At 44.3% G+C, this 59,149-nt stretch overlaps 2 protein-coding genes across 2 annotated transcripts; both read left to right on the top strand.

Moving 5' to 3' along the window:
- Positions 1 to 12,413: 12,413 nt before the first annotated feature.
- Dsg2 (desmoglein 2) lies at positions 12,414 to 56,943 on the top strand. The gene is made up of 15 exons (XM_057788765.1): positions 12,414 to 12,517; positions 27,724 to 27,759; positions 29,976 to 30,110; positions 34,914 to 35,075; positions 35,214 to 35,358; positions 36,478 to 36,644; positions 39,103 to 39,240; positions 39,338 to 39,523; positions 42,071 to 42,336; positions 45,381 to 45,523; positions 45,787 to 46,014; positions 48,331 to 48,558; positions 50,063 to 50,184; positions 52,524 to 52,868; positions 54,430 to 56,943. Exons 1-15 carry the CDS (start codon positions 12,467 to 12,469, stop codon positions 55,444 to 55,446), a joined length of 3,369 nt encoding a protein of 1,122 aa, XP_057644748.1. The 5' UTR covers positions 12,414 to 12,466; the 3' UTR covers positions 55,447 to 56,943.
- Positions 28,328 to 28,791, top strand: LOC130886698 (ATP synthase F(0) complex subunit C1, mitochondrial-like). The gene has a single exon (XM_057788766.1). The coding sequence runs from the start codon at positions 28,372 to 28,374 to the stop codon at positions 28,789 to 28,791; it is 420 nt and encodes a 139-aa protein (XP_057644749.1). The 5' UTR covers positions 28,328 to 28,371.
- Positions 56,944 to 59,149: the final 2,206 nt, after the last annotated feature.

The raw sequence follows: 59,149 nt of genomic DNA, 5'->3' as shown, positions 1-59,149 counted from the left end.
AAGAAGCACAAAAGGCCTGAAGAAGGCAAATAATGCAAAGGCAATGAGCGCACGTGCGGAGGCCATCAAGGCCCTTGTGAAGCCTAAGGTGGTGAAGCCCAAGATGCCAAAGGGCCCCAGCTGCAAACTCAGCTGTCTCACTTTCATTGCTCACCCCAAGCTTGGGAAGCAGATTAGAAGCTACATGGCCAGGGGTTGTAGCTCCAAAACACAAACCCCAAGGTTTAAACCAAGGCAGAGGCCTCAGCTCCAGTTCAGGCTCCCAAAGGTGCCCAGGCCCCTGTGAAGGCCCCATAAAAAGGTCTCAATCTGCCAATGTGAAGACAGATGGATGAATATCAATACAACATTTGCAGATGATCAGGACCTTATGCTGTTTTTACAAATAAACTTGAGGCAAGATCTGTGAAGGAAGAAGAAGAAGAAGAAAAAGAAGAAGAAGAAGAAGAAGAAGAAGAAGAAGAAGAAGAAGAAGAAGAAGAAGAAGAAGAAGAAGAAGAAGAAGAAGAAGAACCTAGATTTTCCAACTTCATTTACATAGATATCATCAAGAGTCTGTGTTTGACCAAACCTTATTATTGATGAGGCCAACATTTCCTGTCCCTTCAAAACTGCTCTAAATTGGGTTCTAAAACACATTCTCTTCTGCATCTCTCCTATCTTCACAGCTGCTAGAAATTCACGATTTTTCCTCAGAAGCCACCTTTATGGTTATAAGCCAATATCCAAGTTATTCTTAAGATTTTATCTTTATTTTAATTATGCACCTGTGTGTGCATATATGCACATAGGCGCAGTACCTGCAGAGCCACAGAAGGGTGGCTGATCCTCTGGAACTAGGGCTACAAGTGGTCATGAGCTCGCCAACATGGGTGCTTGAAACTGAACTGGGGTCCTCTGCAAGAGCAGGAAGTGCAGGGTGACTTTTCCAGGCCCCAAGTTGACATTAAAAACAAAATATCTTTGCTGTTCTTCATAGAGACACAATCTTAGATCCTTGCAGCTGTCTTCTTTTATACTGGTCTTGGACTAGTCTTTGAGTGAAACAGACTAACAACAAGTACATCGCCAAGGTAACCACAGACCTATTCTGTTGGCCAAAACTCTCCCAGGGCTTCTCCTATGTGCCAATACCTGCAATGACCACCTTCACCAACTCTGACTAACCAGAGATCTTTCTGCTGTAGAAGTAATCCCAGAGACATTGCTAAGGACAGGAAATAATGAGTTGTTCAAAGAAAGTCCGCCAAATTTTTCATAAAGTTAAATTGCTATGGGAAGAATTTAGAGAAAAGTTTCAAATATTATCCCTTCTAATCAATCAGAAATAACTGTTTTAATGATTAACAAAAGATAAACTTAAAAATAGTTTCTGTTTTCGTCTATGTGTGTTCTGAGTTTCTCATTAACAACAGTTCAGACTTTGGAGACAAGCTACTAGGAAGCTGCTTAGGGGAGGTTGTTTGTTTTTGTTTTTTTTGAGACAAGGTTTCTCTACGTAGCCCTGGATATCCTGGAATTCACTCCATAGATCAAACAGGTCTCCAACTCAGAGATCTGAGTTCTCTGACACCTGAGGGCTGGGATTAAAGGTATGTATCACTGCTGCCCTGCCACGACCTCCTCCTCCTTCTTCTTCTTCTTCTTCTTCTTCTTCTTCTTCTTCTTCTTCTTCTTCTTCTTCTTCTTCTTCTTCTTCTTCTTCTTCTTCTTCTTCTTCTTTTCTTCTTCTTCTTCTTCTTCTTCTTCTTCTTCTTCTTCTTCTTCTTGTTTTTTTTTATTTTTCTTTAATTTTTATATTAATTCTTTTTAAACTTCTTGCTGAGCCCTGGCTTTGGTAGAGCCACCCAGATCTGTATGGCCCCAGCAGCAGCTTGATTCTCAAAGACTAACATGACCTCAGCTGTCAGCCCAGACTGCAGGCCACAGCAGGCCCATGGACCCAGACACGGCCCTTGGCAGCAGCCCAGGCCCAGACATCACCATGATCCACCCACACTGGACCATTCCTCACAACGCTTGCCTTTCCAGATCTGCCTCTCTCCCTAGCACAGGAACCCTTCTGCCTCAGTCTTCCATTTCCCCACTCTGTACTCCTTCACCATAATGGTGCCCAACCACGCAGCACCATGGGCTCAGGGTTGATTTCCACCTGCCCAGGGCAAATGGCCTGGGGTGGAGGTTATAGCTTGTTTTTTATGCATATGCTCAAACCAAGCCTGGGGGATGACTTGTTGGTGGATGGCTCATTAAAGAATGAGCTATCCTCAGCTACAGATTGAATTTAGGCCAATCTGAGAATGAAACTCTGCATCAAAACAAATGCATACATTTGGAGTAAAGGCACACACTTTTAATCCAGGATTGGGAAGACAAAGGCAGGTGGAGCTCTGTGAGTTCAAGATCAGCCTGGTCTACAGAGTCTACACAGTGAGTTCTAAGATAGCCAGAGCTATAAATAGAGAACTTGTTTCAAAAAACAAAATAAAGCAAAAACCAAATAAATCATATATTTGCTAACTATCTGTGTAGGGCCATCTCTGTGTGAATAAACACATAGAACTCAGATCTCCCATTCTGACCAATTGGCTTAATGCTGCTAGAGGCTGGGAAATAAAAGAAATCAGAGGGCTAGAGAGATTCCTCTGTGGTTAAGAGCACTGGCTGCACTTCCAAATATCCTGAGTTCAATTCCTAGCAACCACATGGTGGCTCACAACCATCGGTAATAAGATCTGGTGTTCATTTCTTGCCTGCAGGAAAACATGAAGTAAGAACACTGTATACTAAATAAATAAATAAATAAAATCTTTAAAACAAAACAATAAAAAGAAATCAGATTTGACTATCTTCTATTGGGAGAAAGTGGTCATTTACAATATCCTACCAAATTCTAAACTGAAACTCAGGGTATGTATTCTAGAACAACAATCATCCTCTGCTGCATGTTTTGACTTTGTTCTTAAGATGGTATCTTAGTTAGAGTTTCTATTGCTGTGAAGAGATACCATGACTATGGCAACTCTTATAAAGGAAAACATTTAGTTGGGCTAGCTTAAAGTTTCAGAGGTTTGGACCATTATCGTCATGGCAGAACATGAAGGCTCACAGGCAGACATGGTGCTGGAGAAGGAGCTTAGAGGTAGGTCTAAGTCAAGATCTGCAAAAAACAGGAATTGAACTGTGTTCCACACTGGGCATAACTTGAGCACAGGAGACTTCAAAACAATGACCCACTTCCTCCAACAAGGACACACCTCCTCCAAATAGTGCTACTCCCTATGGATACCATTTTCTTTGAAAACACCACAGCATCTACTGGAAATTCTGAAAACAGGCTGATTGTCTCACAGTGCTAACGAATGGAAACTCACGTGCTCTTAGCAACCACAGAATTCCTCATATACATATCCCCATGTAAATTTCTGTCTGTTTAACTCCAAGGCCTCCCTGGAATACTGCTCTGCTTAACTTGTTCACTTGACATCCAATTAACCAATTAATTTAGATGACAGCTCTAATCCCAACATTAAGAAATAAAAATAATGTCAGACTTTCTTCCTCTTACATACCCATTGGAAAATGAATCAAAACAAGTTTTTGTTGTCAGGCTTACCTTTATTGTAGCTGAATTTGCATGAAACCTGTGTGACTCATTCCAAAGGTCTGAGATCACTTAGATATTGTTGCTTCAGTAAAGGTTAAGAGAGACAGTCTGGTAGCAGGTGAAGAAGAAAATAATGGAAAAGTTAACTGACAATTACCTCGCTAACTGACAAGTCACCTTTCAAGGTGTACAGTCATGTTTGTAATAAAGATTATGATTTGTACTGAAAATTAACCATAATATCCTTATACAAGTTAGTAAGAGTAATTATGATTGTGAAGTAAAAAGCTTCCCCATGTATTTGTTTTGTATAAAACTTCCTTTCCTCTATATAAGACCTTTCTAGAAAGGCCTCATGTATCCCAAGCTACCCTGGAATTCATTATGTAGCCAAATATGACCTTGAACTTTGGTCCTCCTAACTGTACCTTCACAGTGTGGGACTGCAGGTATACTCCAGACACAGACTTCATGTGATTCTGGAGCAAACTCAGCTCAGGGCTCTGTGCATGCCAGGCAAAGAGTCTACCAACTGAGCTACATCCCCAGACCCTGTACCAAGTTTTTGTTTCACTGGTTGCTTAATATTTGAACATAATTCCTTTTTAATAAAATCTCTACTTTGAGGAAGAACTAGAAGTGATGAAAACCAAACAAGTTCACAAAAACAAAGCCGTAATAACGCTAATGAAACAAATTTTAAAAACTCTTCTGAGTGTTGGGGTGGCTCACCTTTAATCCCAGCACTCAGGAGGCAGAGGCAGGCAAATCTCTGTGAGTTTGAGGCCAGCCTGGTGTCCCAAGTGAGGTCCAGGACAGTCAGGTCTACACAAAGAAACCCAGGCTCGAAAAACCAAAACCACTCTCCTGAAATGCTGAACAAGGTTCTGCTACCCCTCCCAAACAGTATGTAAAAGGCTGATTCAGCGTTCCCGTACCCTGTGTGTTTATCACAGAAGTGGACTTGACGTGACTGCCATTTTTCCTACTCTGAGGTTCTCGATTACTTTTGCTACAAAAGTAGAGTTACTAAATAGAAATGCCATTCACAATGTCAAACTGGAAGTCATGAAAATCATTTCAGTCAGAACAGAGTTCATGCAAATGACCTCCATAGCAATGGTTTCTACCGTCTTCCCTGGAGGAACAAACTCTTGCCCTCCCAAGGACAAAAACACATGGACACTTATCTCTCATATCCTGGTGGAATCTACCGCCTACCTCCTCCTAAGAATGCAAGCCAGTGGCATCTTTGTTTTCAGCACCTAGACTCAAACCTGGGGCATACGAGGCACATCTTCAAGCATCGCTAGGCTCCCAGAAGAACCATCACCATTGCACACCCTTAACTGTGCTCTAAGCATCTTAACAGATGGACTTCTGAATGTGAGGGTTACATATCAGCTCAAAAGGCATCAACATTCTAAAGAGATCATATTCATGTTTGTATATTTTAAAACAATCTTTAAAGTGGATTAAAATAAATATTTTCTTTAAGGCCTTGGGAGGTTTATTTTTGAGATTTTTGTGTGTTTGTTCTATGATCTAAGACATCATGATAGGTCATTTCAACAAGATTTTCAACCCAACATGATTTTGTCAAGACCTTCTGGGGTTGTATTCCAGAGCTATCGCATAGTATTTTTTTGTTGCTATTGTTTTGGGTTTTGTTGTTGTTGTTTTGTGGTTGGTAGATGATTAGTTGGTGTGGTTTTTGTTATATAGAAAAATGTTACTTATCTGTGTACAAGTGAATGAAATATCCTAGAAATTTCTTTTCATCTTCTGACGGTTTCTTTCTGTGTGTTTCTACGGGCCCATTAGTCATCTTTCGTCAGTAGTGGTTTGTTTCTGTTGAATGTTTTCCATGAACACTGCTGTTGGCCTCCCGTAAAACCCTACCCACTTTGTCAGACTACAGATGGATTCCAGGCCACTGTCAGCAGCCAAGGACACCCTTGTCTCATTCCTGACCATCACTGGTGACTTTATCTTTCTAAGAATTCCCATAAACAATCCCAGGGCAAAACCAAAGCCATAGATTGACCATGAGTGGATAAAATCAACCTTCCTAGTATTGAATTCCTGTACTGAAGGTCTGTTCTGCTTGGTACCAGACAGAAGAGGACTTTCCCAATTGCTCATGTTTTCTCATTCTGTCTTCCCGGGTGTTGGCTGTTTCTCTCTTTGCTGTAACAAGATACCTGACAAAGGCAAGCAACTAAGGAAGAGATTATTTTGGTTCGCAGCATAAGAGCATGGGCTGTCATGGTAGGGAAGGCATTGAGGCAGGAGCCTGAGGCATCTGGTCACATTGCATCCCCAGATAGGGAGCTGAGAGATTGAAAGCTGGTGCAGGCTACCCTCGCTTATTGTTCAGTCTGGGACCCCAGCCAGTAAGATGGTGTCACCCACATGCTGGGTCAGGAGACCCTCCTCTGTTAGATTTTTTTGGAACCACTCATACAGCAAGCTCAGAGGTGAGTTTCCATAGTGACACTATATCCTGTCAAGTGGACAATCACAATTGACTGTCACACTTTGGCTGGACACAGAGATGCTTGTCAGTGGCTTCTAAGCTTCCCAGCTTCACAGTCACGTTTGAACAAACGGGAAAGTCAGAAAATTTTGTCCTTCGTGAACGAGGATCAACCACACCCCTCCCTCATTTGGAGAGTTACCCATAAGCTCTAGGAAACTGGTATCTTCTTGCTCTTTCCTCACTTTGCCCTTATTATACACCACACACACACACACGTATGCACACCCCTTCCAAAAACTTTCAAAAGCCTATTTACTTCTTCCTTCATACATTTAACTAATAGTTACTGGATGAATCCACCTGTTTAATTTTTTTATTAAATTTATTCTTTGACGTTTTCAAGGATACAGTGGCTTCTGAGTACTCTCAATCCCTCACTTCCTCTGTTTCCCTCCCACTCCTGGAAACTTCTCTCTGCAAGCCCCTTCCCATACGCATGTGTTTTTCACAGTGGTGCTTTTCCAAGAGAAACTGGAAACACAGCAGAAACACACAGAGAAACATCCCAGCCCGTACAGAGTTTGCATTCTGGACAACGTAGTAAGAGAAATACAACCTGTTAGGATGTGATGCGCCAAGGAGAAACAGGGCACAGAGAAGCATGAAGAGGGGCAGTGACACCATTAAAGCCATGGGGCAGAGAAGGACTTTATTGAGAAGATAAAGTTTGAGAACAAAGAAAGTGAAGAATGAAGAAATTATCAGCACAGATCGTGCAAAGGGAAAAGCCACTGGGAACAAAGGCTCTGAGGTGGAGCACGCGGGGGGGGGCGAGGGGGGGACACATAATTGAGGTGGCAGAGTCACACGCAGATCATGAACAGTGGGTCAACATGCCACCTCCCCACAACACTCACTGGATGCCAAGGGAGTCTTCAGCAGGCATGACTCAGAGGGAGGGAGTGTCAGGGGAGGAGGGCAGTACCACCTGCCTGGGCTTTCCCAGGCCCGCTCTATATACATCACAAGACAGCTTGATCACATTTTGGTCGCACTAGAAAATACTCTGACCCAAGAGTAAATGCTTTGTCCCCCACTGCACAACTTTCTCCTTGCTACTTTTGCATCTTTTTCTATTTCTCCTCTTCCTCATGATCAACTAACAGTTTCCTCAAAATACTTAGGTTAAGGGACTCTGTCCCCACAGTCATGGGTCCTAGGGTGCTGATTCACACAGAAGGTGTGGGGAACTGCTGAGTGAGACACCAACTCACTGCAGTAGACTATGTCATTCTTCTCAAAGATCGGTGTCCTCGTCAGTGCTCAGGGCTGCGTCTGCCTCCTGGTGCGGACTGTTTATTAACAATGTTGCTGCCTCCTCTGAGCTCTGCCAGCTCTCCCACTGCTGACTTTACCTCTCCACCTACCTTTCCATTAGCAGCTTGTAGCCTATAGTGCTTCCTTCTTACTTCCTAAGCTCCTACATTTGGTTGCTGGTCCACAAAGTGAGGGAATCCAGACACTTCAAGACCCGGCTATGACGTGTCTGATGCTCATACCTTGGCCTCTGGGGCATAGGACACGGCTCCCTCTCCTGGACTGAGAGGAAGGATAATTCTGTTAACTTCTCCACCTTCAGGGTGATGAACTCTGTTCTCAGTTGGCTCCTGAACTCTGACGGCTTCACCCTCCCCCTCCCACTCCCAGCCACACTCAGTTCCATGTATATCCTGGATACTTAAATCTCTCAGCCATCAGACAGGGTGCTCCACAACCTGACTCACACCTTCTCTGTTTGGCTGCAGGGTTGCTGAGGAAACACACATACACAGATCACATGTATACGCATGTGATTACATTCACAGACACACACACACACACACACAGAGAGAGAGAGAGAGAGAGAGAGAGAGAGAGAGAGAGAGAGAGAAAGAAGAAGAAGAAGAAGAAGAAGAAGAAGAAGAAGAAGAAGAAGAAGAAGAAGAAGAAGAAGAAGAAGAAGAAGAAGAAACACACATCACAGACCAGCTTTTCCTAACTAACCTATCAATTCACTCACCATGGGTATTCAAAGCATTTTCCTTCATAATACTCATTTTTCACTTATAATTAATTCCTTTTGGTCTGTAGGCTAGGTCCAACGAATTTTTATCGCTCTTCCTGTATGAAACTGACTAAGGCTGAGTCTTATGGAACTAACACTCTTCAGACAGCATGATGGGAGGGAGAGCCGCTGACCTGGGTGAAACAGCCATATACCACAGCGATTGCCGCTCCACACAGGGCATATGATTTGCTGTGGATTCGGGAGTCCTAATGGGAGACTGAGGATCATAGAGAGGGTCCGGCTTGGGAAGCTAGGTGACAAGGCCACCACTCACTCTAACAAGCAGGTGAGAAATGAGCACACTTGCTCTGGAGAGGGGGCAACAAGACAGAAATCCTTCTCTGTCGGCGTGCTGAGTGACAGCTCTGCCACATCATCATGGCTGTTTGAAGTTCCCAGGCAATATCCATCCACACGTGTAGTAATGGCTCGTGTTTGAAGCTTGGAAAAAAAAGACTGTGGCCGATCTGCACAACAAAAACAGCTGCAGATTATGCCCGGTGTCAGGGAAGAAGAAGGAAATGAAAACACACCTCAAAAGACACATCACTGTGTGAGCAGGGAAGGGCCAAGAAAGAGCAGGCAAGATGGCTCAGAGAGTGAAGATGTGGCTGCCGAGCCTGAGGATCCCGGTTCTCCCAGGAACCCACACGCCATCCCCGACTCCATATGTGTGTCCTCCCTTTCCAGCCTTGACACACGCACCTCTGCCAATACACACAATGACAAAATAAGTGTAAAATCATTTTTAATAACTAAAAGGGGGGAAAACCAGAGAGAGAGAGATTACTTGACCATTCCTTCCCCCACAAATCTAAACCAAAAGCAGACTCCTGCCTGTATTGTCCTTCTAGGTTACGTTGAGGTAGTCCATATTTTGTCCTATATCTTTGTCTTACTTAGTTAGACTTATTTCTCTAGCTATCATCTGTTTTCATGGTGTCAGTGTTATGGATAGGATGTCAAGTCCTCCACAATATCATGTGTTCATCTGCTTGGTCCCCAGATGGTGGGCAGTGGTAGAACCATCTGGAGATTGGGCCTAGCTAAAGGAAGTGGGCTGCTGGACGTGAACCTTGAGGGTTTACAGCCCAGCCGCACTTCGTTCCACTTCCTGTCAGAGGACTCAATGGAACCAAAACTTTAGTTTCCACCACGATGCTTTCCCTGTCATGATGGACGCTTCCTTTCAAACTGTGAGCCAAACAAACCCTTCCCCCTCTTCCTTAAGCTGCTTTTTGACAGTTATCTGGTTATGGCATCGAGGCAAGGTAGGGCTTAAACCAAGGGCACCAGTACCAGCCAGGCAAGCATTCTACCACCGAGTTACATCCCCAACTTGGTATCATTTACTAATTAAAATTCTGTAGGTAAGCCTACTGACCACAACAACTTTGTGCCTTACATGATTTTCTGGGGAGGTATTTTCTTATGAAAACAGCCAAGTTGGGCTTTCAAAGTCTCAAAGATTAACTCTAATAATTAGAAGGATTGTCAATGGAATTACATGGCCAGCTAGTTATCTGACCTTTAGCTAAAAGACGTCAAGTGGTGGGAAGAGGAGGCAGTGACAGTAGGGAGGAGATACACTAATTTTTATTGACCTTTAAAATGTTTATTTTAGGTGATATTAGGAGTGAACCCAAGAGTAATCACTTAGAAATTATCATCATAACCACTATGGAAAACAGGCAAATTTTAATGCCCGTGTGTGTGTGTGTTTGAATGTTTTGTCTCTGTGTATACATGTGCACCACGTGTGTGCCTGGTGCCCAGAGAGGTCAGAAGAGAGAGATGAACCCCCAGGAATTAGAGTTACAAATGGTTGTGATCTACCATGTGTGCTGAGAACCAAACCTGGCTCTTCTTCAAAAGCAACAAGCAGTCTTATTCACTGAATCATTTCTTCAGGTCAACTTCAACATATTTGAATATAGTTATTGGAACAAAATATGTTTTGGGCTAATAAGCTTAAGCATCTAACGAAAATGCGTGTACCATATTCTTAAACTACTTTAGGAGGAGCCTAGGAGTTAAAATTTTCACATCTTGTCAACATTTCCATTATCCTGAAGTCATCATTACTGCTTCATTGGAAAGGATCACACTTAACTTTATATGCAGAGATTTATTAAATAAATTTAACATCATCCAGGTGTGAAGAAATCAGAGGCTAAAGAGGTAGATATGAATTATCTGGTTTTCAGAAAGTCCCCTCAACTGAGCCCTAGGTTCAGAATTGGCAAAGTGATGGCATTACATGGTGCAGGTAGGACTGACACCTCTCAGGTCCTGGGACAGAACCTTATAGAGGGATACTGCCTGAAGCTTACTTTGACAGTCCCATAAGCTGTTGAATAATTCAACAGAAATAAAATCTGTATTCACTAGTTTTTCCACTGGAAGCTACAATTATCTTCATTAGGAAACAGTTCCTGCGGTCTTGATAATGAAGCATATATAACGTGTCTACCGGGCTCAAAGGCCAGAATGCTCTTAGGTAGAGCTGAGAGGAAGCTTCCTGGGACGGTCTGCAGACGCATTTTGGTAAGCCCTACTGTCTCTGATTAGTTCTTCCAGCACTGTGAAGAGTGGGTGTTACCGCAGGTTAATGGACTGCCCACATCTAGCTCAAGAGGAAGGCATAGAACCTGAAAGACACTCTTCTCTCAACATTTAACTGTGTAACCGGGCAGAGGGGTCCGCTCCACTCCGGAGGACAGTGAACAGAAACTCATCTGTCACCAGCTCATCTACCAACTACCATGTAGAAAACAGGGTAAGTCGGCCAGTGACCAAACTCTATAAACAAGAGGATATGCTTCTCAGTTCATAGGATGCTTTGCAGACTCAAGAGAAAGGGGCTGACAAAAACATAGATAAGGATGGTATTGAACTGTGAAAAATGTCAGCTTGAAACTAAGGGGCAGAGAGTAGGGGATCCTCAGAGAAAAGAGGGAGCCACTTGTGACTACAGCAGTAACTCGGCTGCTTGAGCTAAATTTAGCGGCTCTGGTTTCCCATCAGCCCTCTGCACATAGAGGATCTTCCACTACTGCGATATCAACCAGAAATAAACAGAAGTGTTAATAAGATGTGAAAATTAAAACTTACAAAGCCCCCATCAGCTAAAGATTATGGCAAACACCTTTCTTTAGATGCTGTACTGTGTTAGTTCAAAATATATTTGTGCAGATAATTAATGCACATATATTCAAATTTACCTGAGTGTTTTCCATAATACTTCTTATGTGCAAAGGGGGATTTTTCTAACCTGTGCTGACTTCAATGTCTGGACACCCATATTCAGTTTCTGCTTTTCACGAGTTCATTAAACCAGGCCTGGTAGCACATCTGTAATCACAGGACCAGACAGGGAGGATGGGGAAGTCTGAGGTGGGTCTGGGTTACAAGTGAGACTATGTCTAAAGATAATAGTAACTAGAATAACAATATAGCAATAGAGGTCAGTTTAACGTTTACTCACTTACTCTTGCAATAATATTGTACTAATTTTAACAGCTATCACTGAGTCCTAAAGTGCTGGCTACTGAAGAAAGATTCATAAAGACTTTGTGATTTTATTCCTACAGCAGCTCACTGTATTGGATATTACTAACGGAGTTCATCAGGACAAAGACCTGTCTCTGTTGCCCAGCTATGAGAGCCTTCTATGGCCTTCTAGGTCTCCTCGCTGCGCCAGAAAACTTGCAAACCTGCTGGAAAGGGCCACAGAGATGAGTGAGAGGCCTTTAGAGGGGCACTACTGAAGCCTCGCTCGCAACAGCAGGCCCCACGCCGCGTGGCCCGCGTGTCTCCCGGTCGCCACCTGCGCTCATTCCTGCACCGCCAGCCCGTTTCCACAGCAGCCTTGCGATCGTGGGTTCCGAGTCCCGCTCCTTAGACCCTGTGTCCTGGGGTCTGGACAGGCTGCTAGAAAGTTCTCTACTCCAGCTGGTCCCGGAGGAAGGGGGGGGGTGATCAGGCAGGAGACACGGCGGGGCGGGGCCAGCCACTCAAGGTCCCCAGCAGGGGACGTCACCGCCCCAGGTGCGGAGGGCGGGAACTGGCTCGCACCTCCCCGCGGAGCGCATTCCCCACCTCCAGGCTCGCTGGCCGGCCCCCGGCTACCCTTTCTGACCCGGCCACACCTGGAACCGCACCCCGGGCAGGGTTGAGGCGGAGAGGGGCGGCCTCGGGTGGGACCTGGTCTGGAGGATCCGCGGGGCGCCGGCGAGGTCCGGAGGCGAGGGTGCGGCGGAACGAGGCGATGGCGCGGAGCCCGGGCGCCCGGTGCGCCCTGCTGCTTGTGGTGGTGGTGGTAAGTGCGGTGACCCCCGCCCCCCGGCGCCCCAGCCAAGAACGCACCCGGTGTCCCCGCGGTGGGACAGCACTGGGCCCGACCTGCGGCGACCCCGCGGTGGGACAGCACTGGGCCCGACCTGCGGCGACCCCGCGGTGGGATAGCACTGGGCCCGACCTATGGCGACCCCGCGGTGGGACAGCACTGGACCCGACCTGCGGCGAGCAGAGTGGGCAGAATTCTCGCTCAATCACTCTCTCTTTTACCGTCACATTCAGGCCCTAGTGACCTTTCTAACTGTGATCTGTGGGTGCGGTGAGCCCAAGGGCAGGGAAATCCCTTCCTGGGGGCTCAGGACTTGGTTTGGAGCCTTCTGGACTGGGAAACATGGAGGCAGTGGGAAGCCTCATGCGCACCCTCTTTCAAGTTTGCTAAACTTCCCGCAGTTTCCCAGCTCCTGAAGCTACTGACATTATCAGTGAACCGGGAAACCAGGAAAGACCTGAGTTCCTAGAGTGAAAAACGGCAACTAAAAATACCTTCTTTAAAAGTGGTGTTTTCAAGGCTTAAAGTTTCCAGGAGCTTTGGTCACTCGCCTGAACGGTTAGTACTTTCCCGGTATTAACATGAACATGTTTAAATAGCCTTTGTAATTTAGAGGGAAGTCGAAGCCAACTCCATCAAAGTGGGTTTTCAGAAACGACCCTTTTAAAGAAAAGGGCTTTCCGCAGTAGAGGCAAGGCTCTAACCCAGAGTCTAGATTTCTCTTACGTTTGGTTTCTATGATCAACTTGGATTTTAAATGGCTGAGTTTGTTTGTTTGTTAGCTAACAAAATTGCATATAATTTAATTTCATTGGTTTGCCCACTGGGTTTTGATCAAGTGTGGGATCATATCCCCAAGACTTCACAAATAGGTTTGGAGAGAATAGATACAAAACCACACCTCGTTTTCCTAGTTCATTATTGTGATTTAAAAAGCAAGTGTTTTCACCCTATTGGAAATTCTTGCCTCTGAACAATGAATTTAAAGTGATGGTGGTGGATGAGAGGGATGAGAGGGTTGTGATGAGAGGGGGTGGAGGGGGAAAATAGATTTTTTTAAAAAAAGGCAAACCAGAAAAAAAAGATGAGTAAATTCAATCTAAAGATTTTGACGAGCTCACTTTCCACAGACACCTTGGTAACCAGGAACTGCAGGCTGTTGGTACAGTCTGTTTTGGTTTTGCTTTTCCCATGTTGTTGAGGTCATTTTTCATGAGATTTTTCTATGACATAATGCTGGGCTTTGTTTTGGCCTGAGGAGTAACTTTATCCCTCAAAGACCAAACCAACAGCCTTGGCTCACCTGGAATGTTCGATACAAATTATCTCCTTATAGAAAAAGAAACTTCATTTAACTTCCACATGGTATAGTAAGCAAGCCAGCTCATAGCCTCCCAGAGGAACAGGTGAGGTCAGGGTTTCTATCCTAGCATTTTATATAGGTTTTTACTTCCTTAGACGTGATGAGCTACTCCTTTGGAAAGGGACAGAATCTTCCGGCTAGTCTATATATTTCTAGAGTGCTTTCAGTGATAAGAATCCAAAGGGGTGTGGTGACCCAAGAAGAGTAGGCAAAATAAAAATAAAAATAAACACACAAACAGAAAAGATCAGGAGGCATGCCAGCATTCTGCTCTCGGTTTGTATGACGTTGGCCCGGCCATGCTTTGGTAAGGGGTGGAAAGCAGAAGCGGTGGGTGCTTCATAGCAGGGAATGTAAGTTGTAGCCAGTTTGGTCAGTTCAGGCGTGCATGGCAGCATTTACTCTAGCCTGTTCGGGGGGTGGGGGGGAAGTTAGGACTAGAGAGAGCTCAGCTGAATAAATGTTTACCCTGCAAGCAGGAGGTCCTGAGTTCGATTCCCACAATCATTCAAAAGCACACCTAGTGTAGAGGTGCTCCTTTATAGTCCCAGTGCCCAGGAGGCAGAGACAGGCATACTCCCTGGGACTTGGTGGCTGACTGGCCTAACCAGCTCGGCAAGTTCCAGGTTTAATGAAAGACCCTGTCCCCAAAGACAAAGTGCTCTTAAGAAACACGACCCATGAGGGTAACAAATGAGGTTAACCCCATACCCACACAAGTGTACACACACACACACACACACACACACAGAGAGAGAGAGAGAGAGAGAGAGAGAGAGAGAGAGAGAGAGAGAGAGAGAGAGATTAACACAAGAGCACACTCACAGGCACACACACAAAAGGGATTTATTTTAGAACATTAAAGTTTCACTCTATATGGAAAAAAGGATTGCAGAAATCTACACCCATTCGAGCTGTTGGAATTTCAAAGTCACAGGCCCAGCCACACAGGGAGCTGTTGTCTCAGCCGAGGTCGGGGGACCACAGTGTCACACCCACAATCTAGCGAACACTGTTAGTGGACTGCGTAAGAGGCTTCATGTCTGTGTCTTTCCTCCGGGCACCCACGGATTCAGCAGAGGCTGAATTAGACTGCTACAAAACCTCAGGTCATCCGCATCTGTGCACCGGGAGAAGAGCAGCCAGGCAGCCTCCCTCGAGTGCCATGGGATACGGGGTGGAGTGTCCTCACTGAAGTGACCCAAGATCCTTGGCTTTCAGAGCATTTCAGACTAGAGTTTTAGATTGGAGATGCTTTGTCAGTAAAGTCTGCTGATATATTGGTTTTGTAAAAACACTGAAATCTGATACACATGTGGTCCCAAGCATTTCAGTTAAGGGCACTCAACTAAGAGTGCCCAGGCCAGATGTTGATGCTGAGCTGCAGCAGAGCCTGCAGCGGTCTCTGGCTTGCTCCTTTGGTAGCACCCACGAAGTAAGGGTTGACTGTCAGCCACATTTAGGCCAAATCTGTCAAAACGACAAAGAGAGTTTCTGAATAAAACCCAAGAGACTTCCAGTGTTCTTCATCTGGATCCCTTCACCATGAAGCTATCCACAGACAGAACTCAGGTGGTGTCTGGAAATGCAGGATTCATATGTGCACATGTGTTCCCATGTGGGGACTTGTGTACATGTGTGTTCCCATGCGGGGACTTATGTACATGTGTGTTCCCATGCGGGGACTTATGTACATGGGTGTTCCCATGCGGGGACTTATGTACATGGGTGTTCCCATGCGGGGACTTATGTACATGGGTGTTCCCATGCGGGGACTTATGTACATGTGTGTTCCCAAAGTGGGGACTTATGTACATGTGTGTTCCCATGCAAGGACTTACGCACACATGTATTCCCATTATCCTCTAGCTGAGATTTTGTATTTGTTTAAGTTGTGGTGATGTGTCCACATTAGCAGAACTTGTGGCATCTTCACAACGTGGCTCAACATTTTAATATATTGGTTATTTCAAGATACCATTTATTTTAAGTTTCACTAATAAACTCTAGCATACTCTTTAAACTCACGTTTCAGTAGCAAAGTATGTGAAGTTACTATAACCTTTTTAGTTTATAAATTCTGAAGTAATTTTAATATACTTGGGCTTATAATGCTGTATATTGTATACATTTAAAGCCATTCTAAGAGGGCAGGTAGCTGTGGAGAAGGGGATTTCAATAGGTGCCCATGTTCTGTGAGCTGAGGGATTTAAAGGTGTATTGGTTTGCCAGGCCTTTAAGAAAGTACTAAAACTGGGTGGCCTGCACCAGCAAATGTTTCCTATCTCCCAGTCCTAGAGGTGGGAGGCCCAGGATCAAGGTAAGCAGGCCCTGGTCCCTGTCTCCCCTCCATGCCTCTTTCCAGCATTTGACAGCTGGCAGGCTGTCTTTGACCCTCCCTCTCTGCAGCTTACCACTCTAGTCCTCCCCTCTTCACACACAGGGTTACTCTGTACCCCTCCCTACGTCTGTGCCCAGGTTTTGTGAGAACACCAGTTATGCTGAGTTCCAGCCTCAGGGGCTCAGCTAAATCTGCATAGACCCTTGTTTGCAAGTTATTAACATCTCAACACCTTCTTTTAGGGGCACAGTTTAACAAGTGGGCTCCACAAATTGCCAGCAATTAGATAATTATGCAAGCTATGGAACTAAATTGCCCAGATTTAAGAATAAAGTACAAATTGCATGGTAGACATTGATGCTCATAGAAATGATCAGATATCCGTGAATTTTGAAAAGGACAGCTCATGTGTTTTGCTTTCTAAAAATGAGTTAATAGGGAAATGCCAAGAGTTTTCTTAATTATAAATTTCAGTCAGCGGACTTTACCAATGAGGCTGTGCCAGTCTAAATGCTCCTTTATAGTGAGGAACTCATAAACTAAACTCAAGTGTATAAGGCTGAGGTCCAGAAAGATGTATTTACAGACACTCGAGTTGACCTTAGCATAAGGGTGAGATTTACTGGTCTATATTTTCCAAAATACTTGAAAGCATACCAGTGCCCACATGGGCGAAATGTTACACATTAGTGCCAGGTTTGGCGGTACACATCCGTGATCGCTGCACGTAGGAGGCTAAGGCAATAGAGTCATGAGTTCCAGGCTACCCTGGGCTACGCTGTAAGTTCCAGACCAGCCTGAATTACATAATTAGGCCCTGTCTTTAGAAAAAATAAAGTCAAATGTAGATTGATAATTTTAAGTTTTTCTTCAAATAGTTTTTTGGGGGGGTGAACATGTATACCACTGTGTACATGTGGAAGTCAGAGTACAAGCGTTCTTTTCTTCTACGATGCCTGTTTCTAAGGATCAAACTCAGAATGCTTGTCTTGCACCAAGCACCTGCACTGCTGAACCATCTTGCTGGCCCCTGGGTTGATACCTTTTAAAATGGTCAAATTCTATTAAGTTAGAGTCTTTTGAGATTTATTTCTTTTGTGTATGAGCGTTGTGTCTTCATATACATAAGTGAACTACATACATACAGAGCTCAGAGGCCAGAAGAGGGTGTTGGGTCCTCTGGGTCTGGAATTACAGACAATTGTGAGGCACCATATTGTGCTCTGAGACCCAAATCCAGGTACTCTGCAAGAGCAGCAAGTGTTCTTAACCACTGAGCCATTTCTCCGGTTTCCCCAAAATTAGAAGCACAATTTGAAAGTACAAATGAGCCAGCTGTGTGTAAGCCTCCCACTCGAGGCTTCTTCCCCAGGGCTGCCACGAAGCTCAGCTGCTTTGGAGCACTCTTCAACCATATGCCTATGATGAAAGATGTCGTCCCAGCTCAGTTCATTCTAACATTTCAGAAATATGCCTTGTATGACATTTAGCTTCTTTGCTTCAAAACCCATTGATAATTGGTTTGATAATTAATATGCAGGAATTTGGGGTGCCAGGGTGTCATGGTAAAATGAGAAATGCATGTAAGAAAAGAAACCAGTTATGTATAACCTCTTAGTGCCAGGCAGTGTGCTAGACACAAGAAGTCTATAGCAAAGACAGACATGCCCTGCCCGCATGATGCCTACAGTCTCGTAAATGGTACAGTGAAATGACGAGCTTCCCCCTGGGTGCAGAAAAGAACAGCAGTTACCACAGGAGCCACCAGCCCAGCTCTGATTGTCCCAGCCAAGATATGAGAAATTTATCTGAAATTCATAATATTCATAAATTATATGAAATATATGCGCTGGCAAAAAGGAGAACATTCTAGGTTGAGAGGACTAAGCACAAACCCAAAGGGCTATTCTTTGGAGGAGCTAGAGGAGTCCGCTTGTTCATTTCCCGCTTGCTCAGACCCGAATAATCACACAAAAACTATATTAATTATAACACTGTTTGGGCAATAGCTTAGGCGCGTATTCCTAGCTACCTCTTGTATCTCAAATTAACCCATTTCTACTAATTTGTGTATCACCACAAGGCTGTGGCTTACCAGATAAAGTTTTGGGCATCTTTCTCCTTCAGAAGTTACAAGGTATCTCTCTGACTCCACGTACTCTCTCTGTTTATCTCTGTTCAGATTTCCCTCCTGTCTTTATTCTGCTAAGCCATTGGCCGAAGCAGCTTCTTTATTAACCGTTAGTAATAAAACATATTGACAACATACAGAGGGAAATACCACATCACATGTTGCCTTAACATAGACCATGAGGCTGAAGGGTGTCTAGGATGTAGGTCTTCGGCCTCCAAGCTTAGGGAAGAGGCTGGAAAGGTTCCTTGCCGAGTGGGTGTTCTGGGGAGGACATTACTTAGCTTCACGGTGCTGTGAGCAGCATGCCCACAGAAGCAGTCCAAAGAAGGAATGATTTATTGTGGCTTTTTGTCTTTAGTGAGTTCTGCCTGTAACCCAATTTTTCCGAACAAACAGGATGTAAAAACAGTCAGTGGGTACCTCACTGGAAGACACCACATGGGGCTAGAAGCCGGGATGGAGTAGGTGGCAGCAGCTGAGAGGGTACAGGCCCTGGGATCACAGGAGTAAGAAGGCTGGGAGACCAGTGGTGGCCAGGCTGGGTATCACTGACCTGAGCTCCCTAATCAGTTTCCTCAGAATCTTAGCTTAACATGGCTCCAATGCATCCTGAAAATCTCAGCCTTCCAGACACTCACCTGTAAGCCTTAGTCCTATGCCTCCTTCCGGTGCTGTCCCCACACCAAGGGCATTACCAAGGATGAACCCCCACCCATCTGTCTCATTTTTATTACCCTAGGACTGCTTCCATTCCTCCTGCCTTATTCCTTTCATCTTCAAACTGTCACCTGCCTTTTTCGTCACACTGTAATAGCAGAGAATCCTTCAGAAGCCCAGTGGCAAAGTCCCCATTCGAAGCTGGCGGTGACTCATTCCTCATGGTCAGAGAAAGTCCTTCACACTTTTGTCTGATTTTCGCCTTGCCACCATCTTACGGTGGGTGCTGGAGGCAGCACTTCTTCTGCATGACTTCAAACCTCTGTCTTTTGATTTGTCTTCTATCTACACAGACCAATTCTGTGCCCTCTCCAAAGCCACGCCCATTGCCACCTCCTCCCTGCCAGCAGGAAGTACCTACTGCCTCCCACAGAACCTTGTTTGCAGATGGTTGTCACACAGTTAAGACTGTCTCCCTCGGCAGCTTTTAGTTCCAGAAGCTGTAATTAGCCTTGGCCAATCATGGTAGAAACTATTAAATAAAGAGCTCAAGGTATAAACAATGCATACAATTTAAATAACCTTTACTTTAGTACAGGATTGAAATCATTTCTACAGAGGTTGTGCATCTTTTACTATGCCAACTTACAACTTTCTCTTGATATGTTTATGTCCGAAATAATCTCATAGACACAGAGGTCAGGATTATCTGGTCTGGAGTCTTGAGCCTCCGTGGGGTCTGTGGACCCTTCCGTCTTGGGAGGAATAATGACTTGCTTATTCTCTCCTAACTAAAAACTCTGAGAGTCATTAGAGTGGCGTCCTTGTTGCATATGCCTGGAAACTCACTAATTTTCTTAGGCAAAGAAATGATCCTTCAAAATGAGCTTGTTTCTCCCTGTGCTTGAGAAGCTAGCAAAGCAATTTGAATTTCACTGAAGAATTTGCAAATAAAATTAGAGATCATTGCGTTAAGCAAAATAGGCCAACTTCAGACAAAATGGCATGTTTCCTATCACACATGGAATCTCTGTTTAAATGATATTCATGTGGAGCACAAAAGTTTTGTTTTTCTTTTTTCTTGTTTTTATTGAACTATACATTTTTTTCCACTTCCCCTCCCTTCTTCCTCCCCTTCTGCCCTCTATCGTGGTCCCCATGCTCCCAATTTACTCAGGAGATCTTGTCTTTTTCTCTTTCATATATAGATCCATGTATGTCTCTCTTAGGATCCTCTTTGTTGTCTAGGTTCTCTGGGATTGTGATTTGTAGGCTGGTTTTCTTTGCTTTATGTCTAAAAATCACTTATGAGTGAGTACATGTGATAATTGTCTTTCTGGGTCTGAGTTACCTCACTCAGTATGATGTTTTCTAGATGCATCCATTTGCCCATAAATTTCAAGACGTCATTGTTTTTTTCTGCTGTATAGGAATGAAGAGACCAAAACAAAATGGGAAGGGAAACAATTATGGGATGTATGTCATAAAAGCAAAAGTGAGGGCTGTTTGGAGAGAAGGGGAACGACAAACAAGGGTTTGGGACTGTGGAGGAAGAAGGTAGACCAGAGTGCAGTCACGTACATATAAAATGTCACCTGAGATCCATTACTTTGCATGCTAACTGGGGGGAGGGGGCATAAATATCGAGTGCCTACATAGACTGAATAGGAAATACTTGACTCCCACACACTTCACACTCACGAATTGTGCATGTACAAAACAGTCTTCTGGGTACACTCACACTTTCCGGTGATCATGAAGCTTATAGTGGGGAAGAGGAGTGTGGGCAAGAGAGCTTGGTTGTGTGTATAGCACCCTCATATGCCAGTGCACGGAGCCTCAATGAAATATAAAGCAAAATGTACCTAATTCCATGGCTAGAATCCTGCAAACGTGTTCGTGCAGCTCTCCAAACCCTTCCATATGCCAGTCCACTTTTCTGGAGACAATTTTTGGGTCAGTTTCTCGTGGTTCCTGGAGCTGGCCTTCCTGGCAGACCAGTGCCACCTAGTGGTAGGACGAAGGCTGCATTCTTAAACCTCAGTGATGAGGAAGACCAGTTTCCCTCGTTTTATTTTTTTAGAGTAATTTTCAGAGATAACTATCTACAGAAAACAAGAGAGAAAGAGCGACAGAAACGGAAACAGCCCACAGTTTTTATTTGTCCAATAAAGTGAGCACACTGCACACTTTAACTTCTATTTTGACTGATTACAAAGGCATTTGTGGCTATTAGAGAAATGTGGCGATAAAATGGTAATATTTTTAATGACAAATGTCCAGGATTGGTTAAACTTGTAAACTTGAAGGAGAGATAGAAACCAGAGAGAAAATACCTTTAAAAGCGATATTGGGACTGGAGAGATGGCTCAGCAGTTGAGAGTGTTTACTCTTCCTGAAGGGGATCAGTTAGGTTTCCATGGGACAACACTCAACTATTGGGGACCTTCTGGCCTCCACGGGCACTGGCACACATCATACATCACACACACACACACACACACACACGTTCTAAAGCAATCCTACGGCCCATAACTGGCCCTTATAAGGTGAAGTCTTCTTGTCTTGAATTTCACCATTTAGAAATCATGTCCATACACAGCTCTCAGCATCAAAGCGTTCATTATCTGGTTTATAAATTGCCCCGGCTCAGGCTGTTATCTTTTCTCCTTGCTAGCCTGTGATTTTTAGGCAGTGGTTTTTGAAACTGACCTTCAAGGCCATGAAGCAACAATGTTACCTGGAAAGTGAAGAGAAATGCATGCCCTGGACCAAGCCCAGACTATGAACAGGAAGTGTCCAGGGTGGGCGGAGCAGTCTTCATTGTAATCAGGATGTGGGAAACACTTCAGGTCTCTGTATGGTGAAAATGGAAGTAGAAAAGATTAAACATTAGAAAAGCTTACCTTTGCTAGCCGATGGAGTGTCTTTAGAGAAGAATTTAGGAATCTACAATGAATGAAAATTTATTTTGACTTTTTTGAGGTTTCTGTCAGTTTGTCTAGGAACTGACCATAATGACACAGAACTTCCCTGGATATAAAAATCCCTTACAGAATAGAATGGGGTAGCACAGTATGGCTCAATTCATGTTTCAGAATTCTGAGTCAGTAAAATGGCACCGAGTAGATGCCTTCCTGTTGGAGCCAACTTCAATGGGTGATTCATCTGAAGTCAGAGTCATTACATCGAGATTAGCCTGGTGTCTGAAGAGCAGACAGGAGATTGTGGCAATCATACACTTTGCTAGTCACCCGTCAAGTATTCATCAGGTCCAAATGCAGAGCTCATAAATTAGAAAATAGAGTTCAGAGTCCTCTTTCCTCTGCTGTTGAAGAGTTTTCAAAGTTAGCATCTGAGAAATACCACAGTTGCACACCCTTAAACCGACTGTTGAGGGACATGGTCTGGGTCGTTCACAAGTTGAAGGTTTAAATTGGATTATTTATTCATTTATGAGTTCATTTATTTACTGACTGACTTACTGACACAGGGTCTCACTGTGTATCCTTGGCTGGCCTGGAACTCACTATGTAGATGAAGCTGTGGTGTCAGACACCGAGATCCATCCACCTGCCTTAGCCTCCAGAGCTCTGGAATGAAAGGAGTGTGCCATTCTACCTAATGGGATTTTTATTTATTTATTGTGATTATTATTAAGGGGAGGATACAAACAATGGCAAACAGGTAGGAGTCAGTGAACAGTTTTATGGAGTGGGTTCTCTCCTACCTTTACATGGGTCCCGGGGATTGAGTCCAATCAGCAGGCTCATGCAGCAAATGCCTTTACCCACTCCCACCCCACTGTCCCCAAAGTTGGGGTTTTTTTTTTTAACTAAGTTGTAACATTTACCTATAAAATGAGAACTACAAAAACTAACCCCACTTGATTAAAAAAAGAAGAAGAAGAAGAAGAAAGGGTGGCCTTTTAAATTTCAGAATAAATGTGGTCCACATCAGATTTATCAGAGAAGTGCCACTAAATCACATCACTCTTGACAGCACCAAGTCCCGACCTCTGTCAGCCTTGTAAGGTTCTATGGCTGCAGAAGCCCTGTCAAAACCTTCGACAAAAGCTACCCAGGGCCAGATCTCCAGCTCTGCTGATACAGACACCAAGTAATAAACAAGTGGCCTTCAGTACCCTCGGTTTATCTCATCTTGTTTACTTGTTTCATCCAAAGTTGAACTCATTTTATGAATGGACTTGAGCAGAACCAAGCATCCTCAGTCTAATGCCTTCTATAAAGTTCAAGGGAGAGACAAAGAATTTTGGAACATTCTTCATGGTTAGACAGGTGGGTGAAAGTGTTCTAGAATGGTCTTGAAAGTTAATAGGAGTTTCTCTTATCGTTGCTATCACACACACACACACACACACACACACACAATAACTTCAGGTTTACTCTGACTCACCATTTGAGAGTACAGCCCATCACAGCGGGGAAGTCCTGAGGCCGCTGGTGACCTCATTGCATTTGCAGGAAGAGAGATGAACCCTGGTGCTCACTTCCATTCTCCTGTTATTCGGTGTGGGACCCCACCGTATGAAATGCTGCCATTCAGTCTGGGACCCCACCATATGAAATGCTGCCATTCAAATGAGGGTAGATTATCCCTAATCACCAGAAACTCATAGACATTCCCAGAGATTTGTCTCTGAGGTAATAATAGATCCTGTCAAGTTGACATTAATCAACGGCAAGAGGGTCTGAATTTAAAGAACAACCAGCCATGCTAAACCTGTCCAGAACCCAAACCTGAGCACTGTTCGCCCTCTCAGACATCCCTGCTAGTATGGAAATATCACACTACCGCCGTGCCTTCAAGTTGAAACAGAATTTGAAATTACTTCCTGCACCTCTATATTCAGTAGAAGACACTAGTTTGAGATGTTGAAGCTTGAGGGTCACCCCACCATGGAACCATAGGTCCACAGAAGGAAGTTCAAGGTCACGTGCTGTGGAGGAAGATTTCACAGGGCTTGTCAGCCAGAAGGAGCTGTCAGACAGTGACACCCAGTCCTCCAGAGTGCGCTGCTGGTGTTTGTCAGAGAAGCCTCAGAGCAGGAAGCCCTTTCTAAAGCTTCTGACCTCAAGAGCACAAAGTTACACATTTTTCAGTGCTATTTGGCCTTCCTTACTACTAACGTTTTGTTTTAACTGGTTGGTTTCGGTTACTGCCTGTTATCAGGAAGGCCAAGTTTTACGTGAGGCACCAGATCTACCAGTAGAAACATTTAAACTTTTGTGGCATGAGGGAGCTTTTGAAGGATTTTTCTGGTTCGTCTAAAAACATTGTTTGAGCTAAGTACACAGAAGCTTACTTTTCTCATCCAGGCGTTGCACGTGACATTTATCTGTCATCAAGTTACCTAGGAGAAAAAAAAATGAGTCATGACTGCTCTCCCATGAGATGCCTGTTCCCATACTTGAGGAATGTCTTTGCTACCATCTGATCTGTGTTTCTAAGCAAACACCTAGGAAACCGGTCTCAATAAATCACTGAAGATTCTCACATGATCGGTTTACTTTTTAGTAGACGGTAATAAATCACTTCCTTTTATCGAGGAAAATATATGCTATTTGGTTACAATGATAACACTAAAGTAACACATGAGTGTACTTTTTTGCCAGGGTCGGAAAGATTTTAGACAAGAATGAAATGGGAAACTGAAGACATGACTCAACGGGTTAGGAGTCCTTGCTGCTCCTGCAGAGAACCTGAGTTCCGTTTCCAGCACCACCTGTGACCCCAACTCCAAGGGACTCTGACATTTTCTTCTGGCCTCCAGGCACACCCCCCTAACACACATGGGTGCGCGCGCATGCCCCCCACACACACACATTAAAATAAGAAAGAAAGAAAGAAAGAAAGAAAGAAAGAAAGAAAGAAAGAAAGAAAGAAAGAAAGAAAATGTTTTCTATTTTTAATGGCATACGATGTCATAACATATCTCAACATAGCCACCATGTCATTAAAAATATAAAAGTTTGGGGAACACATCTCAGTCAGACATTTCAAGCCACTGCTCACTAGATAAAGTAATTTAGAAAAAGTAAGCAAAATGTCTCTGGCTATAACATAGAAGGTGGGTAATTGACTAAGGCTGCTGTATTAGTTAATTTTCTATATGCAAAGACATCACGACCAAGGCAACTTACAGAAGGAAGTTCCCTTGGGGCTAGATGGCAGAGTGGAGGCAGGTGGCAGGTGACTAGAGCAAGAACTCATAACTTTTATCTCAAACCTCAGAGAGCTAACTCAAAATACCACGTGTCTTTTGAAACCCCAAACCCTGCCCTACAGCAATACTTCCGCCAAGGCCACGCCCAATCCTGCCCACCAGCCACCAGCCAGGGACCAGTTGTTCAAATGCTGAAGACTTTGCCAGACATCTCATTCAAACCACCATAACGTCTCTCTGCCCGGAGGCTCGCCTTAGAGCCTTTTAGATGAGGCAAGGAAAGAGAGGGTTAAGTGTCAACACAAAGCGCGGGCTCCACAGGAAACCACATGAGTATGAAGGCTGTCCGAGAGCTCACATTTCCAGAGAAAGCCTTGATTCCCACTTTGCGTGGGCTCCGTGCATCTGTGTTTCCCAAGACACATGGGGAAAGGCAAGCATGGCTGCAGAAATCCAAGCTGAAGACACATTACAGTTACTTCATACACACAGTGGAGAAGCGAAGGCGATGGAGGCAAGCTGTTCCTAGTTCAGACGTAGAAGGGTTCAAGCCGAAGAATTCAGTGTTAGCAGAAGCAAAGGCGGGTCTTCTGGGATAAGAAAGGCCCAGATAGGTTGGTTAGCCAGTGCAGACAGAATGAACACGTTTAATTAGCCTCAGAAAATGGTGGATGCTTAGCCAAATGGCCGCGATTCCTGAGATGGCGAATGTGAGCGAGCTGAGTTGAAAGGAAAGTACACATTTGGTGGCTAAATGTGGCAAGTCCTCGGGTCGTCGCTCGCCTGGGGACGAGGAGGGGTGACTGAAGGTGTGATCTCAGATTGCACGTGGCCTCACTGAACAGGGTGTCCGTCCGGAAGTCAGTGTGACTCCCTGGTTTTGAAGTTTGAGATGCCAATGGTGGGGATACAGTGAGCAGGGACGAGACCACAGCGGCGGCTGTAATTTGCAGTCTAACTGGAGCGCTTTTGCAGATGGGAACAGTGCTAATAGATGGACTTCCTAGCAGCAGGTGTCCAGCAGCTGAGCCACTCAGAGCAAATGAAAGTGAGGTCACACAGAAAGAGTCCCCACTTCCACGGAGAAGCAAAGGATGGGCATCTAGCAATATGGCAGAGCAGAGAGAAGTTAGAGCAGTAATGGCTTACCAGAGTTGGAGAGAATGTGAGGCACGAATAGCAGAGGGTTAAGGAAACAAGTCTCCCTGGCTGCCACTGGTGACATTGTAAGGACAGCTGGCTGGTCTCCAGTGATTAAAATGACCTCATTCTGTACTGTGCTAACAGTAGCTACTGCGGCTTTTGTGACCCCTGAGCAACTAAATTTCTGACTTCAAATGTTTTCGTTTTCATATAAATGTGAGGGCAGTGCTCATTGGATGAAGCTCAGGAGGAAAACGAGGCCAACAGAAGACTGATGGACTGCAAAGAAATTGCACCAAAATCAGAAGTAGGAAGGGAGCTAGGGAGCAGCTGAGACGAAGACTGACTGTACTATTCCCTGTTCCATGTTGTGGTGACATCCACATTGTCACGGTGTCTGCAGAGGACCGAGTAAGGGGAGCTGAAAATGAATTAGAGGTCAGATTGCAGGGCAGGGAGGGGTGTACATGCTTGTGCAGCCATGGGGATATTGGGGATCCCCTTGGAGACTCATCCCTGACCCACAGCCCTGGAGAAAAGTAAGCATGCCCCCAGAAAGCATGAGATAAAAGACACAGGGTGAGGAGAAAACAATTGAGGTGGTCTAAGGCTTCATGAAGCAAATATTTTTTTGTTTTTAATTTTTGTCTATTTATGCATGTGAATATAAGAAGACAACTTTTGAGAGCTAATTCTTCCCTTACTGAGGCAGTTTTTCTTACTGTTTCTACCATGACAGACCAGCACCCAGCTTCCGGATGATCCTCCTGCCTCTGTAGGAATTGTAGCTGGCATTACAGATGTGTGCACTGCTGCAGAGCTGGGCAGTCAGCCTAGCACAGCTCACGCCTTTACACTTGAGCCACATTCCCGAACCTGTTTTGTTCATAGAAAGAAAGAGAGAGAGAGGAGAGAGAGAAGCTAGTTGTTCTCAGGACCAGCAAGATGGCTCAACCTTGCTGCCAAGCCTGAGGACCTGAGCTCAACCCCCAGAATCTACATGTTGGAAAGACGGAGCCTCTTAGATTATTCTCTGATCTCAGCATGCACCCTGTGACACATGTATACCTTCCCATACATGCATATACATGCACATATGTATTTATATGTATCTGCATAATATATATGTCTATATGGTATATATACTATATAGACACACGTGTGTTTGTGTGTCTGTGTCTCTGTGTGTGTGTGTCTTCTCTGAAGGAGACTCTGTGGACCAAGGAAAAGGGAGATTCTGCCCTCTGAGTCTGTTTTTTTTTTTGTAAGAGAGAACATTATAATTTGTTTCTTTTCCCAAATGATGATAATGACAGTTACTCGTATTTTTCATGTCTGTAATTTTATTTTATAGGTCTGCTTGGATTTTGGAAATGGACTCCACTTCGAGGTGAGGAACTAAGGGAGATTAATCCCATTTTGAGGACCCAGTGCCTTGGTTTTTCTGGTGAACAAGTTGGTTATGCCTTACTAGATTGGAGATTTACGCCGCTTTGACCCGGACCATCTCGCTCAAACAAGCACAGAGGAAACCACATCAAAGAATATTCAGCCTGGCAATTTATTTACAAAAAAAAAAAAAAAAAAAAAAAAAAGACCTTGCCAGGCATAGAGGAGCACACGTTTATGGTCCTAGCACTCTGAGGCAGAGACAGATGGGTCTTTCCATCAACTGGAGGCCAGCCTGGTCTACAGAGTGAGATGCAAGGCCAGCCTGGTCTACAGAGTGAGATGAAAGTCCTTTACCCATGGCTGTGAACTGTGTGGCCAGGGAGATCATGGCAGGTTTTCCTTGAGACATTAACATGGATTGAGTAAAGAATAGGATTTCTACAGTTTTACATTATAAACTTTAATGTTCTCACCTGCTCTTAGAGAGAGAGCATGAAGTTGGGTTGGGAGGATCTGGGAGGAGAGAAGGGAGAGGAAAACATGATTAAAATATATTGCATGGGGGGGAGCCGAGCGCTGAGACCAAGGGCTAAAGCTGGGAGATTGAAAAATGCAGACCACCAAGGCACCGCTCGTTACTCCAGTTCTGATCCGCTCCTGTATCAGGGGTCTAATCAGGCCTGTGTCTGCCTCCCTCTTGAGTAGACCAGAGGCCCCATCTAAACAGGTTAAAAAGCCTTCCTGCAGCAGCTCCCCTCTCCAGGTGGCCAGACGGGAATTCCAGACCAGTGTTGTTTCCCGGGACATTGACACAGCTGCCAAGTTTATTGGTGCTGGGGCTGCCACAGTTGGTGTGGCTGGATCCGGGGCTGGCATCGGAACAGTGTTTGGTAACTTGATTACTGACTATGCCAGAACCCCGTCTCTCAAGCAACAGCTCTTCTCCTATGCCATTCTGGGTTTTGCCCTGTCTGAGGCCATGGGGTTCTTCTGTTTGATGGTCGCCTTCCTCATCCTCTTCGCCATGTGAGGCTCCATGGGGTCACCCAGCCGTCCCTGCAGCTTTGACTCCATGCCGGTCCTGGTGCTGGAGTGTGTTAAGCTTCACCATTAAACAACAACGTTTCTCTAAAAAAAAAAAAATTGCATGAAGGTTTTTATTGAAACCTTCAATATTTCAAGCTGTAATTCACATTTTATTAAGAAAAAAGTTTCAAATAGAGACAAAGGAAAATGAGTGGCAGTGTAAACATTGTGAAATAAAACACATGGTTATATAGAGTACCAACACGGGTGGAAGGTGAGAAGAACCTGGTGCGGAATTGCTCTGATCTTAAGACACTAAGTCAACCACATTGAAATTTTCCTTGGATAAAAAATATTTACAGGCCAACAAGATTGCTTAGCAGGTAAAGTCACCTGTGGTCAAGCCTTAGGACCTGAATTTGGTTTCCAAGAACATGGAGGAAGGAGAGGAATGACTACTCAAGTGGTCCCCAGACCTCCATGTGGCAAACATGAACACCCCCAGCACACACACACACACACACACAAATTTAAATAAATGTTTAAAAATATATATATGCAATCTCCCTATAAAACCTAATTGAAAATACTCTAAATAATTTTCCCATGTCAAGTTTTAAAAATAAGAAAAGGACAAATTTAATTATTTACTCATTGGTAGAGCTGGGCTAGGCCCGTAGCCTAGGCTAGCCTCAAACTTAGAATCCTGCCTGTACTCCTCAGGTGCTAGGATTGCACCTGCACAAACCGTGCCTGCTGGGGTCAAATTTGTAGCCATGTCTGAGGAGAAAGTCCTAAAACACAGAGTCATGTGTTCTCAACCCAAAAGTCATCACAGAAAGTGAAACTCAGTTGTCAGTCGGAAAGAAAGCCCTTGACATAGTATTCTTTCTAGTCTGTAAGAGACTAGCTTGGTTGTTGGCTTCTGTGGACATTGCTTTGGGAACCTCTTCTTACTATGGAAAACAAACCCTGTAGAGTTTGCTAGAATGTATACATTTCCTCTACATAAATGCAGCTTGTTAAAAAAGGCAAAACATATCTGAAGTTCTGCACTATTTTGTTTTTTAATCAAATAAGTTTATTTTAACTAAAACATTAAAATGTGCACTATTTTTAAGGTTAAGACAGAATGTCCCACTACAGCGTTGGGGATGTAATAATTGAAGGTAACCTTGTTAACAACAGGTTTTCAGCACAAGTAGAGAAGACAAACTGGTCCCTAAGCACAGTCACTTGGTGCGGCAGAAGCGGGCGTGGATCACGGCTCCTGTGGCTCTCCGGGAGGGAGAGGACCTTTCCAGAAAGAACCCAATTGCCAAGGTACCAGCCACAGTGGAATATGGGGGTGGGGAGGGTGTGCATGTGTGAGTGTCTGTGCATGTGCAAGTGTGTGTGTGCATGTGCAAGTGTGTATGTGAGTGTCTGCATGTGTGAGTATGTGTGTATGTGTGCATGTGTGAGTATGTGTGAGTGTGTGGTTAATAAGACTGTGCTGAATGGAAATTACTCTGTCCACTTTCCGACTTAAGGAAATTAGGTGCTATACTTACCAGATGTGTTTGAAAATGACCAGAACTTGCTTTTTTTTTTTTTCTTTTGGTCAAAACAGCTTTATTCATCATCCAATAAAAGAAACACATACCAGAAGGACATCCCATATCATCTCTCATTTTCTGTCTAAATAAAAAAGAAGTATTTAACTTTAACATAGTAAAATTATATATACAAACAGATATCAAGCAAGAATTACAGTAACAATATTTAGTCTATTTGTATCTGGCAAAATTAAAGAAAATATTATATTATCTATCTTATCTTTGTGAGTCTAATTTATCTTTTATTATAACTAAGGAAAACTATAATTATCTATTCTTCAACCCCATCAAAGACACAGAAGGATATAATATTACCTAAGTTAACAGTAAGTGCATTGTAATTAACCTCCAAAACTCTAGAATTGACAGAGACATTTGCTGTCTGGACAGTCACCCAAAGTTCTTCTATAACATTAAGGCATCCATCTTCAGCCTACAGGCCTATAGTATTCAACAGACTTTGCCATGAAACAGGAAATCTGAAGATCTGTTCTGCCTATATTGTCAGTCAGTCACTTTCTTCTATGTTCTAAAGAATGTCTGGCAGTTTCTTTGGTGAAAGTAGGAACTCTGAAGGACTGTCTCACCTTCTTTTAACAAGTTCAGCTGTCATTTCTCTATGGATCTTGCATGTCTAGTTTATGTAATGTACCATCAAGCAGTCCAGGCAAAAGCAGTTTCTTGCCCAATTGAAAACAAATTCTGTAATGGGTTTCATCAATGCCCATCAACCTCTCTGAAGTATTGGTGCTGCCAGAAACAGACATGTCTCACTATTGAGAAAAGTCTACATTCTTAAAATATTTTAAATTCCATGTTCTGTAAGTCTTTAAAAGGTTTGAAGAATATCTATCCATCTGAAATATATCTCTGTACATCTAGAAAACCTAACTAAAATGACTACAGGTTTGACTATTTTAAATGACTATATATTAATCTGTATTTCTTAACAATACATTACAGTTTTAAATGAGCTGCACAAACACAAAACCTTAAACAAGAGCATAAATGCAATATGCAGTAGAGCAAATAGACCTTAAGTTTGTATCAATAGACTAAGATCCATACCAGTACAAAGTATTTGTCTCTATATTATATCCTCCTTTAAGTGAAAACAAACATTTATAAACAATCATTTTGGGAATTTGGGCATAGTTTTCTCCAATCTGCTTCCTGCTATTTGTTGAGTGAAGTATTTTACAGTTCACAGAGACTTTTGGTGGTCTTGTTCCATCAAATCACATTAGCCTGGAAGGAATCCACAGCTTCCAATCCTCTGTAGAAACAAAAGTAGAACCTCTTTTCTAAAGTAACATGTCCTTAGACTCAATTTTTGAAGTCCAGGTGCCTTTATGTTGGTTTAACTTAGCCGCCCCAGAATCAAATGTCTCTTTGCAGTCAAAAAGTTCAAAGAAAACACAATAATATGAATAATCCAGATTCTGTATGTTTTCCATCTTAATATGATTTATTTTTTAAATACTTAATTATCTTTATTCCTTTAGTCCATGACTTTCTGTACTCTTGTCTATACTCTTTTCCCTCTCTCTCCCAAGCCCATGTACATATTTTTAGCACACTTTGTCTCATTTAGAGGTCTTTTTTGTCCGAATCTGTCCTTATTGTGTATCTGTAATCATTTTCTGACTAGGAGCATTTCTCAAAATGCTAAGCATCTCTAGGATCGTGAACTATAGGCCCAATGTCCTTTGTTTATGGCTAAAATCCACTAATGAGTGAGTACATACCATATTCATATTTTTGGGTCTGGGTTATCTCACTCAGGATAGTGTTTTCTATTTCCACCCATTTGCATGCAAAATTCAAGTTGTCATTGTTTTTTACCGCTGAGTAGTACTCTAATGTATAGATGAGCCACACTTTCTTTATCCATTCTTCCATTGAGGGGCATCTAGGTTGCCTTTTGACAGAAAATGCAGACAGTGCAGCATAAATAACACTGAAATACATGATTTTAGGATTTGATCCAGCCACAACTTGGGGAATCTGACATTGGGTCAACCTTAGTCTAATACACAACCTCACAATATTCATAGAAGGATAATATCATTAAAAGCAGCAGCTGCAGGAACTGAGGTCTGAGAGGAAGAGTGACTGACTTGTGTCCTTCTTGGCTTGGGACAGCCATGTATGCCTGTCTTCTGCAATCCATTATTGACAAGTCTCCTTTCAATCAAAAGTTTTCAAACAAAGTTTATGGCAGTCCTAGTGTGGTGTACTAAATACCAAAGTTAAATTAGCTGTACAAACCTGGTTACACAGCCCCTCCTGAGGCTCCTTAACGCTGTTCTTATATTCTGCCCATCTCTGTGAATAACACTGTAATTCTGGAAATCTAGCCATTACTATCAATTTTACCCTCAAAACACAACACAAACCATCCACTTCTCTTCAGCCCCACTGCCAAGGTCCCTGTCACCTTGACCTTCTCCTCAACCCCACTGCCAGGGTCTGCCACCTCCTCTCCACCTCCCTCTCTTTTCTGTCTGTGCTCTTACCTGTATGAGTTTGGCTCACAGCATATTTGTGCTAGACATTGGCCAGGCTCTGCTTGCTAGTTACCCACCTCCCTCATTAGCACAGAAGTTCCCAAGAACGTAGTCGGTGCCCTGCTTACGAAGTGGGTGCTCAGTAGCATCCATATAAATGCATGCATGCCTGCATCCGAGTTTGATCTTCAACTTTCCGATCTTATCTGTAAAGGGTTTCTATAAGAGAAATACAGTTATAGAACCAAAGACAACAGTTTCCTTTTTCCAGTACCATGTTGTATTTACTTTTACTTGTTTTTTTTAAACATGACCATTGTTTTTGATTTTTATTTTATGTGTGTTTTCCCACATGAATGTGTGGGTGCCGTGCCCACAGAAGCTAGGAGAGGGTGTTGGATCCCCTGAAACTGGAGTTACAGACAGTTGTGAGCCACCATGTGGGTGCTGGGACCCCAACCTGGGTCCTCTACGAGAAAAGTCAGTGTTCTCTATGACTGAGCCATCTCTCCAGCCCCACCGAATTGTTTTATAAAAGCCTTCTCAAGTCGAGACTTCCTCTGTGGCTTCACAAAGCCACGTGTGTACAGCAAGCAGCTGAGTGTGGGACTTTGCTTCCTTTTGGTTTTATTGCGGTTTTTTGTATCTGAGACCTTCATACTGTCTGTCAATAGGTTTCCGTAAAACTGACGCTTATGAGTCTAACAAGTGTTTTCGGTCCTTATTCATTTTAATTACCCAGTTGTTTTAAGTAAAATTTTCACAAAAAGCAAGGGGCTGGAGAGATGGCTCAGTAGGAAGAGCACTCGCTGCTCTGGCTGAGGGCTTGAGTTCAGTTCCCAGCACCTCCTGTGCCTCACAACCATCCGGCCACCGTAACTACAGCGCCAGGAGATGTGATGCCACCCTCTGGCCTCTGCATTCACATCCACAAACTCCCCCACCCCCATCTCACTACATACATACGCGTAATTAAAAATAAAATTCATCTTTTAAAATACTTTACACGGAAGGCAAAATATCTCAGGAAATTCTCCATACTTTCCAAACTCCCCACCTAAAAGCAATTTTCCCCACAGCCCCACCCCAGGGTATTTGGGAAACCGTGAGAAGAATGTGTCATTAATCCTAAGGTTTCAGTCCAGAGAGCTGGTTGGGCCGGTAGGGATGTATGTCTTCAGTGATGTGTGACGACAACTATAGACACGGAGAAGCCTAGAGGGAGGAACACAGGGAAACACAACTAATGATAGGTAGGAATAAGACTGTGGAGAACAAAGAGGCCAGCTGGAGGGCACCCAGCAGGCTAGAAACAGTATTGATCTACCAACGTATTTATTCCAAACAGAGAAAGTACTTAGCTGTATTTACCCCATCTGGGAAGATGCTCTCTTCATACCTTCCAGGCAAATGGGTGGATTTATGAAAGTGATTTTTATTCTGCAGTGTTTTACCTGTCTGTACCAAATTTAAAATATACTCCCCCCTGAGTTAGGCTTAGTGGCACGTGCTTATAACCCCAGCTCTGGGGAGATAAATGCAGGAGGATCACAAGTTCAAAGTCATCTACACAGCTACACAGCAAGCTGGAGGCTACCCTGGGCTATATGAAATCCTATCTCATAAAACCTACTTCCAGTAAGTGCAGCTCAGTAAGAGCTCTCTGCCGGCATGCGTAAGTCACTGGTTTCTATCATTGTACACAAAAAAAGATGAAAAAAATCCTGCTACCCTCCAAGATGTGCTCCAACTATATCTTAATTCTACAACAGTCGCAAACCATGAGCTTTATCGCGGTTTCCATTTCACACATAGGAAACTGAAACCCAGGGAGGCCACTAGCCAGTATCACACACTCGTGTGTGCTGAGAGGGGATTAGACCATGGCTCCACGGGACCACTACATGTCTTGGGCCTCCTGCCTCCTGTCCATACCATGGCACCTTCAACAGGACATTGTCATTAAAATGTCTTTAAAAGGTTTTAACTTGAGACATTCCCTGTTCTTTTTGCATTAGATACATTCTGACCTTGCAGAAGAAAAAGGAATAAAAATCACCTACAAATACACTGGGAAGGGAATTACAGAGCCACCTTTTGGTATATTTGTCTTCGATAAAAACACAGGAAACCTAAATGTTACCAGCATTCTTGACCGGGAAGAAACACCATATTTTCTGGTAAGAGGGAACGATTTTACTCTTATTTGTAGCTCTTCTTCTTTTTTTTTTTTTAATGTGTTTATGATTTTTTATGTTTATACCATAGCAATAGATTAAGTTTAGCTTAAATCTGTTGTTGTTCCTGTCACGATTCAGCTGACAGGCTACGCCCTGGACTCCAGAGGGAACAACCTGGAGAAGCCCTTAGAGCTACGCATCAAAGTTCTCGACATCAATGACAATGAGCCAGTGTTCCAGCAGGATGTCTTTGTTGGGTCTATTGAAGAATTGAGTGCTGCCCGTAAGAACTTTGCTCCTTTTCCTTTAATTCTGTGTGTTTGCATGTGAGTGCTTGTCTGTATGTGCATCTCCTGTGTGCAGGTGCCTCTGAAGGCCAGAAGGGGGTGCCAGTTCCTCTGGAACTGGAGATACAGGCAGTGGTAAAGCACCTGATGTGAGTGCTAAGAACTGAACCTGAGTTCTATGCAAGAGCAGCCAGTGTTCTTAACCACTAAGCCATTTCTCCAGACCTGAAACCCAAATATGTTTCTTTTATTTTTGTTTGTTTGTTTGGTTTTTGTTGTTGTTGGAATGTAAAACCAAGGTCATTTGTCCCCCATATATAAAAACACAAAATCCTATCTTTTGGTAAAAGTTGAGTATTACACAGGAAGGATGATAATAAACCCATCACTCCAGGTTTGGACCTCTTGTTATTTTAAATTTAAAGAACCTTAAGAATCATGACCTTTCTGAAAAAGATGATAGATTAAATTGATGCAGCAGGTAAGGTCTCCACAGCAACTGTTCAAACACGCCCTGTAAGGGGAAGTCAGCTGTAGACACTGTAAAATGGGCAGGGTTATGTTCTAGTCAAGCTTTGTGAGCAAAAACAAGCAGCCACCTGGGCTATGTAGGGTGTCGTTGACCTCTGACTTGTATTACTTCACTATTAGACCTGATGATGGTATTGTTCAATGCAGTGCTCTCCCTAAGACCCGGAGGAGAGCGCTCTCTTTGGTCGTAATAAAAAGAACAGTTGTACTAATCCTGAATGAGCATCCAGGATCTTGGATAATAAGCATGAGTGGTCTTGGCTGTAAGATTGATTAAATGTGTGGCCCTCATACAGCAATTTTTCAAAACTTTCCTAGTATTCTGTGTATAGGTATTCATGTGACAAATGCTTGGCGTGAGAGAAGAGCCTGTGAGGGTCAGTTCTCTCCTCCCATCTTGTGGCACCAAGTATCTCAGTTTGTCAGGCTCGGCAACAAATGCCTTCAGCCCTGAGCCATCTCTCTGTCCTCATCCAGCTAAATTTCCGATAGTGGTATATCAGATAAGATATTCTGATAAGAACCATAGATCCCTGTAAGGAAAGACCAAGAGGATTTGTAAGCACCTTTATTCCTCACGTCAGATACACTCGTGATGAAAGTCATAGCCACGGATGCGGATGACCCCACTACCCGCAATGCCGAAATCGCCTACAGAATTGTCTCTCAGGAGCCTGCCAACACTCCCGTGTTCTACCTCAAAAAAGACACAGGCGAGATTTATACAACCAGTTTTACTTTGGACAGAGAGGTAAGTTAACGTTGCATACCGCCCTCTTTTTTCACACTCTCTCCTTTTCAGTCTTTCCACTCTTTATTTTTCTAATTTTCACTTGTCCTGCATTCCTCACCTGTGGAATATCCTCGTGTGGGAATGCACTGCCTGACATGGTAGTCGGTAGCCTTGGGTGGCTATTGAGCTCTTGAAATGTGACCAGGCCAAACTGAAGTGTGTCATGTTCATGCTGAAATGGGTGAAGTAAGCAACAGATTGGGAAAACTTAGCACGAAGGCTATAAAATCTCACCACATGGCTCAGACCGTGAGCACTTCTGCACTCCTAGCCCTCAGAAGACAGAGACAGAAAAATCTCAAGTCAAGGCTACATAGGGAGCTCTGCCTTGCTCAAGTTCAAGGCTAGCCTGCTCTACATAGGGAGTTCTGCCTTGCTCAAGTTCAAGGCTAGCCTGCTCTACATAGGGAGTTCTGCCTTGCTCAAGTTCAAGGCTAGCCTGTTCTACATAGGGGGCTTGCTCAAGTTCAAGGCTAGCCTGCTCTACGTAGCTCTGCATTGCTCAAGTTCAAGGCTAGCCTGCTCTACACAGTTCTGCATTGCTCAAGTTCAAGGCTAGCCTGCTCCACGTAGCTCTGCATTCCTCAAGTTCAAGGCTAACTAGCTTGTTCTACATAGGGAGCTCTTGCTTATCCTGGGTGACATAGTGAAATGGCTTCACAGACAGTGCTTGGCCTGATAGCTCAGGGCTTTAGTCCCAGCGCTCAGGAGGAAGAGGCTGGTGAGTATCGGTGAGTTGAGGCCAGCCTAGTTTCCATAAGAGAATTTCAAGCCAGTCAGGGCAGGATAGTGAGACTTGCGCTCAATAACAAAAAAAGAAAATCGAAAAGCTCATAATGGAGAAAATTCTTGCTTTGAATCTCAAAGGAAATTTTGAGAATTTGAGTTGTTCCCCAGAAAGATTATTCTCTCTAACCTTGTTCTTTTTTATTTCTAATTCAAAAGGAGTTTTAATTTTATGTATGTGACTATCTTGCTTGCACCGATGTATATCTATGCTCTGATGTATGCCTGGTGCCTGTGGAGATCAGAAAAGGGCATCAGATCCCCTGAAATGGGAATTATAGGACAGCTGTGAGCCACTGTGGACGCAGAACCAGATCTGGAAACAGATCTGGGTCCTCTGGGAAAGCTTCCAGGGCTCAACCACTGAGCCATCTCTCCAATCCCTAATTCTAATTTTTTAATCAAAGGGGAGATCAATAACCTTTAAGTGCCACATGCACAAAAATTTTAACAGCATAGCAGAGTAAAGTGTTAGCAGTTCCAAGGACACAGCACTTTTACCAGACATAAATCTGAAGCTGACGCAAAGTGTCGTGTTTGGTACTCAACTGCTCAAATGGGAAGGACCTTGGTCAGCATTCCTGTTGAGATCTCTCTGAAACGTAAGGTCTCAGTGACTCCTAACTTCTGCTGATGCGCTTTTGCCTGAATCGCGAGTGGGGAGGTCTCCTCGGAGAAGCCACTGTTTCTGAGGTGTGGACATGGAGCTGACCGTCACAGCTGCCACTCCTCAGGCAGCATCTTGTTTAATCCACATAGAAACTGAGCGCGGCAAATCCAGCTCTTATTCCGTCTTACACATAAGGAAACTGGGGCTCAATAGGATTAAGTCTGTGTCCAGACAAGCAAGCAGCTAACCGCAGAGATGAGACTCTCCTCTATCCCACACAGGACCCTCCCACACTAAAGTGGCTGTTAAGTTCCTTAAGCCCCAGACTCGATGAATGGAGCCGTGGACCGGAGATCACATATAAGAAAGGGGTTCACTTTCTCTACTGTTTTGCTATGTGCTGTGATCTGATTTTTTATGTTTTCTCATGGAGCTGAGGATGACCAGGAGCTTCTGTCCCTCCTGCTTCCACCTCCAGAAAAGAATACACTATTTTTTGTTTGGCTTTAGTTTGGGTTTTTTTTTTTCATACTTTTGAGTGACATTTAACATCAGGGCATCTGTTGGACATGTTTCCTAGGAGTCCTCTCTCTACAGGAGTCTGGACCAAGCCTTCCAAGTTTTACCTCCCCTGGCCAAGTCTTCCTGACTTAACATTTAACTTGGATGAAATTGTATAGGATCAGAACAAAAGCAACCGCCTCAGTCCCACAGCCTCCTCCAGTGCAGAACAAGCTACATCTCGAACAGTCCACCATTGTTTGAAGAAGCCGTCTCCTCAGACTGTTCCCAGACACAGTAGGATTATCAAAAACTCCCCCAGGTTTTCCACCTTTCTGTAAAAGCTCTGACTACATATAAATAGCATTCCCAAACCAGCAATAGACCATGGAGGTTACTTGTGAATGAACTAGACAGTGATTCATTTCCTAAGGGTAGGGTGAACCAAAACCAGAAAGGCAGCTTCCAAAAGTACTAATTCCCTCCTCAGATGGGTCTTCATTTTTTATTGTTCTGCAGGAACACAGCAGCTATTCCTTGACAGTGGAAGCAAGAGATGCCGATGGGCAGATAACAGATAAGCCGGTACAGCAGGCTCAAGTTCAGATTCAGATCTTGGATGTCAATGACAATATACCTGTGGTGGAAAATAAATTGGTAACTTATTTTTATGGTAGATTTACTATTTCTTGAGTCCCAACAAAAATTGCTTTATTGCATTAATGAAAGCTGTGTGTTTCTTTATGTTTTGCAGTATGAAGGGGTAGTGGAGGAAAACCAAGTCAGTGTGGAAGTCATGCGTATCAAAGTGACCGATGCAGATGAAATAGGCTCAGATAACTGGTTAGCAAATTTTACATTTGCATCAGGAAATGAAGGGGGTTATTTCCACATTGAGACTGACACGCAGACTAATGAAGGGATTGTGACCCTTGTCAAGGTGAGTTGTGAGTGTCGCCATCAGAGCAGACCGCGGCTGTAAAAGAGACTAACATATTTTGAGCCCCTTACTCTCATGGGTGCTTTACGAGGACATCACCAACCTTGCCTAGGATGAGAGACATCCTTACGGGGTCAAGTCAGTCACCCTATATGTAGTTCAGAACCAGATCAGGAACTCAGATCCCAGCCACATGGCCTCGCATGGCACACTTCCAGGGAGCTCACTACCTAGCGTGAGCTTGGTGGGTCAGGGCTCCATAACTTGCCTTTTGAACAAAAGTCTATCGTGATTTTACCGCAAGTGTTGTAAGGGCTGCACTTTGGAACACAGTAGTCTGCATCCCTATGCCTCCTGGGTCAATGAAGGAAAAACTGAATTAAGTAGTCTTAGAGAATATGTGTAATTCAGCTCAGCGGTGGACGGCCTACCTAGCATGCGTGAGGTCCTCGGTTTAACCCCCAGTGCCAAATCAATTAAAACTTGGTGGGATATGGTTGAAAGTTCAAGGCCAACCTAGACCTCATTGCAAATTCCAGGAAAGCCTGGGCTACAGGCTATATATATATAATATATATATATATATAAATATTATATATATATATACGATAGGCTATATATAAGTCAACACAGGAAAAAAATAGCTGCATAAAAATTCTCAGAACAACATCAATTTTATATAAAAATTGTAAATTGCTCAAAAGCTAGTCACAGATTGACTAAGTAAGTTTATTTATTTTTAAATATTTATTTTTACCAATATTTATTTCTAAAATGGAGAGTTGGATCATACACTATTGCACAGTGATCACACAAACTGCGAGCTTGTTGAAGGAAGGCTGATTTTCCTTGGACTCAGCAGCCCAGAGGAAAGATACTCATTGCACTGCAAAAGTAGGGAGCAGGCTCTTGTTTAAATGCATTTCCCTGGGCTTTCTCTTTACACCAGGAAAGATCAGATTCTTTAGCATGTTAAGGTGCAGTGTAAATCTGTCTTAGGATCCAAGCAGTGGTGGTGCACACCTTTAATCCCAGCACTCGGGAAGCAGAGGCAGGTGGATCTCTGAGTTCGAGGCCAGCCTGGTCTACAGAGCTAGTTCCCAACAGCCAGGGCTGCAGAGATAAACCCTGTCACAAAAAAAAAAAAGAAAGAAAGAAAGAAAAGAGGGGGAGAGGGAAAGGAAAGGGGGAAAAGGGGGAGGGGGAGGAGGGGAAGGGAAGGGAAGGGAAAGGAAGGGAAGGGAACCCTACCTTAGGAACAGAGCTTGCCGTGCCATTGTCTTAAGAGTCTTGATGAAACCCACTACCTAAAGGAAGCTGAAGAGACTGGAAGCAGGAGCTGTTGTAGAGGCCATGGAGGAGTGTTGCTTCCTGGTTTGCTCATCATGGTTTGCTCAGCCTGCTTTCTTATAGAACCTAAGACCCCAGCAGCCTAGGGGTGATCCACCCCCATCAATCGCCAATTTAAAAAAGACCCTGCAGACTTGCCTACAGCCCGATCTTACTGAGGTGCTTTCGTAATTAGACACTGTCTTCTCAGATGACTCTAGTGTGTCAAGTTGAAATAAACTGTCTAGCACAGCCACCATGTATTCCACCCCCATTCATCAAAAACAAGCCCTTGGAACATGTGTTACTGAATATTAATTTTTATTAAATGCCCATGAATTTCCCTATTGCAAAAAAAAAATTTTTTTTACTTGTAAAAAAAGTAGAAATATATGCTTCTGAAAACAATTATGACTTTTATAAAAATTAATTGAAAGCACTTGCTTTGTTAGACATGGTGGATCAGGCTACCTAAGGCAGCACCTACCGAGGGGAGCAGAAAGATGGAGAAACGTCCAAGGCCAGCTTGGCTTGCAGAGTGAGTTCTAGGCCATGAAAGTGCTATATTTTTTGTTCCAAAAATACTAATAATTGTAAGGGCCAAAGGTAGTAGATGACTTCAAAGATAGTGTTTCTTGTCACATGTGAACTCACAGAGACTGTGACATCATATATAAGACATGCCCAAGCCAGACAAACTCCTGGCATGGAGGGGAAAGTTGGGTACCAAGCCCCAGCCCTTGCTGGGGAGCTATTGGCATTTGAAGGCTGCTGAAAGAGGAAGAGTCAGCTTTAGTGGCATGACACCAGATATATTGACAGTCTAGGGCAGACCTCTTACCCAAGAGTAACTGAACAGCACAAACTGGACTCCATGGGTTGAGAGAGAGAGGAAGAGAGAGATAACACACAGAGTTCAGTGAGAAGGAAAGTGGAGGCAGAGCTGGAAGGTTGTGAGATGGACGTGAAGCTGATCAAAATTCACCGAGTAAAATTCTCAAAGAATGAAAAAAAAAACCAATAATAATGAAACCTCCTAAACCTTTCATGTGTATGGATTTCCAAGTTAACAGGAGTTGCAGCTGGTTGCTGTCGGTGTGACAGTGGACTGCCCGTGCAGCTGTGTCCCCAGGTTTCGTGTTGTTGTTTAAATCATGTCTCTCTGCGTGTGCTCATGGGCTCCGCTTCGCTGCAGTAATGTTGGCTTTGTCTCTCTAGGAAGTGGACTACGAGACAATGAAGGATCTCAACTTCAGCATCATTGTCACTAATAAAGCAGCTTTCCACAAGTCAGTTAGGAACAAGTTCAAGCCCACGCCCATCCCCATCACGGTCAAGGTCAAGAACGTGGTTGAAGGCATCCATTTCAAGAGCAACGTGGTCTCCGTCCGAGCCAGTGAGGCGATGGATAGATCCAGCCTCAGCCGGTCGATCGGAAAATTTCAAGTTTTTGATGAAGACACTGGACAAGCAGCCAAAGTAAAGTAAGATATGGCTATGAGTGTGTTTCCAGGTTTCAGTTACCTTACGTGCCAGGTTTTTTAAATGCCGGTTTTCAAAACTCACCAGAAAATCGTAGCAGCTCATTCCTTCACACCCCAGAATTACAGTTTGAGGAAGGCCCTAAAATCTGTTTCTCCCCAAACTGAGCCTGCCATTGAAGGAAGGTGGAGTTTCCATCTTTCCATCAGCCTCTGTGTGGAGCAGGGCTGGGCTGGTCACCTCCAAGACACCTACTAGAGAAGGCTGAAAGTATCTCAGAAAATAACTGTAAATTTCTCTTATTTCTCAGCATACTAGGAGGTGAGGAAGTAGCAGATAAGGTTAACCACATGCGAAAGATGCCAGCACACTGTTATAACCAGGACTGTGAAGGCTGAGGCAGGGGGATTCTGAGATCCTGGCCAACCTGAGCTGTACAGTGACACCCTGTCTCAAATAGGTGAATGAAGAGAGAATCTTGTCACAAATTCCACTTTACACACACATTGTTTTAATGGTTTCACACGTTCCTGGGCTTGGGTATTTAGCTCAGAAGTCGATTGCTTACTTAGCAAATGCAAGGCCCTGGGTTCAGTCCTGAGCTTGCGGGAATGGGGGGTGTAATTTCACACATTTCAGTATGGGAGTAGTCATTTTATGTACAAATAAATTCTGAGAATTAATCTTTATTTAAGCCACTTTATTTCAAGGAGAGGTGAGCTTTTCTGTGTGTGCACATGAATGAATATCTGTACCACATGTCTGCATGAGCCCACAGACATCAGAAGAGGAAGCTGGGCTCCCGGGACCTAAAGTTACAGACACTTGTGAGCCACTTGGTGGGTGGTGGGAATGGAAGCCTGGTCCTCTCCAAGATGGATAAGCACTCTTGACCACTGAACCGTCTTTCCAGGGAACTTGGATGTGGGGGGCAGGGTCTGTCATCGTGCTAAGGAGTTCATTGTGCCCTGTCTCTATAGCTTACACTGACATCTTTTAGGATTACCAGAGTGCATCTCTCTATACAAAGCTGCTGTTTATGAAGTTACGTAGCTTGTGTGTTCTAATAACATTGAGAATGGCCTCCTGGCATTTTTTTTTAATTTTGCTATTTTTATCAGGGCCTGTGACTGTTATGAAAAGGGTGTGCGTTCTTTGAAGAATGATAAAATATGCTCCTTTCCCAAAAGAGTCTTCCTTCCTTCTTTAGCGTGCACTTATCGAGCGTTAGAACAGGAGTGACCTAACCATCCACTCGCACCTGTGAGTTTTCATAAGATCTGGGAGGCACAGCTAAGTTAAACCATGTAACTCATTAGTAGTTCCTGCTTTTGAAGTCTTCATAAAGACGGTAAGGTCTGGAAATGGCTCGGCACTTAGAGCACCTGCGGCTTTTGTAGAGGAACCTGTTTGGTTCCTAGGGCCTGGGTGGCTCACAGTCACCTGTAACTCCAGCTCCGGAGGCTCTGACCCCCTCTTCTGGCCTCTGAGGGCACCTGCTTGCACATGCACACATCCACACGCAGATAAGCACACTTACACATAATTCAATATTAAAATAATAAAATCCTTTTTAAAATATACTAAGGACAGCAAAAGAATCATGTCTTTAATTTTGTCATAGTGTGGTATTGAACCAATTACCCATCCAGTGATTTATGGATATAACATGTGAGATGCTTGTCCTGCCCAAATGCTGAGTTCCACAATGGATCAGTTGCAAAGCTCCTTAAATGGCATCACATAACACATGCCCTGTGCCATGTCAATTAGACGACCATAGTGTGAAATGGCTGTGATGGAAATGGAAAATCGGGGCAGGCAAATCAATGCCTGCTTTAGAATTCCTGAAGGACATTCAAAAGTACCTGTGAAAACCCAAATGTGCTGCCATTTGCTTTTTACATTTTATTTTCATAGTTTTATTTTTACAGTTTTAGGTGTTGTTTGTTTGTTAAGACAGGCTGTCATTAGCCCAGGTGACCCATCCAGCAGGTCCAGTTATTCAGGGTCTGAAGAGGCACTACCTGAAAGAATCATGGGCGGGAGAAAAGAAGGAGACCAAGCAGAGTTCTGTTGTCAAGGTCTCCATTTATTAGGGTAATGGTTGTGGCTTATATAACCCTTGAATGAGAAATTTGGCTTGGGGTGGGGGGCAGGGGTAGGAAGGAACTTTACCGGGGTAGCAAAGGTCACCAGTGAGCACCCCTGGTGTAAGTGGAAACATTCTTTTTGTGATTCCGTTAACAAACAGTTCTCAAGATAGTTGGAATGTGGGGCGGGTTCCGTTAACAAATAGTTCTCAAGATAGTTGGGGTATGGGGCTCTCTGCAGACATCCTTAGGACAATGGTCCCTGACACCCAGGCTGGCCTTGAACTCACTATGTAAGACAAGAATAACCTTCAACTCCTGGTCCTTCTGCCTTCACCTCCCAAGTTCTGGATCATAGCTTCCTCTATAATCAGTTACTAATAACAACAGTAGGCATAAAAGGCAGTTCAAGCGTACAAGTGGGTTATTTCCAAATAGTGTACACAAATATTACTATAGATCAGCCATCCCTTCTCATGTACTTAAATAGCGACTTAACTAGAAAATGAATTATTGATTTGATTGACCAAGAGACTCGTGTGTTTGCCTTGTGTTCGTAGTATATATGTTAAACTCAATAGTACTTGCTTATACAATTCTGAAAACTTAATATGAGCATATTTTCTGTGCCTTCTTATAGCTGGCTTTTCACACTGATTTTCCTCACTTCAGAGAGGAAAGCCAGAAATGTATCATCTTCACTTTTAGCCGGTTCGGTTGAAAATTTAGGTGCTTCCAGCTAAGGCAACCACTGTTTTTTAAGTTATTTTTAAATATTGGCAACATCCCAGTATACTGTATACCATATGCCTATTCCACTACCACGTGATATTCAAATCCAGTGTGTATAACAAGTACCTGCACAGTGGGGTGTAGTTAAGTTGAAGGAGGTACAGATGTTAGTCCCAGTGTGCCCAGAATTAAGGATGGCCTTGGTGTTTGTTTTGAAACAGATATGTGAAAGTGGAAGACATAGACAACTGGGTCTCCGTGGATTCTGCCACTTCAGAAATTAAGCTTGTAAAGATTCCCGATTTTGAATCTAGATATGTCCAGAATGGCACCTACACTGTAAAGGTGGTGGCTATATCCAGTGGTAAGTTGTTAAACAGATGTTTTGTGTGACTAAATGCATTCAGATGTTATCTTTCAGCACAGGAAGCATGTGTTCTGTGTATAAAAGGCTCATCTCTTCAGCGGTTATGCCTTCATATTCTTGCTTACATAGTGACTTAGAACTGATTCGAATCTGAGACCCATCTGGAGGTGCCCTCAGTGATTAGCACCCCCTCCTTACCTGACTGGCCGGTGGTCAGCCATAGACTCAGAAGTCTGAACTCTCTCCTGTTTATTTTCAAGATCATCCTCAAAAAACCATCACTGGCACTGTGGTTATCACCGTTGAAGACAGCAATGACAATTGCCCCACGCTGGTGGAACCAGTGCAGAGTATCTGCGAGGATGCCCCTTACGTGAATGTCACCGCAAAGGATCTGGATGGACCCCAGAACAGCGGGCCGTTCACTTTCTCCATCCTCGACCAGCCATCTGGAACTGCAGAGCAGTGGAAAATAGTACACCAGGAAGGTACGTAAACGATTGACCTACATCAAAATCTAAACAGTAAGCATGGTAGATAACGAAGATGTTTATAACATAGGCTGTTAGTATGATTCCCATGCTTTCTGACCAGGCATGGTGACACACACCTTTAGTCACAGCACTTGGGAGGTTGAACAAAGAGATGTCTGTGAGTTCAAGGCCGGCTTAGTCTCCATCAGGAGTTCAACCCAGCCAGAGCTACACAGTGAAACCCTGTACCAAAAATAATAGTCACAATAATAATGTAGGTCATGTTTCTTCCCTCAAAGTGACTTCTACTGTAATCTCCTATATAGTTCTCAGGGGGCTTATGAAATGAGGCTCTGAACCTTCAATAGTATTTTAGCTTAAGCACTTTTGTCTCATAAGATGGGGAGACTGAGCCGTGTACAGCAAACAGACATTTACAAAGTGAACTCATAATTCTGTTTAAAATCGTGTTTATTGAGCATGTACTGTTTGCCAGGCCCTCTGCACACACCGTCCCAGCTAATCCTTGCTCAGTCGCATCATTTCCTGATGGTAGAGAACGCTGGCCTTACTCAGGTGTAGGGACTTGTTAAGGCACAAAGCTAGTTTGTGATGGACATGACCTGGCACAGGTCTGACGCTCATGCTAACCCGGCGCCGGTGGACACAGTCACTGTATCTTGGGCTTATTTCTCTTGCTGATGTGATCTTTTGAGTGTCCTTGGGACAGTCTCAAATGCAGAAAATTCTATCCAGAAAACTGTTTAGCAAGCGGTATTCATTTCAGAAAGATTTACAGCACAGTCATCAGCAACCATCTTCTCAGTTATTATAACTTACCTTAAAATAGTTTAGAGAAAGGTTTTGTTGGGTTTACCCACTACTTTTTGATTTTTTTTTAAATACACACACAAGTCTGGTACAGTTGTTCTCACAACCCTCGCACTTAGGAGACAGGGGCAAGACAACTGTTTGAGATTAGCCTCGACCTCACATCAAGTTTCAGACTAGCCTAATCTACATAACTAGGCCCTCTCCCGAAGAAATAATGTCAGCAAGGTAACCCAATAGGAGAAGGTGCTTAATGCCAAGCCTAAGTACTGAGTTCACACCCAGGACCCGTCTTTAACCTCCACATGCTGACCATGGTACTGGAACACACAGGCATAGCCACACCCACAATAAATAAATAAATGCAACGCTCTCTCGCTCTCTCTCTCTTTCTGTGTGTGTGTGTGTGTGTGTTGTCGTTGTTGTCATTTCTGTTTGCTTGTTTTTTGAGACAGGGTCTTACTCTGTAGCCTATGCTGGTCTCAAACTCTGCTATTATCCTACCTCAACAGTTGGGTGCTAACTGCAGGCGGAGGCTGCTTGTTCATTTCCTGGCTGCCCAGACCCAAAATAATCACACAGAAATTATGTTAATCAAAACTCTGCTCAGTCTATTAGCTTAGGCTTCTTATTACCTAACTCTTATATCTTAAATTAACCCATTTCTATTCATCTGTGTATTGCCATGTGGCTGTGACCTACCAGTAAGGTTCCATCCTGCTCTGTCTCCTTCGGTGGCCACATGGCATCTTCCTGACTCCGCCTTCTTTTCTCCTCTATCTCTGTGTGGAATTCCCACCTTGCTCTGTTCTGCATTGCCATAGGCCCAAAGCAGATTCTTTATTAACCAAAGGTAATAAAACATATTCACAACATACAGAGGCAAATCCCACATCAGTTAACATCTTTCTTTGCCTTTTTTACATGTCTTTTACTGTATTCTAATGCTTGTAAAATAATGTGAAATTCCATTATCAAATTTCTTAAGAAAAGAAACAGAACAATAGGTATATAGAGAAAAGGTATTGTCTCAAAAGAGTGGAACGAGATAAAAATAAGATGGGCCTGTGCTGAAAATTATCCAAACTGGGGGTGACACCATGCAGGTTCTTCTACACTTGAAGACTACTTTGGCAGCTTATTTTTTAATAATCAGTAAGATAAACATCATTGAATGAAAATTTTACTCATATAAATGTCATGTCATACATTGCTGCATTCCCACTGACTGGACAGTGTTGTGGCTGTTCCAGCATTTGCTAGTCCACACACGTTAGTTAAAAATAAACCTCAGGAAAGCTGAGTCTAACCCTACCCCTCTGCTGGTCAAACTTCTTTTGAAATCTATGGGCACGTTTGATGAGCACAGGGAATGGACTTCATGGGGAGCTGGGGAGGGATAACGCTCACACCCGGAACTACACTAAGGCCCTTCCCATGGGTTAGTCTCTCTTCCCTCAACAGCCGCTCATTTTCATTCCCTGTGCCTCCCCCTCCCAGGGACCAGTGTGCTGCTGCGGCAAAGCGAGTGGAAGCTCGGGAGAAGTGAGGTCCCCGTCCTCATTTCCGACAGCCAGGGCTTCAGCTGCCCCGAGACGCAGGTCCTTCAGCTCACCGTCTGTGAGTGTCTGAGGGGCGGTGGCTGTGCAGCAGCCCAGTATGACAACTACGTTGGCCTGGGGCCCGCCGCAATCGCTCTCATGATCCTGGCCCTGCTGCTCTTGCTGCGTAAGTCTTCAGAGCCTGTCTTCAGTGTCTTCCATGCAGAGTGACATCATCTTGATAAGCTCGGGGCGGGGGGGGGAGGGTTTGCACAGCTGTATTCCCAGTACCAGAAGCACTGTCAACACATGCATGTGCCGTGTGGATATAAGGTTATTTTTACAAAGCTCATGTATTCCAATCCAACCATGCTTTGCACAGTCAAGTCATTGAGGCTCCCCTGCCTCCATTCCTGGCTTTCCAGCTTGCCTCTGGCCAGTCTCAGATGCAGTCAACTCTTTTCTAAGTACTCTGTGTGTCTTTGCAATAACAAGCTGTGCCCAGCCAGTCCTGCTCGCTCTCCAGTCCGCCAAAGACCTGAGGTCGCCTGCAGTTCCAGTCTACTTGAACTTGGGCAGAGCACGCACAACTTCTAAGATAGCCTGGGCTGTCTCCATGGAAAGAGAAGGAACCCGTTAAAGACACTTGTAGAATGCTAGTTAAATACACAGAACCCAGCAATTTACAGTGGCACTCTAGCCCATTGGTTCTATTTGCTGGTGAGTGGCTTGTTTTGACTTACCATGGAGCTGGGTGTGCATATTTTACCCAGGGATTCCACACCCTGGCTTCCCATCCCAGCTTCTCTGAAGCCTAACCTGTCACTCAGCCCACGACACTTGATTACTATAGGAACTGGCTGTGTAGCTAACGTGCCTGGGCTCGACCTCCAAATGTCATAGAAATGAGCGTGGTGGTACAGCACACTTGTGACCCCGGAACTTGGGAAGTGGAAAGAGAGGCGTCAGAACTTCAGAGTCTTTCTCAGTTACATATTGAGTTTAAGGCCAGTCTGGGCTGTATAATCACCTGACAGAAAATAAAACAAAAATAGAAACCAAAGAAAAGGAAATAGTGTTAGGTAATTGAAAGGCAAACTGGAGCGTCAGAGAGTCAGGTCTTGTACCCAGCCCCACTCTGAGGTAAAGTGCAATAGCTTTAGTGTGCTAGAACATGTTGATGCTTTCATCTGTTCTTACCGCCCCCCAGGTTTTGTGTGTGCATGTGCATACACGTGTGCGAGTGTTTCAGATGGAGCTTTAGAGACAGGGTTTCAGGCTCCCAAGCAGCTAAGCACTGGGAGATCACAGGCACGTGCCACCGTGTTTGGCTGCTTTCAATCGCTCTGCTACATCTCTTAGATAGCAGCCTGGCAAAAAAAAATTTCTAGAGTAGCTTTAAAACATTTCGTCTTTACCTTGGTCCTCTGATTTACATCCAGTCACAATATTCTGCTCACTAGCCAATGACAGGCTCTCTGTAATGAATAAGACCTTTGAGTCAGAGGGCAATTTCTGCCTTCAGGCTTTGGTGTGATTCAACCAAAGCAAAGTTGGGAAAGTTCTACCACAAAACATAAAGATGAAGTGTCAAGTAAGTGAAGCCTGGGCTCCAAGAAGTCCAGTGTGAACTCCAAATGGTGTGGCCTTCATTGGAAAATGGACTCTGGACTCTGCTTTGCTTTGTACAGTTGTGCCGCTCTTGCTGCTGCTATGCCACTGTGGAGAGGGCGCCAAAGGCTTCACCCCCATTCCCGGGACCATAGAGATGCTGCACCCTTGGAATAATGAAGGGGCACCACCTGAGGACAAGGTCAGTTCATCATCTGGTCTGATCTCATTGGGAGGATGTGGGGCGTTCGAACAAGCTCACTCTGTAGCCCAGACTAGCGTTGGACTCGAAACAGTCCTCCTGCCTTGGACTCCTGAGTATGGGGATTACAGCTGTGAACCACCATGCCCAGCCTATTTTATGATTTTAAAGGTGTCTTACTTATTTGAAATATTTTTGGTCATGAGAGATTGACACAGCTATTGAATTGCAAAACGTATACAGTAAGAGCTGGCATCCAACTCTTAAAGTCCTTAGCATCTAGGAAGTAACAGTGTCTGGAAGACTGGGCCCTCCATCTTTGGGATCTGACCATTCACAGTGGAACTGATTCGAGGGACCCAGCAGATGTCCACGCTTGCTGGAGAGGAAAAGCCCTCTTCCTCTCAAGGTCAGGGACAGGGAGCCTGTGCTGGTGTTGTGGTGTGACAGAGAAGGCAGAACAATGGCCGTTAAATCGCATGCACATGCTCGTCCAGCAGTGGTCATTGGATCTCACACACACGCCTTGGTTAAACAACAGGTTCCCACAATACTGTGATCTCTCTCGTTTGCTAGAGCAGACTTGAGGGGCTTTTACTGTATCTAGTATATCCTGTGCTAACGAGAATGCAGACCAGGAGTCAGCAGGGATCCAAGCTATGTAGAACAAGAGGCTGGGAGAGCAGAAACCTGTGGGAATTTAGACTTGAAACTTCTGCCCCGCTGCTAAGTGGTCCTCTCAGCACCCCTTCCGTTCTCAGCCTAGTCCCCTGAGAGGTAGACCCCAACCCCCAAGGTGCTTTTGAAGTGGCCCAAATCCCTTTTCCTATTGCTTGACAGTCAGATCCCCTGTCCTTCCAATGTGTCTTCACCCAGGGTCTCTCTTCATCTGCCACAAGTACCATTTCCTGCAGGATATATGTTTCAACAGCGAGTGTCAGAAAGCTGAATATTGGCAAGGAAGAACATGATGGTTCTCCATGTTGGTTACTGTCTTAGTTAGTGTTTCTAATGCTGTACAGAGACACCATGACCATGGCAACTGTCACAAAGGAAAGCATTTAATGGGCTGGCTTACTGTTCAAAGGTTTAGTCCATTATCATCATGGTGAGACACAGTGCAAGCAGGCAGACACGGTGCTGGAGAAGAAGCTGATGTTCCTACATCTTGACCTATAGGCAACAGGAAGTGATCTGAGACACTGGGTGTGGCTTGAGTTTATATGAGACCTCAAAACCCACCTCCACAGTGACACATTTCCTCCAACAAGGCCATACCCACTCCAACAAAGCCACACCTCCCAGTAGTGCCACTCCCCTTGGGGACCATTTTCTTTCAAACCACAATTACTTTCCTTGTTACTGTATCAACAGTAACAAAGCAAATTAAGGAAGTAGAGGCCTATTTGGCTCACAGTTTGAGAAATACAGTTCAGCATAGCAAGGAAGGCTTAGCAGCTTGAGTGTGAAGAGGCTGGTGACACTGCATCCGCAGTTAGGAAGCAGAGAGCACACAGGAAGTGGTCCACACCCAGTGATACACTTCCTTTATTGAAGCTCCACCTCCTAACGGTTCCACAGTATTCCAAAGCATCCCACAAGCTGAGGACCAAGTGGTCAAACAAATGAGTCTATGGGGCTCATTTCATATTCAAGCTGCAGCACAGTCCCATAATCCCAGTACCTGAGAAAGCAGTGGCAGAGGTCACAAGTTCAAGACCAGCCTAGACTATACAGTGAAATTTTGTGTGAAACATAAATGAGTAAATGCGGGCAGTCCTGAATCAAGCAGCATGGAGTTACTTCAACACGCTCCCCTCCCACCACCTTCCAGATGCCCCACAGATGGGTTCCATCCCAGACTCTAGTTCCTGTCCTCACGCTGGAGTAGCAGCCGAGACATCGTGAAGAACTTCCCTGTAGGCAGTTTTTACAAGTTGCATATACTGCTTCTTCTTTTTCATCCTCTTTAATCAAAAGGCGAGAGACTCCTATCTGGTAGCAATGGAAGACTGGAAATAGAATCTTTATTTTGAATGGCCATGTGTCCAGCTGAAGCTTCACAGACAACCTCAAGGGGGAGGTGGATTCTGGGAAAGAGAGTAAATCAAGGCCACATGAGGAAATCTGGGCTTTGGTCCTCCACGGGTTATAGTCAGCTCTGAAGCAGGAAGAAGAAATCCTTCTCAAGACTCCAACAGATGTGTCCCACCCTGTTTTCCCAATTTGCTGAGGAGAAAATAGTTTCTCCTGCCTTACATTCACTTAGCTCACATCATCCACCAAGTACACCGACCCTCTGTCCTTCGAATTCATTTCTGAGCAGTGTTTCCCCCTAGGTGGTGCCTTCGCTTCTGGTGGCAGATCACGCCGAGAATTCAGCAGTGAGAAACGGACTAGGAGGTGCAGGTGGCGCGATGATCAAGGAAAGCCTGGTGAAAGGCAGTAGCTCAGCTTCCTTTACCAAAGGACAACATGAGGTGTCCGATATGGACGGGAGATGGGAAGAACACAGAAGCCTCCTTACTGCCGGGGCCACTCATCAAGTGGGGACAGCAGGAGTCATAGCAGCCAATGAAACACTAAGGGTAACAAGAGCCACAGGGGCTTCCGGAGGCATGGGTGGGGCTCGAGGAGCTGCTGTTGCTATGAATGAGGAATTCTTAAGAAGCTACTTCACAGAGGTAAGCCCTGGAGGGGGAGGGAAGCATTTACCTAAAAATATGAAATTATGGGTTCCTAAGTGGGCTTTTGTGAGAGGTATAATTAGTGGGAAAGTTTGGGGGCTCTGTTTGGTTGTGTTTACAGGCAATGGCAACGAGAGCTGGGGTCCATTGAGACAGACAGTGTTCACCAAGTTATGCGTTCACAAATGGCTTCACAGTCCGCTTAGTTCTTACAAAGGCCTTTTCTCCGTGTTTCTACTGTCAACTTCCTCCTGCTCTGTTTGTTCCATGTCATTATCATTCTAAGATGTACACTCAGAAAGCAGGTTGAGCCCCTGAAGCTGCCATTCTGTGGCGCAGGGCAAACCAAAGTGGCAGAACCAGACGTGGGCTCTGGTGGCTGCTTTTCTCATTAAGATAAAACAGCTGACAGACTCGGCTTGAGAGAGTGTCCCGCTGGGCTCTTGGCTGGAGAAGTTAGCTGCAGACCATCACCAGAAAGGCATGGTGATGGACTCATGAGGTAACTAGTCAAATTAGGTCTGCCGTCAGGAGGCAGAGGTGCAGGTTGGTGTTCACGGTCTTCTTCTTTCCTTTTTCTTTGGTTTGGGAACCCAGCACATGGATGGAACCACCCACATTTAGTGTAGGTGAGCCTTCCATCCTCATTCAAACCTCTTTGCAAACTGCCTCAGAGACACACATAGAGGCGTGTAGGCAAGGTGATTCTCCATTCAGTCACGTCAGTAATGAATATTAATCATCACAGGCTCTTTCTGACTTTCTCCCTTTCTACACTTGCATTTCTTTGGTCAAAGGAAGTCATGTGACTATGATCAGTGACTCTGGGTCAAAAAAATACAACCTCTCTGGGGAAGCAGGCATGGGGGAGATTAAACACGGGAAGGAGGACAGAGAACATAGCCCAAAACACGCAGTTTTGTTTCTTTGGGGTTTTTTTGTTTGTTTTAATTTATTTATTGATTTTGTGTGTACGGATGCTTTGCCTACATGTCTGTCTATGCACCACATGCGGGCTTTGAAAAGGGCATCAGATCCGGGGAACTGGAGGAACATACGGCTGTGAGCTGTCGTGTGGGTGGTGGGAATCAAACCTGTGTCCTCTGTAAGATCAGCTAGTGCTCTTAAGCACTGAGCCATCTCTTCAGTTCCACATGTTTGCTGTTTATATGATAAAATATGTCATTCAAATGGGAATTCACAATGAAATAATGGAGAAAGTTCCATGAAAGATGGTGGTCAGAGATCGTGGCCTGAGACTAGCGACTGAAAACAGGACTGGAAACAAGTGTTACCTGTAGACAAAATTCATCCAGAATACATGCATTACTAGGACCAAATCTATTTCCAAATGGAAACTCGTCAATTCATGCAGAAGCCAGCTGTGATGTGGGATGTCTCATTGTTTTGCTCTTATGTTTTCTTGTATGTGTTGCTCTTACGTTGTAATTAGACTCAATTTTCCTGAGCTTTTGCATTATAAACAGGAGCATCAAGCCTTGCTTTTAAATGAATTTGTGTCGGTAATGATCCGGCCCCATTCTTTTTTCCGTGTTAGAAAGCGGCCACCTATGCTGAGGACGATGACCTCCACATGGCCAAAGACTGCCTCCTCGTTTACTCCCAGGAAGAGACGGACTCTCTCCGAGGCTCCATCGGCTGCTGCAGCTTTATCGAGGGAGAACGTGATGACCTTTTCTTAGACGACCTGGGGCTTAAATTCAAGACACTAGCCGAAGTTTGCCTGGGTCGAAAGATCAATTTGGATGTGGACCTTGAACACAGGCAAAAGCCTGTCCAAGAAGCGAGTGTGAAGCCAGCTTCGGGCTCACACTACGAGCAAATGACAGTCAGTTCAGAGAGCACATACTCCTCTGACCGTGGCTTCCAAGTCTCGAAACCTCTGCCTGAAGCACACACAGAGAAAGTCATGCAGGAAATTGTCACTGAAAGTTCTGTGTCTTCCAGGCAGAGTCAAAAGGTAGTGCCACCAGCTCCTGATCCCGTGACTTCTGGTAATATCATAGTGACAGAAACTTCCTATGCCACAGGCGCCACAGGGCCGCCCAGCACTGTGATCCTGGGTCCTAGACAGCCGCAGAGCCTAATTGTGACAGAGAGGGTGTATGCTCCAGCCGCCACCTTGGTAGATCAGCATTATGCCAGTGACGAAAATATCCTTGTTACTGAACGACTGATCCAGCCCAATGGCGGTATCCCTAAGCCCGTCGAGGTCACCCAGCATCTGAAAGATGCGCAGTATGTCATGGTGACGGAAAGGGAGAGCATCCTTGCCCCCAGCTCTGCCGTGCAGCCCACTCTGGTCATGCCCAGTGTGGCAGCAGGACAGAACGTCACAGTCACAGAAAGAGTAGTGACCCCTGCCTCCACACTGCAGTCCGGTTACCAGCTTCCTAGCGAGACCTCTCTCAAGGCTAGGAAGACTGTGGTTTCCAGTGCGGGAGGCCTGGGCCCTCTGCATAGTTCAGAGGAATCTGGCCATCGCAATTCTACCGTAACCACATCTTCCACCAGGGTCACCAAGCACAGCACCGTGCAGCATTCTTACTCCTAAACAGAAACCAGCTGCAGTCTGGCCCAGCTTAACCGGCTTCGCTGGATGTGTGTTCCTATGCCCCTAACCTTATATGAGCCGTACAAAGGCCTACACACTGAAAGAACTCACGGATGTGCCTAGGGCCACAGTGTCTCTGGAAAGGCCGCATTTCAGAAATACTCTGTGATACTCAGGGGATGGAGGGAAGATGTTGGCCCCTAAGTGCTTTTTAGCACGCTATGCAAGCAATACTCACAGACCAGACAAGAAAAATTAGCTTCCAGGAACTTACCAAATTAAAGCATGGTTTCTAGTTCATCTGGTCTAGAAGGATGGGTCTCTGCACAATGCATTGATACCCAGCAGGGACAGTTCCACCCCTTACATTATAAAACCTCATAGGGTACAGGTACCAAATAGCTCATCTACCCAGAGGAGCATCTCCACTCTGGGCCTCTACTTCTGTTGCAGGTTCTCTTTAACATTGGAACCCTGAGTAGCATGGGTGGCCAGAAGGAAGAAAAAGAAAAAATCTTGATGCCCTTTTAACTGTGTAAATTGTTGGAACTTTAGAACACTGACAAGCTAAGAATACATATTGTGTATTTCTCTACACGTGGCATGTATGCACACATGTCCTGTGAGCTTAAAAAAATGACTGCATAGTTCTTCTTGTTTCTCAGAGGTCATAAAATATTAAGCATTTCACATTCAGTTAAATAATCCAGGACAGCCACCTGTGGTGACACATGCCTTTTAGTCCCAGCACTTAGGAGGCAGGAGGTATCTGTGAGTTTGAGGTCAGCCTGGTCTATATAAAGAGTTCCAGGACATTCAGAGCTACAAAGAGAAAATCTGTCTCAAAAAAAAAAAACCCGATAATAATAATCTAGAATAAAATTCATACTTAATTTTTCTGTAATGTGATAATAGTCTTTTTAAAACACTCAACATATATTTGTTATATATTACAATTTAATGCACTCAGAGGCCGGGTTGATAGCTCAGTGGGTAAGAGTACATTACTACTCTTGCAGAGAACACTGATTTAGTTTCTGCTGTCCAGCTCCTATGGCTCACTGCCACTGCTATCCCAACTCGGGGGGTCTGATGCCCTCTAATGGCCTCCAGAGGCACTGCACTTACACAATTCCAGGTAGTCAAGAGGCTGACCCTATCCTGCCCTGCGTTCACTGCTTCTTCATCCTCAGGGCCTCACATAGGTACCAAGCCAGTGTCTGGGGGTCAAGCTTAGTCCCACAAACCACTCTGCTTACAACTATTCAAACATCAAAAGGACTCTGTTTTCACAATTCTAAATTCTAATTTTTACCACCTCTGACATCTAAACGTAACTGAAGTTGGTATACATGAAGTAAATATTTTACCATAAAAATCTTGAATTATTGGATCAGTTTCACTCGGCTTCCTTGCCTTGTTTCTTTAAAGAAGTCATTTGATATTTGATTTGTGCAGCTCGTCAGTGGAAAGTATTATATAAATAAAATTGTTTCTGAAAACAATGTTTCAAAACAAAAAATAAGCCGGGCGATGGTGGCGCACGCCTTTAATCCCAGCACTCGGGAGGCAGAGGCAGGCGAATCTCTGTGAGTTCGAGACCAGCCTGGTCTACAGAGCTAGTTCAGTTCCAGGACAGGCTCCAAAGCCACAGAGAAACCCTGTCTCGAAAAACCAAAAAAAAAAAAAAAAAAAAAAAACCATGTTTCAAAACCTATATGTATAGCAGTAACAATTTATATGTATGCTTCCCACAAAAAAAAAGCTGTTGAAAACAGTCAAATTTCTCAATATTTTGCTAGAAAAATGGAAATTCTCCACTTAAACTTTTGTAGATATTTTTGAAATAATGTTTACATGTGCCCCCATTGTGAAAACATTTATACCATGCACCCCACTAACTGACTGGTGAAGGGTTTTTACAAATGGTCTGCTAGGGAGTGGAGGCCAATTAATTTCTGCAGCCTAGAACTGTTTACTTTCCGCACAGCAAGCTTCGTGCAGGTTTGTTTTGTTTCGTTTTGTTTTCGTTGTAATTGCTGTTATTTCACCATGCTGCAGCAGGAATCGCCCTACTATGTGAAGCTACAAATATGGCCCATGTGCTCAGAAAACCAAAGTCAGTCTAGAACTTTCTCTGTGGGTAGGCTTGGAGCCCCACGTCTCATCTGCACGTGTATGGTCTTCCTCGTTCCTAAAAGGGTGGTTGGGTGGTTTGTCAGTTTTTACATTTGTTCCTTCGGATGATTGTATTTGCGTGTGTGTTTATGTAAAATATTTCAATAAAAAGACTGTCTTCCTTCAGAGTAGCCTTTCTGCCGGTATCCCTACTGATCTGTGGTATATTACAGGGGGGTGCTGCTGCCAGGGGAAGAGAGCTGCCTTGACAAATGTTCCCGCATTTCCTTATTTAATATGGTCTCACTAAATATGATGGGGGAAATTGTGCAGACCCGGGAAAAGGCAGGAGCCCTCACTCCAGAGTCCAGTCAAAGCCTCTGTCAACTGAAAATGAAGAATTCCAGAACAACTAACGTTTGCTTTGAAGGTTGAAGGCATAGAGACAGTTTTCCTTCTATGTGAGATATTTTCAAATAAATGTTAAAATAGCAATGAGCCCTGAGTAACCACGAACACGTGGCCTTCAGTGTGGCCATCTTCCTTCCCCAGAAGATATTTTGAAAGCTCAGCTTCCCTTGCAATTCTTAGGGTGTAAGGTATAAGAGCATCAGCTAAAGCCCTGAGCGACGGCAAGAACCACCTGCCATGCCCTCTACATTCCTCGGCAACCCTCGACAGATAACCTCAAATCCTGTGTACTACTATTGCAAACTCTAGGCAAGGGGACTCTCGCACCTCAAATCCTGTGTACGACTGGTGCAAAGGCTAGGCAAGGGGACTCTCGCACCTCAAATCCTGTGTACTTGGGTGTGTTTTGCTCTTCCCCTGGACACCTCACCGTCTACTGACCCCCACACTTGCATCTATGTTGAAAATCCATTTTAGGAGTTGGAAAGTGGGCTAAGTGGTTAAGAGTACTGGCTGCTCTTACAGAGGGCCTGGGTGCTGTTCCCGGCACATGTGATGGCTCACAACTGTCTGTAACTCTAGTTCCATGGGAGCCAACAGCCTCTTCTGGCCTCCACAGGCACCATGCATGCAAGTGGTACACAGACATCCATGCAGTCAAAACTCCCATAAACATAAAAGTTAATAAATCTTTCTTGAAACCTTTAATAAACTTGCCTCTACTTCAAACTGGCACATGCCAGATTCCTTTCTGCAGTGAAGCCAAGGATGCAGCTTGTCTCTAAAAGGAACCCCTCAGGCTGCTGCGGCCATTGCATCATGGAGAAGCATCTCCGCTTGCTGTCCCGCCTCTGCTGGCAGACCCTAGTAGTGTCCTCATGATGAAAAGCCAACCGTAGAGGTGGCACATTTGCTCTCCCACACTGGCAATACTACAGTGAACACTAATGACAACTCCACAACACTTGTGTGTCAGGATCTCCTGAAGCATGGAGACCCAGGGTCTCCTCCCCAGGTGGCACACAGGTGTAACTGCCCCACCTGTGAAGACCACATGCCCATCATTACAACTCAAAATGTACAGTGAGATGGAGCTGGTGCTTGGCACTAGAAACAAAGAGTTTCAGGTAGCGACCCTCAGATGATTAATTCTTACCTACCTCTTTTGGTGTAA

This window comes from Chionomys nivalis, chromosome 14 (assembly GCF_950005125.1).
Source record: "Chionomys nivalis chromosome 14, mChiNiv1.1, whole genome shotgun sequence".
Taxonomy (NCBI): Eukaryota; Metazoa; Chordata; class Mammalia; order Rodentia; family Cricetidae; genus Chionomys; species Chionomys nivalis.
This window is presented reverse-complemented; position numbering and strand designations above follow the sequence as displayed.

Bases quoted from the DNA above. Each gene is read 5' to 3' on its own strand.
- Dsg2 (XM_057788765.1), top strand. From the start codon at position 12,467: ATGGCGCGGAGCCCGGGCGCCCGGTGCGCCCTGCTGCTTGTGGTGGTG. The intron at 46,015-48,330 runs GTACGTAAACGA...TCCCCCTCCCAG, and splicing joins GAAAATAGTACACCAGGAAG to GGACCAGTGTGCTGCTGCGG. The intron at 48,559-50,062 runs GTAAGTCTTCAG...TGCTTTGTACAG, and splicing joins GGCCCTGCTGCTCTTGCTGC to TTGTGCCGCTCTTGCTGCTG.
- LOC130886698 (XM_057788766.1), top strand. From the start codon at position 28,372: ATGCAGACCACCAAGGCACCGCTCGTTACTCCAGTTCTGATCCGCTCC.